Below are 72,089 nucleotides of genomic sequence, written 5' to 3' on the forward strand. Positions count from 1 at the left end.
CCGCTGCTCACGGGTGCAAGCTCGGGGAAGCACGAGGGGTCGGCCCTCCAGCCCCGGGGGGAAGTTCATCTGGGGTTGTTTGCCCAAAGCAATGGGGGTGAACGCGATGGGCGCTTGAGAAACCGGAGCGAGAGGGGGAGAGAGATTGCCTCTCCTGGAAACGTGCCCGCCTGGGCTCTCTCTGCCCAGGTCTTCCCGTGGAAGGCAGCTCTTCTCTGGGCTCTGCGCTATCCGACCGGGTGCGGCGGCACCGCAGAGCGATTGGAGGGAGAAATCCGGCTCCAGCGGCGAGAGTAGGGGCGGGAATTGGTTGGTTCTGGCTCCAGACCCCATCCGCCCGACGCTCTGTGCAGCTGCCCTCTCTGTCTGGACAGGTCCCCTGGATTGCCCACGGGAGCTCCCTGCCTGCCAGCGCCCTCTCCGCACCAGTGCACACACGCGTGTGTGATGTCCGGGCCTAGCTTGGCCGAGGTGCAGCCCGTGTCTACTTGGAGGAGATGGTCGCTGCGCCTGGTCTCGAGCTGTCACGCTGACCATCAGCGGCAGACCCGTGTCAGGGCTGTTTGCGCCGGCCAGGTGCCTTCGCCAGTGATTGCATTATCCGCACACCGGGGCGGGTACAAGATACCCAGCTAAGGGGCTGTGCGTTGCCCGATGAGTCTGAGCTAACTCCTGTGCGCGGCCCTCCGGGCCCTTGAGCACACCCCGAACCAGGGCTGAGGGTCTGAGCTTTGTGCAGACTGGTTTAGCTTCGAAACGGCACCGGTTTCCGTTTAGACCTTGCGCAGATTCGATGCCAACTCCTCTGCGCTCGGAGCGGGTCTAGATGTCAGCTCCCTTGGGATCTGAGACTGGCCCTGCCAACCCTGACTAGCCCGAGTAATCCTCACACCCAGCGTGTTCCTCAGGCGACAGCGGGGTCACCCCCAGTAGTACGGATTGCAAAGTGGTAACGAGAACTAGACGGTACAGAAGTGTTGCTGCCACCCACCCGCGCGCTCTGTTTCCAGCCCGCTGAGCTCCTTCTAGGCTCCCCGCACCCAGAGTCTCCTGGCTAGCAGGAAAGTGTGCGCTAACACCCGTTTATTTGGAGCAAGGACGCGGATCGGTGCACTTTTTTTGCGCAACACGCAAATCCTGGGCAGAGAGCGGGAGTCTGCAGCACACCTGAAGCGTGTTCTTTGGCTACTGTGGGCTGGGGGGGTTGCAGATGAATTGTGACAATGCTCCAGCGTCCTCCCACTACAGCAACATGTAGAGACTTTTTAAAAGTCTCCCCAGTAACAGCGCACAGACCCTGCCGCTTCCTGCCCGACCGGAGCGCTCCAATCTGTCCTGTGCCGGCGATCGCGGACCAGCGGGAGTAGAACCAGCTCTTCGCCGGGGCAGCTTGAGCTCCGCACGCCCCGTGGGTCGCTTTCTGTTTCGGTTTGCAGTCGGAGCGGTTGGGGAAGTTTGCCCTTTTCAGCAACCAGCTGGCCCGAAACATTTGCAAAGCCGCGTTTCTAAAGTGCGGTAAAATAACTCTTCAGACTTAAAAAGCACAGCTGGGTTTTAAAGTCACACCTGGACAACACACCGTCTCAAAACCAGACTCGCTCTACACGCACATAACACACACAGATGTGAGCGACGTGTGTCTATGTACTATTTAAAACACGTACATGCACCGACTTATTTAAAGAATACAAACACCAACAGAGGTAGAAACGTACATAATACGCACACATGTACACAAACTACGCTGTCTACACACTTCAACACAGATATATACACAGGCATGTAGACACACAAACATAATACGCGCAGGTACATAATTCTAACACTGTGTATGCACAGATTTATAAACACACAGTAGCGCACGTCTATACACACACTTACCTAATACTAACACTGTGTATACACATACACAGAGCTATACACACATAACACACTATACACACATAACACACAGTTACACACACACAACACACTGTGTATACACACACAGAGATATACACACATTTGACATACTGACACACACACACCTAACACTAACACTGTGTATACACACACAGAGATATACACACATAACACACAGTTATCACACTAACACACTGTGTATGTACACATTTGACATACTGACACACACACACCTAACACTAACACTGTGTATACACATACCCAGAGCTATACACACATACCTAATAAACACACCGAGACATTGAATACAAATGATACACACAGCTCTACAGAGCTGTCTCTGCACACATGTGGTCCGGCTAGCAGGTCTGGGTGTGGCATGCATGTGTAACGTGTGTGTTCTGTCTGCATCCATGTGCTTACGTGTGCCCACAAAACGCGGCGCTCACAAACGATAGATACGCTTTTGTCCTTCAAAGCACGGGGCTGAACGTCTTTTCCCTTAGGATCATATTAAACCACGGAAATCACCAGCGTTTAGGGGAGGCTGATGGAAACAATTTTGGGTTTGCCAAGCAATTATTTTCCGTGGTCATATTTTCTGCCTAGAAAGACATTGAGCGAGACCTTTTAAAATGTGCATTTCTCTCTGGTTCTGTATTATTGCTGGGGGCTCAAAGCGGCCGCAGTTTTAAGGGCACCGTGTCTTGCCCTTGGTACTAATTACGGAGACTCGCCGTAGATGGGAGAATCTGCCCGTTGTACTAGATCTCAGCGTGTCTAGAATATAACGAAGAAGGGTCCCAGAGCCGTTAAACACAGACACGGACGCGCCCAGATACACGCTCCTTAGACCACTCTTGTTTACGGAAATACACCATTCTTCTGAACTAGCTAGAATGGTGGAAGCAAGGCGATTTAAAGCCATCTGTAAATGTAATCTAATTAAACCTACTGCGAGACACGTTTAGGCATAAGATTGCTAGCTATAATTATGTATGTGCATCTACATACATAATATATATACAAATATCTGCACACTTGTGAATGGGTGGTTTTATACGTGTGTGTTAATTAAGAAAACATTATGCAAGATTTCCTTTAATGCAAAGGTGACATATATTATACATAACGTTTGTATTGCATATATCGACATCTCTCTCTCATATATACATGTATTATTTTACAGTCCTACTTACCCTAAAGGAAATCGTATACAAAGATTTTTTTTAAATTAAACATTATTAAATACAATTTTTAATTTTAATAATAAAATCAGAAAATTGAAATATTTTCAGTTCACTGCAAATTCCACAGTTTTCCCCCGTTTTGCCGTAAATTCTAATGGGAAGGGTTTTTTCAAAGGATTTTAGTGGCAGCTGTGCATAAGGGAAATACAGACTAAAGAGCTGAATCTGGATATGTTTTTCTTGAATTGCTTTTCTATGTAGGGAGAATTTACCATAAGTGTTAAATTGCAGAATCTTATCGGAATCAGCTAGAAAGTAGAAAGTTTAAGAAGAACAAAAGGAAGTATTTCTTCACACACGGCACAATCAACCTGTGGAACTCCTTGCCAGAGGATGTTGTGAAAGCCAAGACTATAAGGGGAGTTCAAAAAAGAATTAGATTAAATCCAAAGAGGATATAGGTCCACCAATCGCTATTAGCCAGGATGGGCAGGGATTGCTGTTTGCCAGAGGCTGGGAGTTGCTCACTTGAAGATTACCTGTTCTGTTCATTTCCTCTGAAGCACCTGGCATTGGCCACTGTGGGAAGACAGGACACTGGGAGAGATGAACCACTGGTCTGACCCAGTATGGCTGTTCTTATGTTTTAAATACATGCACATCTGTAGCCAGTTATATGGCATTGCTCTGTAAGTTCCCATTCTTACATAAATTCATTTTGGAGAGGAGATTTTCTATGCCTCCAACATTTTTTGTTACTGTAAAACGTTCAAGTTAAAAGTACACAACAAATCAAACTGGAGAGATAAAAGTAAAACTTCCGGGTCCTCTTGCTTTCCTGCTGTCTGTTCGAGTCTCTTTTTTAGTTATTAACGACAGCATTTTTTAAAAGCCTCCTAATATTTAATTTTTATTATAGGATATTAGCAATAAATTTCAATGCAAGAATTGAACAGATTAGAACAGGGGCCCCTGGGGGCCCCCATTGTAGTCAGTGTGAGTTTACCTGTGGAGGGACTGCAAGATAGCATCCCTAGTTTGTTGGGAGGCGGTAAACAACGGGGTGTAGTTTGGGGATAAGGAATTAAACCCTGATTTTTTTTTCCATTTGCACAAAAGCGGTCGGGAGGCAGATTCTAACAGCGCGGGTAGGACCCTCTGCCCAGCGTGAGCACCGTAACGTGCAAGCTTTCTGCAGCTCCATACTGCACGTTGCCAGAGCAGAATATGGGACTATGTGTATCCATTCTAGGCGGAATGGAGCAAGAGGATGCCTGAATGCCAGTGAGCACAGGAGATGAATATTTCAGATGAAAAACGTGATCAGCAGCTTGGCATTTGGGAGCTGTGTTACCGAATGTTTTCTAGAATTCTGCAAATAAAAAGTTTTTTACTTTAAAAAAAAGAGCGAGAGAGAGAGAGAGAGCGAGAGAGAGCGAGCTCTGGGCGGTAACGCCTCGGGATTGCTGTGTGGGGTTGATGGCCAGCCGAGGTGTAACTCCTTGTCCTGGGAAGGGAAAGCATTTCCCAAGTATTTCACGGCAGGAGACAATCAGTAGAGACGCCTTGACTGCAGAGATTGACTTTGCCAGGTGACGCAGGTGAAGCAGGCTGAGAACTAGCCTGGCGATGGAAACAGAAAAGAGACTTTTAATTGGTCCTATTCACCGATCTCTGGCAAACGGCTTAAAATGTGCAACGTAAAATCCCGTTTCATTGCCTGTCACCTTTTGCTCATGACAGAGATCAGAATCAACGCGGCGGTGTCTCTCTTTAGGACAAAATCCAAGTTCTAGCTAGAAGCTGGTTTAATATTCAGCTCAATAAAATAGTAAATAACTATAATAATTGTAAAATGGTCGTTACGCAGATCCGAGCTCGAATTTGGATTTATATTTATTTAAGAGCTTTGTTCCTTCAGAGAGAAACCCCCAAATGCATCATAACCGGGTGTACTCAGTAACCGGGTGGCAGCAAATCCAACTTGATCAGACCTCAAAATAAGACGTTTTCTCTTGGTTTGGGGGGTTTTGTGTGTGTGGGTTTTTTTGTTTTGGTTTGGTTTGGTTTTTCTTTCTTTCTTTCTTAAAATAATAGCTCCCTGCTCTTTTCACCTCTTTCAGGCAATGACACTTCGAACAAGAAGAGGGGTGTTTTCAAGTATGATCATGTTAAAATTATGGAAAATTTTGGAAATTCTTTCATCATCATCATCCTAATTAATAATACTTTTTTTAAAACCCCAGCTCTTGTTATTTAGAGCTCAAGTCTGTCTTGGGTTACTCCTGGTCTCCGGCAAGGAGTTTACTGAACAAACAGTTTGTTCTGAACTTTATTGAAATGTTCAAGTTTTAGCAATAAATGTGGGAATATCTCAGGGCCCTCTGGGAATCTGGCGTTCTCTTAGCTTCTCCCAGAGGAGCTGGGAATGCATGTCGCCACCTCTCCGGCTGGATCGTGGGATTTGCGAAGATTTAGTTCAATTTTTTGCCTGATTTTGTCAACTGACGATAGGATTTCTGCCCCTCTCCTCCCCGCCTTCTTTATTATGTTCATTTTTTTTAAAAACACCAGAGAAGTTGCTATTCAGGCAGAAATCACTTCACACCTTCCTATAATTTCCGTGACGAATTCTTAGTTCAGTAAGAAAGTTTTAGATGGTTTTCACACGTGGGACTTTCATACGAAGTGACTTTAAAAAGCGCTTTGATTGGGGGTGTGGGAGAGACAGTAATCTTCCCTCTGACCCTTTCAAATCAGGACACCAGGACTTGCGCATTTGATCGGATTTCTGCGGGAAACTCCAACTTCAAAAGAGACGCGCAGTTTAAAAATCAGACCCAGACAGCAGCGGCAGCTACTGCGACTTTTACGGACGGTAGAAAACAAAAAACAAAACCCACGCGCGTTTTAACTCGCGTGTCCGAGGCCGCTCCATCGGTTTCGGATCCGAAGTGGGGTGTGTTGTTGTGAGGAAGAGGGGGGCGGCTCGTGCTTATATTCAGCGTCAGATCAAACAAACCATCTGCCCTAGCCAGCAGGGCGAGCAGAGAGACCAGGGCGCTGCGGAGAACGATGCAAAGGCAGGATCTAGCCTTTACAAAACGCTCTGGTTCTTGCTAATAACTAAGCACCCGAATCGCTCCGAGACAGTCCAAGGACACAGCCGGGGGATCCATCCCCTCGCCGCTGCACTCACCCAGTTGCAAAACTTCTGCCAGCACACAGGGACTTCCACAAGCACCGAACACATCAGACCCATGACCCTGGTGCAGTCCTGCGAGTTTAAAGGGCCGATCCACTCCACGGGCGTCTCTCGGCTCCCCCCCCCCCCCTCCCCATGGCAAGGTTTGTCGCTGGAGGTTGGTTTTGGGAGACACCCAATCCTTAGAGAACACCACGACCTACCTAGCCCGGGGGTCACGTGATCCGGGCCATACAATTGCCCTGCTGTAAAGCGAAGGGAACCACTTTAACTCCGAGATTAGCAGAGAAAGGAGCCAGTTACAGCAGATAGGGGAGCTGGGTCAAACCCTATCAGAGAGATACCACTCCCTTCAAAGGGGAAGGCGGCGACGGGGGTGGGGGATTAAAGCCACCGATTCTTACTGGGGTGGGGGGGCTTCTTGAGGGAAATCAGCCCCTCTTTTTTGCTGGAATTTCCCCGAGGATTCGGATTCGGATTCGGCTGCTTCTTAATTCGCTGCCATGCACGGTTTTGCTCCTTCCCCGCTGCAATGTAAGTACTTCTCTGCACATTTATCGGCCAGCTGTCCTTATCTCGGAGATAATGCCTGGGGAGCTTTCCCGATGGGATCCTGTTAGCTTTGTCAGGAGCTGCAGTTGATAGTGCTCCGTGATTTACGTGTTCTCGGATTAAAAAAAAAAAAAATCCACTTTTCCGATGATCCTGTTACGGAGGGGCTAGATTCAGATTATTTTGCTTCTTATCAAGGAAGCAGCCCCGTGCTGATCCGGAGAGGGCCGGCCGGGAGAATTAGCAACACTTTGAATTCTCGGCTTCGCTCTCTCCTTCCCAAAGATCTGTGCTTTTCTTTTCATGTCCTGCTTTCTGTTGTCCTTGTGTGCAGCCGCTGATCTCGTTATCTTTTCACCAAGGCACATTATTTACAGCACAGCCAAGATTGTTAAGTAGTTTTAAAAAAAAAAACCCAAACCAAACCACTTAATTTCCTGACTTCTTAAAATTACAGAGGAAATTGTAGGGTTGTGTTGCAATTCATTACTCTGGCTCTTAAATAGATTCTGGTACCTGAAAGTGAACAGCCATTTCTCTTGTTGGCAGAGTTAAACACAAATGACGTTATTTATATGGCAGAAAAGTTTTTTGGAAAAGTGTTGATTTGATGTGTTGTGTTTGTGTTCATGTAGAGTGATTGTTCCTATTCTTGTATCTATTTTAAAATGTGTAGGCTTTTTGTCACAATAAACCAAGAATCAGTTACAGGAAAATATTTCAAACAGCTTCAGGGTTTTAATTCGTCCAAACCAATGTTGTAAAGCAAATGTACACGGGAAACAGAATATTTGTGAAGAAATCCTTTAAAAAAAAAATCTTACTAACAAAAGTTGACAGCATTTGTTTAAAACACAGAAGTACCCCGTTTAAAAACACAATTTTATTGTATCTAACCTAAATGGTGTTAACTTTCAGACTCTGAGTGAGGTTTGTATAGATAAATACTGTAAAGCAGAATCCAAAATATACATTAACAACTGTAAAGCAAAGATTTATAGAAGTAATACTATACTTTTCAATATGATGCTAAATATAAACAATGCATATACATTATCTGTGGTGTGTGTTATGAAGTATAGGTGCATGTTATAATTGTGGTTTGTATACTTATCCATGTATCGCTGCTGTGTTCTGTTATGCAATATAACATACAGTATATTTCTGTGCAATGAATTTTCTATATAGAGTGACTTGTTAGCGAGAATACCGGCAGAGTGAATAACTAAAAGGGGGAATTAATTCTGAAATAAACAACATCTGCATCTGTCACTAATCCAGACCTTTCATCCTCCCCCAGCGCTTTTAATCCTATTCTATTTAGTCCTATTCTTTTCGTCCTATTTCAGCCTCGATCTCCTTCGCTGAGGACGTGTAAAACATCCGTCCTCTTGCAACAGTGTCAGTGTCAGATGTGGAAGGGCAGGTGCCAGAGGCTGCAGCGAGCCAACACTGGGTTTTTTTAATGAGATATAATCGTTGTGCCATGAAAAATAAAAAGGTATCTGTCTGCTTTCATGTTTCAGGGGCCTGTAACTGACCTGATCCGGAGCATCTGGAGACAGCTGCAGGGGGTGCATCCCAGCTTCTCATGTCAAAGCCCCAGCCCTCTAAATAGGAATCTTTAAGCTTCACCCCACAGGACATTTCTGCGCCAACGGCTGCCCCCTTTCCCCGACCCACGGCTGCCCCGGGCCTGCGCCCGGCTTTGGAGGATATACCATGTATCAGAGTTTATCTCTCGCTCCCAACCACGGGCAACCGGCTTATTCCCACGACTCCAGCAATTTCCTGCACTCGTCCGCCAGCTCCCCGGTCTATGTGCCCACCACCCGAGTGCCCTCCATGCTGCAGAGCTTGCCTTACCTCCAGGGCTGCGAGCCGGCCCACCAGAGCCACCCCTTGGGCAACCACCCGGGCTGGGCGCAGACAGGCGGCGAGGCGTCGGCCTTCAACCCGGGCAGCCCCCACCCGTCTTCGGGCTTCCCCTACTCGCCCAGCCCGCCCGTCAGCAACCACGCCGGCCGGGAGGGAGCCTACCAGAGCCCCCTGCTCCTGGGCAGCGGGGGCAGGGAGCAGTACGGCAACGCCTTGGTGCGCTCGGTCGGTGGATCCTACTCCAGCCCCTACCCGGCCTACGTGGGCCCGGAGATGCCCCCTTCCTGGACCGCGGGACACTTTGAAAGCAGCGTGCTGCACAGTCTCCAGACGAGGCAGGCCGCCTTGCCCGGCAGGAGATCCACTTTCGGTAGGTGACCGCACCCGGGCCCGGCGGAGCCCCCCGACCCACCCCCCGACCCCCTTCTCCCAGCAGCTCTCATTTCTCGCGGCCCTGGGGGGTAAGCGGGGTGTGTGTGTGTGTGTTAAACGTAAATGACTTGTAAGGAGCCACTCCTCTGCCAGCGGGAACCGGGGGCTTGGACCCACACCTTTTCTTATGTGGTCAACCCATTGCATGTTTCCTGGAGGCAGATCCACTTTAGGGCGCCCCCCGAAATGGACTAGGGCCTACGCTGGGTCCGGCTCCCATGGATGGGTAGCAGCAGCAGCAGCAGCCTCTGCAGGACTGCTAGGATCCACATGGAAACGAAACAAAACTGACCCCCCTTTCACCCCCCATCCAGCCTGTTAATGCAGGGCCCGGTTCTTGTGACCAGCCGCGGCTTGACTCTGCTCCGCTGGCACTAATGGGACTTTCTGAGGAGTTAGGAAAGGGGCGTAAGGAGGCAGGAGAATCTGAGCCCTGAGTTTTAAAGGGCCTTGGAGGAAAAGATGCTTCTCTAGAAAGACCCCTGTATCTTCAACCCCTATGCAGGATCCAGTGGGGGCAACAGCTGGCCCCCTCCGCACCCCTTCGCTGTTGCCGCGTGGATGGCTGGATAGACACACATTTACACTGCAAGAAGGGGAACGAGCGCGTTTAGAAAGGAGAGTAACGTCCCTGGAGGGCAGAAAAATGGAGCCTGTGTAAACGCCTGGCCTCTGCTTTCTACAATATCGACTTTGTGCCTTTGCCTCAATACTTGCCCTTGTGTTTAAATTAGGAGGGCAGATTTATAGCTCCTTCCCTTTTAAGTAATTTATTGTGGTAAATTAGTTTATATTTGAACAGACTCTGGGTCTCCTAATTCGCCTTCACCCAAACAATTCCCCAATTGCATCAATCTGCTGCCTCTGGAGAGACAGTGAAATCTAGTCAGGCGTTGAACAATAAAACCCGTGAGCCGCACGGAGAGCCCTTCTAAATCAAGTCCCTAGCAAACTTTCCAGCGTCCCCCCCTCCTCCCCCGACCCTTCTCGGGCTGCTAAATAAATAGGACCAGCTCTGGTTTATAACTCCCGGCTCTTTTGCTATTCTTCTCCTAAGACTGTTTTGAAAAGTACTTTAAAATCCACTTCAGGATCTCATCCTCCTTATCATCTTTACTGCGGGGAATCGAAGGATCTTATCTCTATCGGAAGAACAAAGTAAACTAGCAAAATGCTCCCACTCCATATTTCGTACAAACTTTTCAAACCCGCGGATCCGACTTTCTTCTGCGGCACTTTAAGCAGCTGCTTCCTTGTGATTTCTGGCAATCGTTTTTATTTTGCCTTTGAAAATCGTGTGCAAGTTTTTTTCATTGTATTAGTGGGATCTCCTGATGAGGTGAAGTGTAGCTTTTCAATGCTCCTAAAGCAAACATTAATTCCATAGAAATCACCCCAGTTTATCCCCTCTTCTGTTGAGAGACTTGGGTTCCTTGCAAAATCATTCTCCGGGCCATGCATTTTGTATTTTAGCGACCATCCAAACTGCGGGGTTCAGAATCGCTTCTAGGTATTTATTTTTGTTCTTAGATAATCGAAGCGAGTGTGCAGTGCCTTAAAACAACACAACAAAAAATCCAAACTTTTCTTTGTAAGGATCGTTTCTTTAATAAGTTGAAAGAAGGAGAAACCAGGGTTTTTATTTGGAAAGAAAGCAGGCAATGCTTCAAATCACGAATAAAAGCTGCTTCCAGATTCGGGTGGGTGCCGGGAGTTGTTTCAGGAAAAAAATGAGGTTTTAAATCAACGTATACGAAGGATGAAATAATAGGAGTTGTGTTGCATCGCCTGCTTGTAAAAGAATTGAGGCAAAAAATACAGAGAGTTGGGAGATACACCAAACTAGTCAGAAAAACAAAACGTTTCACTTTCCCTTCTGATTTCTGGAAGATGGGAAGCTGAAAGATCTGAAGCTGAAATGTTTATTGAAGCGTATATATAATATTTATAATATAATATTTGGGACGTGGATGCGAAAAGTACACATGTTTATGTGCAAAGAGTGTGTGTGATTGTGTTTAAAATGCGTGTGGGCATATAAAATAGGTGTGCGTGGATGTGTGTGTGTCTGTGTGTACACCGAGTACATTTATTTGATAGTCGACATTTATTTTACATATGTGTTGCATAGCCACATGCACACACGTTGCATGTGCACACATTCTAAGATACGCACGAGAATTGCACAACACACACACAATCGTGTGTATAAATCCATCTCCAACCTCAAACCCCTCCAGCGTCAGCGCGCTGGTCATGGGAGCCGGGAGATTGACTGGAGAACGCTCCCCCACCCCCGTGAGTCTGTCCTGTGTCAGCTGGGAGCGCTCGGTGTGATTGATACCCAGAGGCCAGGATCCCCCCCAGTTGTACATCAGCCATAGACATTCCAGCAGGACTTCCCCAGCCTGCTTGTCGCCACCAGTCAGCAACCAACCCCGGGTGATTGAAATCAGGAAAGCCTCCCGCTTCTCTCCCCTCCTCCTTTTAGCATCTTGCAATAACAGCATAGCGATCATTTATTTTTACAGCCGAGCCGGGCTGCACCCGGCCCGCTGCGATCCGCTTCCAGCCACAGGAGAAGCGGTTTCTGGGGCGAATTTGCAGCCCGCCGGGAAAGGAAATCAAATCCGTCTTCATTAGCGCCCTTGCCCGGGGATAGTTGTTGGGTTTTTTTTTTTAATCATTAAATGATGCATCCAATAAAAGGTTAAGTAAAAAAGCAAACAGGGGAGGGGACGGGTGTTGGGGGCGGGGGCGGGGGGGCTTCTTTGTCTTTCTTACCCAGCGCAGGGGGACACTTTAGATGCTGCTCAAAGGTGGGCTGGGGAGTCCTGGCCATAGGCCGTGCTAGCAGCCCGGCTCTGGTGCTGGGCAGTGATGGGAAGCCGATGGGAAGCGTCCCAGGGATTTTTGGACCGGGCCTTTAGAGCAGGGGGAGGTCCAGTCACCCCCTCTCTTCAGAAGGGGGAGGGGTCCTGCTTTAAAAAATCCAGGCTCCGACAGTGGCCCCCGGCAGATACAAACCCCTGGATTTCTTTCTTGCTTTCCGCTGGAGTCAATGCGGTGACACCACTGCGGATCCGGGTGTAACCCTTCCCCGGGGCAGGGAACGTGTGGACGCAGTGAGGAGTATAGAGGGGCCGAGCAGACCGACCCCGCGATCCGCGCCCATCCCTGCGTAAGCAGAACCCCCCTGCTCCTAGCCCGGGGAGCCTTGGTTACAGAGAAGGTCCCTCGGTTCTTTCCGCCTCTGTTTTACATCGCGCCGGGCAAATCTAGCCCGGGGCAGGTGAGGAGAAATCCGGGCCTGGCTGGAGTCAAGAGCGAAGCTCCAGCGGCGCTGCCTTTTTCACCTGCGACCTGTCCGCGGGCAAAAGCGCGCAGCGACTCCAGCGCAAATCCTGCGCAACAAAGATCTGCCCCTGGCACCTGATTTCGGATGGTAACTTTCCCCAGTCCCCATCGCCCTGGGTCACTTGCCAGTTACTGCCCCCTTTCCCCCAAATAAAGCGGTGTTCCTTCTTCCAGCTGCGTTTCTCCCTGAATTCCGGTCTGCGGGGGGGGGCGGGAGGGGGGGTTATTTTCGGTAGTGAAGTTACAAATATTTGACCTGTAAGGAAAACGAGAGGGCCGGATCGCTGCAGGCGAGTCTCAGGGCTGCTAATCGGAACCCCCGGGACGCAGCGCGGTCCTTTGCTGGGGGGGGGGGGGGGGGATCGGGACCAACCCTTCCCGCTGGAGCCAGGTTTCCTGCGGGGTCTTCCCGGAGAGGCCAGGCACCGGGTGCTGTCGCACAGAGAGGACGCAGTGAGCAAAGTGGGGCGGCAGGTAAAGGCGGGTGTCCGGGGTCTGTCTTTAGAGAGGCCCCCAGAGGAATCGGTGCGCGAAGGGAAGGGCCTTCTGTGTCTCTTCAGAGAAACCTCCCTGGGTTCCTTCCGGGGAGGGCAGGATGCTCGGTCTGCCTAGCCGGGCTCCCTGGGCGAGTCACCTGGCTCCGTGCGGGGGGAAGGACGGTGAGATCCTAACCCGCTGTGTTCGGGTCTCTCCGTTTCAGAGTACTTGGAAGAATTCCCCGGGGACGGCCGCGAGTGTGTGAACTGCGGGGCCATGTCCACCCCGCTCTGGAGGAAGGACGGCACCGGGCACTATCTCTGTAACGCCTGCGGGCTCTACCACAAAATGAACGGCATCAACCGACCGCTCATCAAGCCCCAGAAGAGGCTGGTAAGGCTGGCGACCTCTCTTTCCCGCTCTGGTGCAGGAGAAGACAGGGGGGGGGAAGGCCCCCCGGGCTCTGGGTCTGCTCCAGGGGGGTGGTTGGCGTGCTCCGGCGGGGGCGGTGCCTTGGCGCTCCCTTGCGGGGCTGCAGAAGTGAAGGCTTCGCTCCGGTGGTTTGCGGGATTCCGCTTGCTGCGGGGCGGCGTTTGGGTGCGCGCTGCGCAATGATCTCAGCCCGCCGCTTGGCCCGGGTCGGTGGGATCAGCCGGGCCTTTTTAGGTTCGTTATCCGTGAGCTGTTGTTTATTGAGTAAGCAAGGCGAGCACATCCCACCCACCCCAGCTCTGCGGTGGGCCCACTCGGGTCCCTTCTCTATATACCGTGGAGCGATGAAATGCCACTGGCTTGTTACAAACGGAGACATGGTAGAACCTACTACTGCTGTGCAGTTTTGCGAGGAAAGAACCCAGCTATCGATACCTGTAATGCACCCCTGGTGCTATTCCTACAGGATTCATTGGAAAGGACCCAAAGCGATATGCTAAGAAACCGAACTGCTACATACTTGTATGTTTCCTCTAGCGTGTGATTTATCTAATCAGAACAGAGTGACATCATCTTCCCGCAATCGTTTGCACAAAGAGAAATCCAGTTGCTTGCTTTTAAAAATTAAAACAAAAAAATAGTATTTGTCGCTGGAATACAGAGGCATAACCGCTTAGCTGAAATCCAGCGAGTCTGAACTGAATCAGTTGGGTGCTTTCGTTTTGTAAGGCAGGATGAAATTCACATTGATAAGTGCGGGTTCTCTTGTCCCCTTTCCTCTCAGTCCATGTGCCTCGTACTTCAAACAAAGGACAAGGTTGCTTGCCAGCCCTGGGAAAATCTTTAATGTTTGGGGCTGTATAAAAGCAGAATCTGTAGAGAGAAGGACACTTTTTTTGTGTTTAATATGCATCACCTTTTCATTACCCTCGGACTGCCCTTTCTCTAAATATTTTATATCCCCTCTATCAACAAAAAGTCTGTGTTTAAGTTCAGGGGAAGTTATTCAATATTCATTTGACATATTTTGACATTGTTCTTTGAAAGAAAGAAAGAAAGAAAGAATTTGGGTTCTAGTGTACAGTGGCCAGTTACAATAATATTGTGTGTATAAGGGGCTTTTTTATAGTATAGGAGAAGTGAATCTGCTTTTCATGTCAATAATAAAGAAGTTTATCTTTCCAAAGTTTTGCATCTCGATGCCCCTGAAATTTCTTGCTATAATGCCTAGAAAAACAAATATTTTGGAAGCCTACAAAAAATAGATTAATATAATCTATACATGTGACTGACCCTCTGTTGGGTTTCTGAATGAGCATATTTTATGAGGATAAATACATGCGTGCACATGTCTGTATTGCACTCTTAGCAGTAAGGCGTAGACGACTAAGAATCTACCAGGTTCAAAGGAAAAGACATCCACTTTAGCTATAGAATAAAAAATATATATTAACGAGGATAAAGATCTTAAAAATGACGGTCAGTGCCATGGGCCTGTATTTTCATTTAAATGCTAACGTGAGTAGTTGTGGTTTTCTGCCTGCAGTGTATGGAGACCTCTTCAAGTGATAGACAGAGACATAACTAGGAGGACCCTCTAGTTACTTGGTTTGCTTATTTTTGTATGTAGGGGTTCACAGCGCCAGAGACATTGATGGGTACAGGCTGACCGATTAAAAAACATGTATGAATGCTGAGGATATTTTTAATATTGATCTCAAATAAGAAAGGCTTGGTTGTGTGCATAGAGTTCTAAGTAAGGAGGCCTACCACCTTTCCGAAGCTCATTGTGCATTTCTGGGTTTGCAGAAAAGTTTTTCCATGTAGGCTCACCAAGAGACAGATTTGAGTTCTGCCCTACACACGTCACCTTCTCCCACCCAACTGTGCTTACACAGTCCCAATTAGTGCTGAAGTCAACGGGTATGTTGCCTGAATGTGGCTCTTGGAGGAGGCAGATCAGACATCATGGCTCAGTGCTAATTGACAGGAACTGGGATCCATTTTTCAATCAACCACCATAAAAATGGGCGGAAGAAGGATGACCTGATGCTTGTGTCCCTATAAAAAGCCAGTAACCACCTTGATAGATTGTGAGCTGAGCTTTGTTTAAATTATCCCAGTGGAAAAATGCAAACCAGGAGTTACCGGGGGTGTAGTATGTGCTTGTCCTTGTGAAAACCTTGATCAAAATGAAGATATTGACTGTTGGGCACCAACTATCTGTGTGTTCAGTGGAGGGGCTGATCCTGCAATTCTCATTCAGGTGAATAACCCCTTTAGGCTACAGGATAAAATGTCTAAGGTCTCAATTTAGGGCCAGACACAACTCCCATTGAAATCCATCAGGCCTTTAATAGATTGAAATAACGAGTTAAGCATTATTCTTCATAGTGTAAATGCGCTCAGGGCAATAGTAAATTTAATGACATGTAACTAAGCAGTATTTTCAGATTAAATATGCCTCACCACTTTCAACCATTTAGATAATCACAAACATATAGAATAGGCATAGTATCCGGTTAATATATAGCTGTGCATGCATCTAATCTAGATAGAATCTACTAGAATACATATTATCACCGCTTTCTAATTTACTTTTTAGACTAGGCTGAATATGGGACAACAAATGAACACTGATCTAGCCTTAATTCCAATGAAGACAATGAGAGCTTTGCCACTGATTTAAATCGGAGCAGAATTGGTCCCTGGTTAAATAAATACTGTGGGCTGGAACCTCATACACTCACTGATGCATCTCTGGCTATCAGGGGTGGCTGAAGGATAGGTTAAGGTCATAATTAGTTGCTTGTATGTCTTCAGATTAAAATATTAATCTTACAGGTATTATACATTAGATGCCATCATAGCTGGGCCTCATTGCGAGGGGGAGAAGGTGGGACTTTTTCATGTAAATTCATCTTTGGCTATTTGAATTTAGTTGTAAAAAGTTTCATTTTTTCACGTTGCAGTGACTTGTAACAGAGCTCAAGGTCCGATACCACAAACTCTTAATCAGTCAAGCCCTTCCATCAAAATTAGTGAATATTCACACTAGTAAATGCTTAGGATGAGTCCTTAGTGAAATAAAGTTTTAGTTGGAAATAGATTTCTTTGGTAAACCTTAGGGTCTATATGAATGTTAATGTAAAATCCCTAATTTTCACAAGTATGTCTCCAACGTCATTTGCATATGTTAACCTTACATGTGTGAGTAATCTGTGTATGTGTGTAAAGCATATGTGCAAATGTGTGCAGAATTAGGGCCTGTAGATAAATAATTTGGTAAAGACCCTAGTACTTTGGTGTTAAAGACACAGTTTTAAATATAATGTAATTCTATGAATAGGATACCACAGTCCTTACTCAAGTAAAACTCTCTTTGCATGTCAAGAATTTACAGGATAAGATCCATATAGCTCAATGATCCCTAAGGAGCCCATTTGCCTTTGTATGATGATAAATCTTACCTAGGTCACTATGCATGGACTTTGGTTTTTAACAAAACGTTTCTATGAACAAATACAATCTCTGTGCCCCATTTGTGCTTAATGATCCCAGGTGTGAATTGTCTGTTTTCTGTCATATTGCCACTGAAGCTTTGTTTACCAGTTATCAAGGCAGATGCAATTTTATTAAATTGAAAGTAATATATATCAGTTAAAGTGTTTTTGAAATCTAATGCCAATTTTTAATAAGATTTTAATGGATTCCAACCCCTTCTTATAGCCAATTTCTTAAGCAAAACCAATGTTTTAAAATGTAATTTTACCATCAGCCTTTCTGTGTTTTGTTTTCTGGTATTTATTGATATCTTCAAAGTCAGTCACTGGAAATAGCCATGGTGCTTGTGTCTGAATTAGAGGTGGGCAGGAACTGGATTTTCTGTTTTGAGGAAAATTCTGTTATTTTAATTCTTCCCATTCCAAAATGGAACAAAAGCAAAAACAATTGAAATTTTCCGTTAAATGAATTTTGTTTTTGTTTTTTTAAAGTCATTTCAGGTTGGAATGAAATGATTTGTTTTGCTAAAAATGAAACGTTTCATTCTGATGTTACTTTTTTTACGTTCTACATAATACAATATTAAAACAAAATGTTGTTTCAAATCAGAAAATTAAAATGTTTCATTCTCAAAATTGAACATTTTGGCATTATCATAATGCTCCATTCCATTATTTCAAAACAAAATTTCATTGAAATCCACACATTTCTACAGAATGTTTTGCTTTCAATGAATCAGCATTTTTTGTGAAAAATATTCTGTCAGAAAACTTCCAACTAGCTGTCATCTGAACAGTGTCTGTATACTGGGGCAGATTCTGATCCCAGTTACACTGGTGTAAATCCAGAGCAACTCCACTGATTTCTAATACCTTACATTTGTCAAGAGAACCACGTAATGAAAAATACCTAGGACCGTATTCTGATCTCAATGTTGCTGGTGTTCTAATTGAGTTCAGAGTCTGACACTCGATGTTTCTCAGAGTTCTTTCAACATATATAGCAAATGAAATAGAGCCAAAAAGGTTGCACCATTTTTAAGATGCCTGATCTTGCAGGGGATTAGAGAAGGCTAACCCTCACATTCTGTACTATGTCCAGGATGCCTAAGGAAGCCATGGCGATTTCCTATACAGCACAGGGTTAGGCCTGATCATTGCTCTCCTATCTTTTATGTGACAGCCCCATCAGTAGAGCTGGTCAAAAAAAATTCTGTTGGAATGGTTTTCTGTTGGAAAATGTTGATTCAACAAAATCTAAAATGCTTCATGAGAATGCATCAATTTAACATAACATTTCCATGGGAAATTATCAAAATGCTTCGTTCTGACAATAATACACTATAATATGGTCAAAATGATGAAGTCGAAAAAAATGTTTTGATCTGATCAAAACAAAAGGTTTCGATAAGGTTGAAATTAAATATCTCAGAATGTTTTTGTGACGTGAAAATTCAGATATTTAGACATTTGTTTTGTCCTGATTAGAGAGACGACATCAAATTTAAAAATCCCAGAATTTCCCATGGGATGGAAATGCAAGTTTTCAACCAGCTCTACCCATAAGAGGAAAAGTGATCAAATTTAGGGATGATTTCAGAGCTCAGTCCCACTTCTTGCATATTCTGAGCTCAAAACACAGATGTATAACAGCCATTTGATATGTGTCCAGTATTAATGCTACCATACCCCTCATCCCCAAATCAGGAGTAACTGTTGTTAGGCTGTTATTTGATGGTGTTTCCAAGCTGCGGGATGTAAGGCATATGCATATGTATATATTCAAAGCTCCACGCTTTGCCACAGGGCCCGTTGGGATACCCTGCTAAGGTTTTTGTTGAAATATTAGGATTTATTTATTGATGGGACTCTCCTAGTACAGGCCATCTGTCTAGCACTGGGGAATCATTACTGAGTAAATACTTTTAATTCCCAGTCCCCTGAGATGTAACAGCTAGGACTGACGAATGAAACTTACCTACCATTTAGACAAACCCTTCTCCTGACCAGCCCCAAATCTCAAGCTGCAGAGGTCTAGGGTTATGTGCAAAGTGCATTGCATGCAGGCAAGGTGTGTGTGTCTTAGTCCGTCTGGCAAGCACAGAGCTCCTCTCCCTCACTCCCACCTCCCAAAGACTCTCTTTGTCAGACACACGCCTACAAAGCCTCTCATTTTTAGACTCCAGGTTGGGATATTAAGTCAGGGTTCAGGCCCACGTGAAGGATTTTCTCTGGCGGGCCCTGCTAGGACTGGGTTTTGTATACAGAGGGCCCGATTTGAAGTCAATGGGAAAGTTCTTATCGACTTGAGTGCTGCGGGATCAAGGTCCTAATGAAGCGAACCTCATGCATCTCAGCGGTTGCAGACACTTGAAAACACGAGCTGCTCACGGTAGCTGCTCTTTTTGCTGCAGCCACTCCTAGCGCATAACTCCCGTTGGCGTCAACAGGAATGTTGGTTGAGCCAGGAGGCTAGTAGGAACTAATATAATTTGGATTTGTCAGGAAAATAAATGGTCACGTCTGATGTATTTACATTTTAAACGAGCCGCTGAGCATGTAACACACACTCCCCAGAGGGCTATCCATGCACAGCAACTATTTTTCATCATTTATAAACAATTATTCACACACACGTCAATGCTGTGAACTGGAAAGCAAAAGCATTGGGCCCAGATCTGTAATCAGCGCCACGTAGGCACACACTTGTACCCACCTGTAAACAAAAGTGTCTGATTGCAAGATCAGGGCTTGGTCTACAGAAACCCACAACTCACATGTACAATTCCCATTGACTTCAATGGGAGTCTCCTGGACAGCACTTTGGCCCCAAGAGGGCAGATTTTCAAAAGAGCTCAGCTCCCATTTCGGCCGGATTTTCAGGAAAATTCAGTGCAGCTGATACTCAGCGCCTTTTTGAAAATCAAGCCATAAATGTCACAAGGAGAGTTGAGTGGTGCTGCACACTGGAAAATCTAGCCCTTAAAATCAAGGCTTTTCAGATTCACACTGGCATTTTTCTACTGGCATTTGAACCCTCTTGTCCTTTTTTTTAATTCCTCATATTAAAAAAAAAAACAATTGTTCTGGTGATTTAAAAACAGTGATTGGTACATCAGCAAATCTACAGCGGCTGCAGGTACAAAATGCAGGCTCCACATGGAGAAAGGGCTCAGCCAGCATGGAACAAGCCAGTCTCTATAAGCAGGATCATTTGAAAAAAAGAATACAGGGCCCAATTCTGCTCCCATTCAATCAGGAACAAAACTCTCATTGTCTTCATTGGAATCAGGATCAGAACCACCTGGGCAACAGTTTTAAACCCCAAGGAATAAGGCAGAAGTGGGAGGGCAAAAAGGGGTAAAATTCAGGATGAGCTGTGCACTGGTTCTAAGGGCATGTCTACACGACTGCGGCTACAATGGCCCAGTCACAGCACTACAGCCAGGCCACTGTAGCACCACAGTGTGGACGCTGCCTACCTCGTTGCAGGGCTTTTTCCCGTCCATGTAGTTAAGCCACCTCTCCGAGAGGAGATAGCGAGGTCGATTAAAGAATTCTTCCATCTCCCTAGCCGAGTTTACACAGGGAATTAGGTCAACCTAACTGTTACGGAGAACACAGAATTTTTCACAGCTCTAAGTACAAAGCTAGGCTGATTTAAATGTAAACCAGGCCTAAGGGGCCCAGTACTGCTAGCTGTATGTAACAAACTGTCCACTGACGTAAGCGCTGCAGAAATGGGTCCTAAGCAATTGAGTTTATGTTAGTTACCAATGGTTGAGTACAGACAGCTTGAGTGAGCTCCAGGAAAAGGTCCATGCCTCGTTGTCCAGTTTATCCCTACTCTTTTCCCTTTGTTCCTATTTAAAGTCTTACAACAGACATGGTGGTTGTTGTTGTTCTTTAATTAACTTTGAAATATCTGAGCTGAACAAATTCCACGGGGATTAATTTTTAAAAGACATGTTGTCATCCCCTTGAAACCATTGTTTAAATTCCCAAAGCTTAAAGAAAAAAAGAAAACCAAAAAAACCCTCAAGTTTCAGGGTTTCATACGCGTTCGGTTTGATTTTGCTAAGTCCTACACTTTTTAATAAAATGTTTGCTGCACAGAATTTTTCCGTGCAATATCCCTGAGTGCAATCTTCACTAAGCTGCCTGGTAGTAAAAGAGTGCTGTACTTTAGCCAGTGAATTCAATGAAACATTATCGTCTCAATAACTTGAAGAACCATTGAATTACACTGCCTCACCGTACATAGAAATACATACATTGTAGTAAAATCTGGCTCTGTTATCGTTTACGTAATGAACTTCATTCCATAAGCAGCCTAGGCAGATATTTCACTACGTATTATTTAGCCTGCTGGATATGTTGTTTTTACTATGCAAAGTTGCATTGAAATAAAAGGCATGTCTTGCACTAGAGGTTTCAATATGATTCTGTGCATCACAGCAGGAATGATACTTAGCAGTTCTATACACAGTAATGTAGTCATGTATAAGAAGATACAGTAAGTAAGAATAGTACGGCTGCTAGCCCGTTTTATGCGATACAGCAATGTTCTGTAAGCAGCATAAGCAGCAGTTTTGTGCCGTATCATTTTTTTTATCATTGACAAGAATAGGATGCAACACTATTGATTTCCATAGAAAGCAATCTTATCTAGTGATGGGCTGGGGTGGAATTTTGTTTTATAGAGCACCTGTCATAGTCATGGTCTCATGAAGCACTTTACAAGATAATAGGCTAGGCCCCAATCCTGAAAGCACATGTAACTCTGCGTACGTGAGTAGTCACGTTGATTTTAATGGAACTGCTCATGTGTATAAAGTTAAGCTGATGCATAAGTGATGCTGCCCCACAGCTAACGAGCAGCTCGGAGCCTTGGCTCAAACCAAAGCTCCGGCTGCCCTGAAGCCTAGGTGGAGGAATATCTGTCTCTCCAGTAGAGCCCAGTCCTGCAGCATGCTCAGAACACACCTAAACCTGATACCTATCAGACCCCACAGCAGAAGGTTGGACACAGACTACCAGTAGGTATGGGGGAGGGGAAGTGGGAGGCAGCCCAGCACCTGCACAAAAGACAGGAGACACATCCGGTGAGTACTGAGAGATATTGAGCATGACCAGGAGAGAAAGAGAGTGATGGTTTTGGTAGCTAGGGCATGGGCTGCCTAGGCAGCTGTCCCAGTTCTAGGGCCTAGACCCAGGGGAAGGTTCATGGCTGAGGATCATGAGCAGAGGGAGGCACCGATCTCTGGTTCAACAGCCAGTCACACCAGGTCAGCCACTGAGGCGCCTAAGCCCTGCCCCAGACTCTTCTTGTTGTTTAACTCCTGGCTGGCTTAGTCAGCTCCCCCTGTCCACCTTGCTGGCTTCCAAGGATCCCTAGGGCACGGTTAGGTGTTGCAACTTGGAGCAGAGCAACACCCAGTTACCTTGACGGATCTGAGCCCAAGTGCCTACATCACTTTGGAAAATAGAACTAGAGACTTTTATCCCCGGTGGGGTAATGCACGCTGGGGGTGTGTGATTTCTATAGCATACTCATTTGTTGTGCATTAATTGGTATGTGTAGACCTGCTGGCGAGCATTAAAAGTTCCCAAGTGTGTGCACTAGTAGGGTCTATTTCGACCAGTTAATCGACAAAAGTTTTTTTTGGAAGTTTGGAATTCTTTTCCGAAAAAGTCAAACTGTTTTGTTTTGACATTTAGGAAAGAAAACATGATGATTTGTTTAGAAATGTAGCTAGGTTTAATTTTTTAAAGGGTAAAAACCTCCAAAATGAAACTAAACAAAATGGAAAAAATGGGGGAGGTGGGGGAATTGGTTTGGGTCAAAAGAAACAAAATATTTTTCAGATCTTTTGGTTTGGCTGCCAAAGCAAAAAATCAATTATCCACTTGCTCTAGTCTTAACTTGGTTCTTATTCAGTGGAAACTTCTACTAATTGTAAGATTGGGCTCTTACTATCATCCAAGGTACTGAGATTATTTTTTTTTAAGGCAGACATAGAACTTTCCACTGCAAATCTGGCCCAGAAAAGGACTGCATAGTTACAGCAGCATCTCATGAAATAATTTCAGTAGAGCATGAATGTCTACATGCATGGGTATGTTCCATGCAAGTTGCTGCAGTATTAGCAAAAAAAACCAAAGAACAAAAAAGGAATTAAAACTATTTAAATGATCTTATAATAAGAACAATGTTCTCATGTAAATAAATAACATCAGTCACATTCTGAACTAAGGAAGCAGGTTCATAGGGATTTCAGAAAAGGAGATGCTCTTACTATAATCATTACTTAACTCTTCATGCATAGGTAATGCCACTTATCCTTTGGGGACCTTGACTTGGGGTTTGAGCATAAACACCATGTGAACTGATGGTACCTAGATCCGTGCAAGAATTAGGATGTGGTTTGATTAACTGTCCAATTGGTTTCAGTTCATGGGATTTCCCACCCCTTGAGTTTTAGATTCATTCAAAGCTAGGCTGCAAAAGTAAAACAAATTAATAATACATAACTCTTATATAGTGCTTTTCATCAGCAGATTTCAAACCAGACAGCGTGCTTTGCAACACTCTATATCTTGCCTCTGGGTTTGTATGGTTCTGAGACATTACAACGATCCAGCTTTCAGAGGTTTCACAAAGGTTCATTTGACCCAGAAGACCTACCATTTGCCCAGCTGTAGCACACTATCGAATGACCCCATTCCCCAACAGTCATGCCTGTCTAAAGTGGCAACAAGTTTTGCTGAGTTTTGATTAAATGTTTTGGGGGTTAAAAGGTATTTTGTATGAAACTCATCTGGTTTCATTTCCATGTTCAAAAATGAAACTGAGTCTCTGATGGCTTTGTGGCCTCGCTGTAAACACTCAGACAGCTCCACAGAGGGACCCTCCTCTGTTAATTCTGAGTTCCTCCGGCCAGTAGTTCCGTCAGGCCTTCATGTAGCTAACTTTAGCATGCATTTTATTAAATATGCTCTGATGAATGATTCCAAGAGCTTATCAGCAGCAGTTGGCTGTCAAGTGCAGCCCATGAAGGGCTTTTTGTTTAAGTGTACACTACATTTATATAAATAAACACTGGAGTACAATGTTGAAGTCAACAACTTCCTAGACAAGGTCAGAATGCTACAAAGGCGGACTTGGGTTGGGGGTGGGGAAGGGCAGGAATGCGCTTTCTTTTAAGTAAACTGCTGGGAAATTAGCAATAATATATTGTACCTTTGTCCTTCAGTGAGCAAAAGTAGCCTTGACTGTGTCTTTCTCACTGCAGTGGAAAGTTAAATCACAATGGTCAACTTCAGAGAGTGTTTAAAGTTTTTAGACCCAGTATTTTGGTAACCATGGGCCTGATCACGCTCTCAGTGACTTCCTTAGGAGAAGGCGATGGCTCTATGGTCTGTGAAGGTACTTTGAAACAGCAGTTTATTTAAAAGATCTGATTGTTGGTTCAGAAAGGGAAATGCCATCACTTATGTCTGACTCACTCTTCTGTCACAGAACTGCTAGGTGACTGACGATGCAAAGATTACAGAGTAGGAAGGATTTTCTACTGAGTTAGGCCCTGACCTGGAACTGAGGAGATATGGTTTGTATTCCCAGCTCAGCTGCTGACTTCAAACTTGTCTGCATGGTACTTTAGTCCACACAAGAGGGTGTAAATTTTAGTCTGCGCTAGGGTACCGCACACTAAATGGCCTGCTGGTGCACACTAAAAGTTGTCTAGTGCATGTTAATGTAGTCCCGTTTGAAATGGAACCACATTAATGTGCACCAGGGAAATTTTAGTGTGCACCAGTAGGGTCCACATGGGCTATTTAGTGCATCATACCCTAGCGCAGACTAAAATTTACACCGGTGTGTGTGGACTGGAGCGCCGTGTAGACAAACCCTTTGTGTCTGACCTTGGAGAAGTCACTTAATCTATCCTGTACTATTCGTTTAGTGGCAATACAATGGTGCTGAGGGCCATACAAGTACCTAGATAGGAAGGCCACTTTGGTGCCAGGCCTAGTATTGGAATTCAGTGGTCAGGAGTCCAATTTCACCAAGTTTGACCCCATGTCATGAGACCTACTTGATCATCCCGGGTGGTTCATCTAGCCCTCAGGTAGCACTGATGCTGCAAACACTTAAGGGTGGAAAGTTTGAAAGCTCTCAGCATTGGCCTTACTCTACACCCCGTCAGTGGTAGAAATCATATGGTCTTCAGTGGGACAATTAGGCCCCTTTTGGAAATCCTACCCTTAACACCAGGTGTGGTCCTTACTTACTATTGTGAGCAGTCCTCTTGGCTTGCTGTATATGCAGGTTTGGTGGGACTATTGATGACAGTAAAAACCATGGGACTGTTTGCAGGCTGGGCTGAGCCAATTCTGCAAGGTGCTGCTCTCCTTCCTCTCTGACCGAGTTCACTGAGTGTGCTCAGCATCGCACAAGATCCATGACAGCCCTGGTTGCAGATGTGAGTTATGCAGATGAGACCCACTAGGCATTAAGGAGGCATATCTGAAGGCAGGATTTTGCCCCGGCTAGCTGTAACAGGTATAACCATGACACCATCTCTCCTGCTCAGGACAGAAATTGCTAGGGAAAGATTTTGAACATAGTCAGATTCTCTTCTGTGCAAAAGTAATCAGATTGCGTCTCAGGGTTCTGTTCTGACAGGTTATTTTTTGGAAAATAAATAATTTCTAAAGCAATATAAGTATCTGCAACAGGTTGCTGAAGCTGCTTTACTTAGCAACCAATGAATCAAAGGGCTGTTCTGTCACTTTGCCCTGTCTACTGAAACTCAGATTAGATCTTTACTTAACAACTAACCCTGTAAAGCGTTTCATTTTTATTCCTACTCCCTTCACCCAATTTATCACGATGCTTAGGAATGATATAAGCAATAACGGAAAAACAAAACAAACCTGGAATTCTTTGTCACTTGCATCATCATCGCCATGATGAATTGACATTGAGGCTGAAGACTATCAATCAAACAACTGAATGCAGAGATAGTGCTTGATATTAAATATGTGGCACTGATATCTTTACACTTACTTAAGTCTCCTGTAAAAATAGTTTGAATGCCTAGCACTAAGAGACATTAAAATGAAAAGCCCATAAGTTGATAAGCTAAAACCCTGTGTTGAGAGCTCTGAATTTCCCACTGGCTGAGAACATGATTGACAGAGACGGGCTTGCTCCTTCTACACAGTGTTTCTGCTTCCAGCTAGAGAAACGTTAGCGTTGGGACCTGATCTTGCAGTCAAGACACCCACAAACAATTGGAATTAATTAGTGCTTTGGAAGTGCTTTGGGCTCCTTAGGCTATGTCTACACTGATGGCGGCAAAGTCGCCGCCGTCAGATCAACTTACCTGGATCGAGTGAAGACCCGCTCAGTTGATCCAGAAGTCGACGTACTAAAACCACCACCTCAAGTGGCGTAGTGCTGCGTTGACGGGAACACGGTTCCCGTTGGCACAGTGCAGTGAAGACGGCGCGCAGAAGAGAAGCACAGAAGTCGACGGGAGTTACGCAAGTTCTTCGTGTACTTTGCGTAACTCTGGTTGACTGCTGCCGAATCGCCAGGTCAGTGTAGACATAGCCTTAATTGCAAGGTGCAAGATGCAGGAAGTGCAAAGGATCATTCTTTTTATGAAGCCTCCAAAGCCCAAATACCACTGATGTAACTCCATTGACTTCAGTGGATTTACACCAGAGATGAGACTGGCCCTCATTAACTTTAACAGTTAATTTAAATTGACGTCTTTTCTACAGTGTTTGTAAAATTTCTGCTTTCAAATCTTGGATAATAATTCTTATAAAAGCATTCTCCATCTGAGCAGATCACTTGGAAATTAGGGCACCATGTTATGAAATATTATTTCTTGGAACATATTTGTTTAACATTAGTGGAAGGGATTAAAAGGATACTTGCCAGGTTTATCAAGCTCAGTAAAAATGTTTGCAAATCAGAGTGATCTCACTAGACTGCTATTTCTTTTATATGAATTTTGTTATCTTGTACATTTAGTCAACATTTTTCATCTTCCAGGAAATCTGTGTAATTTGAGATTATTCCTTTTCCTCCTTCTTGCAAACTCTTAATTTTATTTTTTCATGTTTGTGGGGTTTTTTTTAGTCTTCATCTAGACGTGCTGGTCTTTGTTGCACTAACTGTCACACAACAAATACTACCCTCTGGAGAAGGAATGCAGAAGGAGAGCCAGTCTGCAATGCCTGTGGATTATACATGAAACTCCATGGGGTAAGGAGCTTGTTTATCCTATATAAGAAACCATTTTGTCTTTAATAATTTCCCAGCAGGTTCAAAATATCCTGCCTTCACTTCCTATTGGAAAGGGCAGCTTTATTCAGTCCAGGAATTGGAAAAAATTCAGAAAAGAGCTAAAAGATCCAAGGCCTGGAAAACATGTCTTATAGTCAGAGACTTAAGAAACTCAATTTGTTTAGTTTAGCAAAGAGAAAGTTAAAAGGTGACTTTATCATGGTCTATGATGAGGAAGACATTTCTGACAGTAGATGGCTCTTCAGTCTAGCAGAAAAGGGCATAAAAATTCAGTGGTTAGATGCTGAAGCTAGATAAATTCAGACTGGAAATAATGTGCACATTTTTAATTATTGGTGATTAACTATTGGAACAACTTACCTAAGGGCATGATGAATTCTTCATCACTTTAATTCAAGGTTTGATGTCTTTCTATAAGGCCTGCCATAGATCAAAAAGAAGTTATGGGCCTGATACAGAAATTACTGGGTGAGGATCTCTAGCCTGTGTGATGCAGGAAGTCAGAGTAGGTCCCTTCTCGCCTTTAATACCGGGTGCAGATCTGGTTGCCCCATCTCAGAGAGATATATTAGAATTGGAAAACGTACAGAAAAGGGCAACTAAAATGATTAGGGGTATGGAAAAGCTTCCATATGAGGAGAGATTAATAAGACTAAGACTTTTCAGCTTGGAAGAGATGTCTAATGGGGGATATGATAGAAGTCTATAAAATCATGACTGATGTGGAGAAAGTAAATAAGGAAGTGTTATTTTCTCCTCATACAAAATCTAGGGGTCACTAAATGAAATTAATAGGCAGCAGGCTTAAAACAAACAAAAGGAAGTATTTTTTCTCACAACGCACAGTCAACCTGTGGAACTCCTTGTCAAAGGATGTTGTGAAGGCCACAACTATAACGGGCTCAAAAAAGAACTAGATAAGTTCATGGAAGACAGGTCCATTAATGGCTATTAGCCAGGATAGGCAGGGATTGCTGTTTGCCAGAAGCTGGGAATGGGCGATGGGATGGATCACTTGATGATTATTTCTTCTATTCATTGCCTCTGAAGCATCTGGCATTAGCCACTGTCAGAAGACAGGACACTGGGCGAGATGGACCATTGGTCTGACCCCGTCTGGCCATTCCTATGTTCTTAAAATCTATGAATTTTAAAGATGGTACTTCTTTCCTTTCCATTAACTTAGGGACGCCAGTGTGATTCCGTTTCTGCTAATATTTTAATATGACTTTAGTTGATGAGGAAGATATCTATGATTGCTAGCCTGGAGTCCCCTGTTTCTACAGAACAGGTACCTTCAAAATAGCAGCAGGGCAAACTTTCCCATACCAGGAATACGCATCTGCCCAGACCTGGAAGGGGCATTTCTAGAGGTGACAGGATGGTTGAGTCTCCATGCCCATTCGATTCTTGGTTTCTAACGTGAAGGGCAGTTAGCGCCAAGTTGTGGAGGTGGTTTTTGTCATGATGATGTTTATCCATGAAGGGCAAGAACCAGCAGTGAATTGTCCATAGCCACAAGGCAGACTTTGTGCTTCATCCTGGGCTAGTTTAAGCCAGTGTCCTAGAGGTTCAAGTTTTCTTATCCCATGATCATTTCTTCTGAGCCCCAAACATTGGTGTAATTTAATAAGACACAGTTGTAAAGGTCACTAATAAATCAGGAAAAGGAAAATAGGAAATAACGGAAAAAAACAAAATTTGTGTGAAAGCCTCAAATTGTTCAGCCTTATACATCTTCCAGCCAAGGCCTATTTTGGAGAAAAATAGCACTCAGTGAAGGACAAGGACTTTAAGTGCCATTGCACAAGCTACAGTATGTAAATATAAAAGCAACACACTTGGTAAAAAGCTAAGTAAAATACAATACTAACGATTCCAAATTTATGGGTGTCAAGGTGCCACGACCTCTGGCAATGAAAAAGGAAAGCATTCAGACGAGGAAAAGGAAGCCTAAAAACATTACCAAAGGCAAAACCTCAACAGGTATGATTCTTTTATTATCCCTCCTTATGGCTTAGATCATAATCAGAGCCTGGTGTTTTCAGTGATCCTACAGCTATGGAACTGGCTGAAAAATTAATCCCTGCTACAGAATATGCTTGCAGAATCTAATCTTTCCTACAAGACCAAAGAATATTTTTAGTCTCTATGACTGGAAAGAAAATCCTCCATGGGTGAGCTGATGCAGTGTTGTTTTCCTGAGCCTCAAACAACAGTACCATTTTTCTTATTAGGGTGTCCACTCTGGCCTAGTCTGCACTTATCTGGAAATTTGGCGGCAGTGGACGGGAGTTACGCAAGCTACACAGAGTAGTACACAGAGTAGCTTGCGTCACTCCCGTCGACTGCTGTACTTCCGTTCTGTGCTGTGTCTTCACTGCACTGCACCCCTTGAGGAGGTGGTTTTACGAGGTCCACTTCCTAATCGATTAATCATCTTCACTGACTGCTCAGTCGATTCAGAAAGATCGATCTGACGGGTGCGACTTTGCCACCGTCAGTGTAGACATACCCTTTAAGAACTCATGTTGGTGATTTAAATGGCATTGTTGTTAGCTATTTCACTGCTGGCCATTTTAGAAGAAACATGCAGGCACTGTATCTGTTGCAGTTGGATGGATGGAGTATATTGGGGCGGGGAGGCAGTGGGGCAGCTGGATATTGTCAAGAGTTACTGGGGCATGGGGAGCTAGGGAAGGTCAAGAAATGATTTAAAAATCCCCTCAAAGACACGGAAAAGGGATCTTGTCAATTTCGCTTTGCTGCTATACTCCTACACGCTGCGCAGCAGGGTGGACGAAGGGTTCTTGAACACAGGTTCAGGCCAAGATGAGCAGCAAGGTTGTAACTGGTGTAAAGGGAAAGGCAAGGGCCGGGAATGCCCCCAAGTGGTCTGCTGAGCCAGTGAGGGGAGTGTCTCATTTGTACACAGCAACAGCCTCCTTGCTGGTTTAAGAGCAGCACTGAGGGACTCTGAACGAATTCCAGCCCTCTTCAGTCAAGTGAGTGAGAGTCGTGATATGGGGCCGTTAGTTAGATGGGTATTAAGGAGTGGAGCAAATGAGCGGATCCTTCTCAGGGCTCTGAGAGGAAGGATCACCCAGGAAGAATAACGTGCGTGTCTGTCACATGCTTTCCTCCCTGCCTAGGACTCCTAGCATGTCACGTACCAACTAGTTTTGCTTTTGTTGTGTTTTACCTGAGAAACAACCAACCACACAAAAAATACTCTCACCCTACAATAATGCCATGGGGTAAGAGATTCTCCCCCAAGAAGTCCAAGGAGTCATTAAAATATAAGCCACCGTTTCTTTGAGAACTGAATTATGTGTATGTTACTTTATCAGCTTGTAATGATTATCTTTCAGGGTCTACAACTTCAGCCACTAACTCCCCTTCTTCTATTACAAACTCAGACAGCACCGTCACTTTAAAAACGGAACCCAATGTGACATCACAGTACCCCGGACAAACTATAGTATCAGTCTCGCAGGTAAAGCTTGAGAAATGATAGCTATTTGCATTTGTTCACATTGATTTTTTTGACTAGTTAGTACAGGACTAAGTAGTTTAATTGTCTATTGATATAACAAGCCAGTTTCATAATTAGACTCTGTCATCCACCCCTCAACCTGTTTTTTACCCCCAAACACACCTTTTGCTCTGGAAACTATTAGACACAGATATAAATGGTTGCCACAAGTTTTATAATTTGCATAGGAGTCCCATTCTACTCTTCTGTAGAGTACACTGCTTCAACTCTCATTGATGGCAATGCGAGTTACACCTATGTAACTGGCCTTGATTTTGATCTTGCTCTGTAGTAAATCAGGAATAATACAATGGAGTCAATGGAATTACGGTGCTGTAAAACCAGAGTAAGTGATATTAGGAACTTCCAGAGTTCTTGACAGCTTGCTAGTCAGACAGATCTATACTTACCTATATGGAGTTTTCTTTATTGTTCTGCTGGCAATTAGAGGTGTATTTAACACTCGTGAAAGTGCAGAGCAAACAGTGTTATCTAGAGATCACTGGGTGTCTGACCCATTTACTGTCTCATGAGTTTGTCTGGATGGATTGCCTTGGGTGCCCGGATTGGTGCTTTGTTTATCTGGTTGAATAGATGGCTCTAAATCAAAATGTTGTGACTGTGCAGATTGGGCCTAACCAAGCCCCTGAATCTGAACATGTCTGAATTTAAGAGAAATTCAGATTGAGACCCAACTGCGAGGCTTGGTGCCCTCTATAGTTTATAGTAGAGGCTCTTGGTTGACATTGATACATTGGATTCGTGTTGCGGTTATAAAGAACATACATGTGCCCAGAGGTTCCTGAACTGGACACATCAATCAATCAATCAATCAATCAGTAGAGACAGGTATAACATGGGTATAACATGGGCTTCTTCCAGACAGCTCTTAGTCTTAGAATGAAGCAATGCTCCTGTCTAATCTTGGGGTTTTCTTGAGCATACAATTTTTGTTCGGTCTAATCTATCGTATTCATAGCGTCATATTCATACTATTAAATCATGACATCTGATTATTCTTTTGCTAATGACATGGTGTGAGTAATGGGTTTATATTGCACCCCCATAGTTCCAAATTGGAACACTGTCAGCTGAATTGCTGGGGTTTTCAACAGAGCCTAAGGAAGATAGGCATCAAATTCCCATTATGTTTCAATGGAAGTCAGACACCTAATTCCCTTAGGTTTCTTTGCAAATCCCACCCTAAGTAATTAGCTAGAAGATTTAGAGCTAGATTATTGCATCACTGACCAAAGACAAAAATAAATACATACAAGTAATTGTAATTGTATTTTTTAACCTCTGCTCCAAATATATATTAAAATATATCTATGACTTTATAATAATTTTCTCCTTATCATAATCTTCATAGGCTCAAAGCCAATCCGATGACACACTGGCCAGCGGCCATTCCGAGTTCAAATTTGAACCTGAGGATTATGCCTTCACTTCTGCTGCCATGACTCAGCAGTCAGGACTAAGTGCTCCCCTCCGTCAGGACTCCTGGTGCGCACTGGCATTGGCCTAGAAACTGGGCTTCCAGTAAAACACTTTCTATCTTCCCCGTTACTGGATAGCAGGCAAAAAGAATGGCTGCCTTTGAGCTTTGGGACTGAAAGGTTTAAAGTAGTCAATATGATTCTGTGCTCAAAGACAGATTTCTCTCGGAGAGGGCGTGTGAAAGCTTAGAAAATGTTGGCTACACTTGGCCAAGTTCATTCTTCCCAACTGACTGGTTCTGTGGTCCTCGCTCCTCTAAAAGCTTTTACTCTGCGGACGTGAACTGGAGATGCCTCCCCAAAGCAAAAGAAATGGGGATGTCTCTGTTTTCCTGAGGAATCTTTTATCTTCCCAAGACTAAACAAATAAATACATCCCAGAATCTATGTTTATTCACGATTATTTCTCCCTTCTCTGACTCTTCTGTGCGCAATTTCTTCCACTTTCCAATAAAGACTGTAATAATACGGCACCAAGTAACTTAATTCTATTAACATGCAAACCGTGTTGCCTTCCTTATACGTACTGGCCACAGCCGGAAAGGAAAAAAGATCCTGTTGTTTTAAACATTTACTGTTTTATATCAAAAACAATCATCTCTATAGAGTGTTAGCTTCTGAAGCATTTAGTGTATCAACACTGATCCCGGGAGTCATCCGTGAGATAAACGCACCGCTCTTCCAGTTCTATTTCCAAAGAAAGAATTTTTTTCTTTTTAGACAAACCACGTGACAAAAATGGTCAAAAAGGAATTGCAATAATAATAAAAAAAAAAATCTTGAAATGTCTTTTTTCTTTTGGATTATTTTGTTGTCGTTTCCAGGATTGCTAATCCAAGATGTCAAAAATCACAATCCAATCCCCCCAAAATTATGAGATGTTTAAAATCATGAGGTTTTGTTGTTTTTTTAAATTTTTGTAAATATGTGGTTCTTTCTATTTGCCTTCTGATGTTGGAATATTTAAGCTTAATGTTTGCAAGCTTTTTTCTGAGGTATGGGCATGTTTTACAGGCTCCTACAACTGGGAACTCAGAGCTGGGATTATGGTCTGGGAATTGGCTCTGTAAAATGGCAGCTTGGTCTACAACAGATCTGTTTTCTGTATGCATTCTGAGCCAAAACTTCTTACTTTAGGGAGAAAATAAATTGTTCCTACTTTTTACTCCTGCCAGGAAAGCAGCGCCCATGCAGCTACAGGAGAGAGAGCTGGATTCTGAGCTGGTTCCGCCATCAACATGAATTGTTAGCTAAGGGCCCCATCCAAAGCCCATTGAAGTCAAAGAAAAGACTGCTGTTGACTTCAATGGGATTCCTTTTGTTGGCTTGCATGTGCTTTCGGATCAGCTCCTTAGATCACACGGTCTTACCACAGAAGGTCCTGTATTTCCCTTAATTGTGCAACAGCGAGAAAAGTCAAATTGCCGTAAACCCCTGGAAATGATGTTGGTGGGGCCTCATGAATGCAATAGGCAGCTATATAGTGCCATTCAGCTCATTGCACAGCCTCTTATTGCCCTCTACATCTGCCTTTCAGGAGCAACCTCCACAAGGCCCACGGGAGAGGTGTGAAGGGAACATCCACTCAATGCAGCATGTCCCATGTGAGCTCTCTGGTCACTTGTAACGCACTTAGCATCTTGGAGCTGCCAGAACTTCCCCTTCACAGCTTTCATGAACACAGAGAGGAGTTGTGCTTGTCTGGGGCTGAGCACAGGTGGAGGAGAGTCAGTGCTGGGGGGTGGGTGCGTGATCACAGACACCCCGTTTTTGTAAAGCAAACAAAAGGGGGGAGGGCAAAGTCGAGTAACATCATAAAATTACTTTTCCAGACTCTTATTTCTCACATCTAAATTAAAACTACGCCTAGCTGGATAGCTATTTATGGTCAGGAAGCTGTCAAGTAATAGTCCCTTAATATAGACACAGACTGGCACAGGGCTTCCTGAAGCCGCTCTTCCTCCTGCCAGAAGAAATGGATCACTCGATTTTTATTATAAACAACAGGATAAATACAATCGGGGGAGAGTGAGATCTGGCACCAAATCATGTATCCTCCGAAATAGAGAATGGAACTTTTCCTCCATTTAATCCTTGCTAGAGAGAAAGCAGATGCTCCAAGCAACTTGGGGAACATGAGCCCCCTTTCAACTTTGCTTAACTTCAAAAGTGACATTAAAATCCATTCCCGCTAGGAAGCTAAATAGCTGCAGGCTTACACTGGCTTTGCCCTTTCACTGTCATTTAAAGAGACCCTGGGTTTCAATCCAGTCTTTTATCTAAAATCCTAAATGAAGAATATTTTGCAGTTTTGGGGGTTTTTTAAGTTTAACTCAAAAGTCTTATTAGTTTCTCAGTTCAGGAGAAACTTCAGAGCTGTATAGTGACTGGAAAAGAGACTTTCCACACACTGCACCTATGTTATCTGCATCGTCACACTGATTTAAGAATATGTTCGAAACGGTGAATCCGGACGACATCCTCCGCTGATGTAAATCTGTGCCGCTCCCTTAACTGCAATGAATCCGCTCTGATTTACACCACCTGATGACTTGGCCCTCAATCTCTTGGCGCTTGGCTTGGCATTAAACACTGTGGGCTCTCTACTGAGATGCATGCCTCACAGATCTCCCCAAAATTTCCCTGCCCATTGGTCCCTGCTAGGCAATCCTGCTTTCACCTGTCTGGTGAGCTGGTCTGAACCCTGTGAGGGATCTGATTCTCCGCAGTCTCATTTTACTCTAGTATCTGCAGAGAAGCAAGTGGCCCTGAGCAGTCCCCAGACCTCTGCTTCCAAGTGCAATAAGCCCAAAGCATCATTCATTTTGTGCTGATGTTTCTAATCGCTGAGCTTTGCGCTAATTTCAGAATCAAGAGATTGTTTCTGTTGCCTCTGAGATGGTTCCTGACTGAGCTCAGAGGTTCAGTAAAAGCAGGGCGTGGATCATAAGAGGCTTTTGTCTTTTTTGATTGGTTTCACGTAGCTCAGGGACTGGGACAAAGAATTCCCCTTTCAGGGGGCTTGATTCATTTCTCACTTGCAGTAGTGAGCTAGCAGTAACTTAATTCAGATCCACGGCATCACACTGATGTAAACCCGATGTGCGGGAGAGGAAGGCTAGGCCCACTGAGCTATGTGGTAACATGTTCTATAAGGGCTTCTTATCCACCTTCTTGTGACGGGCTCAGACCTCACCATCTTACATGTGCATACATGCACGCACACCCCCAGTCGCTCTCTCGCGGGCAAGCCCTGGCTCCCTCACACGCGTTGATTCTGCCTCCTCTCGTGCTCTGAGATGGAGTCATGAAAATCAGAAGCTCCTTCACTTTTCCAGTTCTCTTGTTTGCAGCTTCTCCCCCTCCTCCTTTCATGGGGATCTGTCTGTATTCATTTAAAAGCACTTACGACACTGCTTTCTGCTCCTTTCCTTGCTGCTTCTCTTCCCCTTGGTCTTAAAGAGGCTTTTTGATGGCAGTGCAGTTTCAGCACCAGCTTAAACCCTGCTGTGAGCAGATGCTTGGAATTTGAAGTCACTGGTATTGCACCAGGACAGAATTTGATCCTTAGCATTATCCATGCTTAGACCACGGTTCCTCTCTCTCATTCCCTGGCTAACCCCCTTTGCTAGGCTGCGCCCACAGTTTCTCTCCACCATCCTCTTCCCAGAAATGTTTGACCAGCTTTTGCTCTGATTAACACCAACACAACTCCCTTGACCTCAGCAGTGGCCAGTCATGTTCAGAAAAATATCCTCTGACCCACAACCCTTTTTTTTGGACTTCACCATCCATTCCAGCTCTCACTGGCAGGAGCTTCCACTGTTTCTGTCTTCAGCCTTGCAATGGAGGAAGAGTTCACCTGATGATCTCTACCAATCCTGCAAGTTCACCTTCTCTTTCGCTTGCCAGTAGGTGAGACGATATTCACTGCAGCTTGGATGAACTGCAAACAAAGGGGCGGACAGCGTTTGGTGGATATGGTTCTACCATGAGATCGATGACCCACGGACAACTCTGATTCCCACCATGCAACGCTCTCTCTTGACCCCAGTGACCTCTATTCCTATGAAGATGGAGCACTGATGTTCTGAACTGTGACCTGCTAGAGTCCTACCCGCTGCTAAAGACGGGGCCAGAATGCAGCATTCTGGTCTAGTGCACACACCACGCTGCTGTAAATCAGTATAATTGAAGTCGATGGAGTTATGCCAATTGACACCTGCTCAGGATCCAGTTCTAAGAGTTTCCCTTAATCGCCTGGCACTGCCTCGGGCAAAATGCAGGCACTCCTGGTCCCAAACTAATGTACTGATTGAATATAGCAAGTGGAAAAACCACCATATGTAGATTTAGTAACATGATCAACCTACCAATTAAATCCTGAGCTGTATAAAAAAGAGGGGTGGCTTAAGAGACTTTGTGAGAGGGTGACTTCTGCAGACACTAGCAAGGGGTTCTTGCTTTTGCGTGTGTGTGTGCGTGTGAGACCCCGACGGGGTGTCACTTGAAAGGCAAGCAAGACCTAAGCGACGCCAAGATGTTGACACCAACGGCTCCAGCAATGTTATTTATTGCCTGCTTGTCAGTAGATGTTGCCGCTAACCCTGGCTAGTCTGTGGCCTGATGGCTGACAAAATGAGACAGAATGGCAAGGAACGAAGCAGCGGGGCTGTGTGTAACCTGCCTTTCCTGCTGGTTCCCTGCACTTAATGATGTACCTAGTTCTTCACATTTACGGCTGATCTTAACGCTTTTCCCCCCATTGACAGCAGCCCTTCCTTGTGGTGAGCGAATTGCTCCTGCGACGGCTGTGTGTGTAGAATTGGTCCTGCAGGCCTTCCGCATGCAAAACTTGGGCTGGAAAGGCCTGAAATGCGGCACAGCCAGCTCTGTGCCACTGCATTGAGAGCATTAGGTCATGGAGACGATCCAAAGAGCGCCATGCTGTGTGAAGACCATGGGGCAGTGTGTCATGGTAGCTCTCTGCATCACAGCATGGAAGAACGCAGAGGATTGTGGGCAGGACAGGGCCAGGTGCAGGAGATTTATGGGGCCCAGGTCCTCAAACATTTAGGCAAATAACGCCCATTGATTTCTTTGAGGCTCTGGGCCTGGGTGTTGCCAGTGGGTGATGTCAGGAGCAGCCACCTCCACCAGCTGAAAAACAGGAATCTTACTATGCAGAAGGCTAGGAGCTCACACCCTTCAAAAAGTTGCTGCTTCATTGTCTGTGGAGGGAGGAGTTTGCACAGGCCCCGAGGGAGCAGGAGCACCACATTGAAACTAGATGCAGCCAAAGATCCACGGGGCATGTTGCTCCAATCCCGTGGATTTTGGGCTGTCCTCTGCAGGGCAACCTGGGTTCCAGTCCCAGCTCTGATGCTATGTGCCCTTGGAAAGCCTCATCATAATTCTCTGTTGCTGTCTCCCCTCCCACGCCCCCGTCTGTCTTTTCTAGTTGGATGGTAATTTCTTCATGACAGGGACATTTTCTTACTATGTATGTACAGCACCAAGCTGTACGGAGGATCCGATCCTAGCTGAGGGCACTCAGCAGCTCTGTAATATTTGCACATCTGTTCATTATCCCATGGCAGTCACGTCCCATGGTCTAATTTTATCCTGCCTGCAATGATTCCCAATAGCAGTGAGTCACCTGAGAGGCAGGATTTTTCTTTCCTAAAATAGCAATGCTGGGTCCCCTGGAGGGCTTGCCCGGCTGTAGCAAAGAGCCAGGTAGTTAGTGTGTATCTACCCTACTGTGTGCCTGCCATCCTGTGTGTAACCATCTGCGTGACAGTTGTTGCACAGCTGCTTCGGAGCTATCATTTGCCATTGTTCAAAGGTCACCTGGCCAGAAGAGTTTACAAACGACTGCAACGATCCATTTCATTTTGCACTTTATACAGGTGCCCCGGTGTTTTCACCAAGTCAGCAAGTCAATAATGAAGCACTCGAGCCTCTAAACACATGTTGTTCTTGTTTATGGTCATATTTATAGCCCAATAAAACCATTGCTCACCCCAGGCGCAGTTGCCTTCTTTTAATTGTTTCCTTTATTCAGCTTCATGGCAAGTGGGCGCTAAATTTCTGCTTGGAACCTTACCCTTTCTAATTGGGTGTAATTTTTACAATGGGCCATAGAGGATCATGATCTCATCACTCTGCATTAGGAAACCCTTTAGTGCAAAGGGTATGGCAGTTCAAATGTAAATGAGACCCTGTCTGAGGGGGATGGCACTTACAATATGATTCATCCAATAAACAAGCATGTTTTAGCTTGCTCGTCCAATAGAAAGCCTTTATTTAAAAAAGAGGGCCAGATCTTCAGCTGGTGTCAATCGGTGTAGCTCCAGGGAAGCCAATAGCAGTATTGCCAACCTCAAATGGTCAAAAACCAAGAGTCAGGCTCCCCAGCAATCCTGAGACTATGTAAAAATACTAGATTTGGTGTTATTCTTGTTTGCCTTCTGCTTTTTGAGCCTTTAGGGTGCAGTAGGGGTCACATTTTGAAGCTTTCGCCACAGCCACCAGGGCTAGAAACTTCCTTCTGCTTGAAGAATGAAGGCTGAAATAATCGCATATCCCTTGACTCCAGGAGCTGGGGCTTTAAGGCAAACAATAATTGTCATGAGACTCATGACAAAATCATGAGAGTTGGCAACACTGATTTATACCAGCTGAGAAGCTGCCCCATCATGTTTCAAAGTGGGTTGGCTTAGTGGCCTGTGTGGCTACGGAGGCTGCCCTCGTAGTGGGACCACAAGGGCTATTTGGGGCAGGCTTTGGAAGAGTTAAAGAGCCCGTGTGCACCCCCACGTCTGACCCGGACTCAGCTCCATAGGCCTTCCTTGGGAGTGAATGTGGGAGGGGAAAAGGTAGGGCCATTGGCTCCATTGCTTCCCCCTCCCTGCAGCACGGATGGGCATGCCAGTGCCACAGAGGCTGGACTTGTCTCATGGTTACAGTAACAGCTGCTGAGTAGCTCCAGAGATGCCCATTGGTTCCGAGGGGTGAATTCCTTCTCTCGCGGCTCCTTCGCCTCTCCCCAGCTATTCTGGCTGGGCGCTGGGTGCCAGATCTGGGGCTAATTCACTCGTGGTGAATCCTAAACAACCCTCCCTCCCCGTTTTGTTTCTGGACAGGTGAGTAAAATATCCTCGGCCTGGTGTGTTTTTACTATTATTATTTATTCCCATCCTCTGAACTGCACAGAGCAGGCGAAGGGGCCGGACTTTTCTAGCCGAGCTGCTAAAGTTTCATGCCAGTTTTGAAAGGCAGAACTCAGGCCCCGAACAGATCAGCCAGGCCCAGGAAAGTCTGCCGCAGCCAGCTCTCCCAGTGCATCGCCATCCTCCCCAGCAGCACCGAGGCAGGGCTTCCCTCCACGTCATTCTGCTGTGGGGCTGCAATGGAGCAAACGTGCAGAGAAACTAGGAGAGGACCAGTCATCAGAGTATGAGGGCATTGAGGCCAGGCATTGAGGAGGGGGCCGGAAATGTGAAGTTACAGAGCCAGATTCAGCCCTGAGGTTTAAAACTGTCTTCACAAGGCAGCAGTTCTCTGAGGGGGCCTTCTACCAGCACCTGCCCAATTCCCTTTCCTTCCCACTCCACACACACACTTTAAATCCCTTCTTCACACAAAGCCCTCATTACATGTGATGAACCTGCCTTTTAGATCCTTCTGCCCCTCCTTAGCTACTTGCTGATCATCTCCTACAGCGCTGAGTACATCATCACCTCAGCCCCTGTCAGCTCAGGGAAAGAGACAGAGGCCAAGGCTGACAATCAGTCAAACCCAGTGTGATGTGTAGATCTCTTCTGGCCGGTCTGAGCCCCCTGCCCTTTTAGAAGTTGTGTCGCTTGCTAATAAATGAGCTGGGGCTTTAACACAGGCTTTCTCTGGCTTCGCTAAAAGCATGGTTGGTAAATCCAAACACTGCCGTCACGTTTGCACTTACGCCACGGTTCACTCCCAAGAAGACCAAAACAAAGGACGGTTCCAGAACTTCTGTGTTCCTGTCTCATGTGTCCTGATTTACCAAAGCCCCCAGTGGATTTGTTCTTCCCCGATCCTTTTACCGTTAACCTGCATATTGCGCCAAGCGAAAACCAAAACAAGACAGAGGAAGAAAGGAAAACAAGGCGCGTTCCATTCCATTAAGAGTCAGCCCTAGTTACTTCTGCAGCTGATAAACCTGAAGTGAATATTTAATCCTGCCATTGTATGCGCTGTTGAAGAAGATAAACAGCATTGTCCTTTTTACCACATGGGGGATTCTTCTTGCAGAACCTTTTTTTTTTTTTCTGGGGGGGGGGGGGGGTTGTTTCTCCAAGAATTTCTTGTTTGCCCTGAATTTACATTGAATTGCCCGCAAAGCACTTAGTGAAGGTGTGCCCAAGCACAGCACCTTTAGAAAAAGGCTTTTATTTCAAGGCTGAGCCGGCTGAAGTGGGAATTTGCTAGCGGCCGTACAAACAGGAATGGCCCTGCTCCGTCTTCCTACTCTAGTCAGGAGCCTGGCTTTTAGTTTTATTTCAACAAAAAGAGTGGTGTAGCAGCTAATAACTATTCAACTAACATAACATATGTCCAAAGCAGACAAGGAACAGGGAGAAAGTGCCAAATTACCTACATGCTCATATCTTGGACATAGGAAAATGCAGCTTTCACCAGATCATTCTGACCTCACTGAACCTGACGGTGTTACAGGGCCATATTTTTGCATGGGTAAGCTGTTCTTGTAGGGTTTCTTCAGTGTAATAAGGACAAATTAGCACCAGAATCTCAGCCAAGGTTATGGAGACCCGGGCGTTAGACTGATTTCCATACGCACAGTGGGATTTTCAAAGACGCTCTGTATTTCCCTTTCAGGTGAATGGGAGCAGAGTTAGACCAACACTGCGCACTCTGGAAAATCTCGCCGTCAGATAAGAATCCTAAAGGGCCACATCTCTAGCCACTGTACACTGATGTCGCACTGAAGCAAATATCTAATCTTGGTCATGTGTGTGTGTTGTTCAAGATTGTTGGAGATAAGGGAGGGTGAAAGAGAATAGGGGAAGGACTAAAGAATTACACAGTTAAAAAGCAGCGCCCCAATTGTGTCAGTGGAAGTAGAGAGAAAGATTAAACAACAGACCTTTTCTGGGTTTTGAAAGCTTTCAAGCATTCAAATATTACTGGGATGAGTGCAATATAAAAGCTCATATATGTAGGCAGGACCAAAGAAAAAGAAGTGGATAGATCTTCTGGAATGATTTTTTTCCTCCCATCAGTATATTAAACGCAGACAAAGCAAGGAAATCTTTCTATCTCCACCTCCATGTTCTTGTAATAGGAAGTTCAGGGTTATTCCACGTTCCTCCTCTTTGGGTAAGTCAGGGATGGCACAGTACTGGGTAGCAACCTGCCACCAGATCAGGAACAGACACTGCTGACAAATAGACACAGGGGATCAGATTCCAAACTAAGGGCCTGAACTTGCAAAGATTTGTGCACATTTAACTGTCTGCATTATGAGCAGGCCCATTGACGTAATGGGATTGCTCATGTGAGTAACATTACACACATGCTTAAGCAGGTGCAGCACCAGGACACGGTGTGTAGCACTATGCCGGGTGGTTCTTATCTACCTCTGACAGATATCTGAGAGGCTGTCTCTTTTACATTGTGACAATAACTGAATAGCTTGACATGGTGATAAAATCTCATTGAATTGAAATGTCTGGGTCTAGACTTAGCCTCACTGGTGAAGGGAAGCACCAGGAGGAGAAATTTGTTACTTGAAATGATCGCATGAATGGTTTATGCAAATGAATTTCAGCCTATGGAGTGTGCATGGACTAGTCACCCTGACTGTGGCTTCAAATATATTGACCTCAGAAGTTATCAGTGCCTCTTTATTGTTGTTTCAGTGGTCACCTAAATCACAGGCTATTATTTCTGGGTAAATCCCCCAAAACCTTGGCAGGATGGATGTACACTTACGTAAAACCCTATTCATCCAAGCATTTACGAGCCAATCCATATTTGCATGAGTTTCCAGAGCACTTTTCCTTTCTCGTTGATCACCTTGCAGGGAAAAATTTACTCAGCCAACTGTCCCAGATGAGCAAACAAAATGGGCCCAAACAATCACTGGAAGAAATTCAGACGTTATTCTTATTTGTTGTAATATCTTCCCTGATTTTGACTTGTGCTTAGAAGTGGGTCCCAATCATATTCCACCACCAACCAAAAGAAGCATCCCTAGATTTTGGGGAGTTCAGCATCCAGCTGTGAATTTTATAACCTAAAACCAAGACCATAGAGGAAATTTCCAGCATGTGTCCCTACCACATGCCTAAGCTAGTTTTCCACCCTGCTGCCGGGCAAGATACCATGCAGAGCACACCTCTGCAGAGCCGCCTGAAAGATCAACTAAGGAAGAAAGGGGGTGGGGCAGAGATCCCTGATGCTAGTGTTATTTCAAGTGTAAATATCACTCTCCATCTGTTGGCGCTTCGTGTGCAATAAAACTACATGGCTCCTGTTTGTGACATTAATGTAAATGGCAAGCGTTTAACCACAGGAATTAAGTGTAACGCCTGACTTGAGATCTGCATTTAAACTCATTTAATGATATTTCCTTACAGAGAATTGGTATTAAAATAACTAATGGGGAAAAGCCCAGCTCAGCTTGAACAGAAAGACACAGACAGGTTGAATCTGTGACGTAGCAGGGATGGCGGGATGTTAATCATTTATCCTGTCTGGGACAGTGGCTGCAATAGAAGCAATATAGACATAAGAAGCTATAAGCTATAAGGAAAACCAGTGCTTATATGGCACCATAAATTGGCCTTTTGGGGAAGCAGCATGGCTCGGATCCACCTTTGTTTGTTTTTTAGGAGAGTACGGGCTTGTGAGTGCTAATGACAGAGCCAGGAAGAATGCTTTTGGCATAGGACCCCCCCTCCATAAAAAAACTTGCCCTAGAATGCAGGATGTGGCTCAGTATTGTCAGTGACCTGTAGCACAAGTGTCTCCGGAGCCTATCCTGCCCACATGGGCTGCAATGGGGAGTGCTGCTTAAAAACCAATATTCAACACGGCCCTTACTTATTATCGTTTGACGTGCCCTGGGTTGTTTTGAAAACACAAAGGTGACATTTAGGCCACGTTCTACTCGGTTCTTATTAAAACACCCCCAACACATTGTCTGTAAAGAAATCCCTGTTGAAAATTAAGCTGTTCCCTCTGAGATTTCCTGATGCTCAGCCAGGCACTCTTTCTTGCTAAAAATACCATTTCGAGTTAGAAGGCAACAAAGATCCTCCATCGTTTTGTAGGGGAAAAAGGGGATTTTTTTAAAAAAAGAGAGACTAAATTTGGAAAACGCTTAAGAACAAAAGTTGCATTAATTTAACAACAGCTTTTATTAGATTGCACTTGTCCAGTGTGATTAATGGACATTTTCCTTTGAAACTATGGGACTCTTTCCTAGATTCTGAGACTGAGTAGGTTCCTTCAGCTTCCTACAGGATTTATTGGTGACGATGTAATACAATTCAGCACAAACATTTTAACCTTTCCGTCTAAAATGCTGAATTCAACTGTTTCCTGAATGTGCATAATTGAAAAACCAATGCTTTCCTGGGTTAAGCTCTCTGAATCATTTTATGTCTCTTTGCTCCTATTGACTCTTTAAGAAAACAGTGCATGAGTGTATAGCCACTTTCAGATAAATCAGAGATGTTTACTTTATGAACGAGGGAGAAAGTTAAATACTCAAATAAAGTTATGCATCTACATGCCAGAAGATAACTGCGCTCTTAAATTTTCTTGTCCTCTTGAAAGAGCCTTTAAATACAATTTATTACCTAAAAGAACCTTTACAGAGTGCTGACGAAGATCCCCATGGTTCCTCCGCCTTAACTTGGTGGTCTCTGCAACATCTTAACAGAGGCTTCTTCTAGAGTCCTGTCAAGAGTGATGATGTTGCTTTTTGGGGTTGGGGGCATGGCCTGGTATACCTTTAAGATGTAGCCACTAGAGGGGGACAAGGAGCCACAACACAGTAGAATGAGTTACGTATTTTCTTCCAGTCAGTCCTACATGAGATTCACGCCCCTTGATCTCATTTTGAGGTTGGGGTGCAAGTGAATTCAAATCTAAATAGAGTCAAGACTATTGTGTTTCACCTGGTTTTATACTGCAGTCATAGGAGACCATGAATTTAACATGATTTTGATGTTAAGCCAAAAGTTGTCTTTGTTATTACAGATTTATCATTTCTATAGGGGCAAATATATATATACATTTACAGACAAATATAAACAGAGACAGGGTCCCTTTTCCAATGAGCTTACCATCTACTCACCCAATCCTGAAAACCCTTAATACCAGGTGTAGCTGTTACCTGGGTGAGAAGTCCCACTGACTTTAATTGGTAGCAAGCCCACTAGCCAGTAGTAAGTACACCTGCTAGTAAGCATGACAGCTGGTACATAGCACTGGGCTCTAGCTGAATCTTAGCAGTAGGTTTTTCAAGGAACTAGTCTGATTTTCAAGTTTATACTGGAACATGACAGTAGGTGAGTTCATCAGCTGGTTCATTGCAAATGTTTTGCACATCTCTAGTGCTTGCTCAAAGATGTTGCTGTACTGCATTGGAGTATTTCTCTGTTTCACAGGCAGACACAAGCTAAACCTCAGAAGACCCAAAAATTCATTTAGGGTGACATTTACTCTGGTGTAGCATGAGGCCTATGCATTTTTTACCTCCCATTAAGTCTTCACAATAGGGCCCAAGTGGTGCATGGTTTCACTCAGAAACTAAAGGGAGACCAGCCAGTTCCTAAACACTTCAGTTCTCCTCACCCAACCTTTGGAAAAAATTCAGATCCAGTTTGGTTATCATTACTGCAGCTCCGGTCCATCTCTAGACCCCCTCCAACCACCCCTGCAGTCTATTAGCACCTGATATATTTCACTTTCCTGTTAGAAATGCTTGGCAAATTTGATTAAATATTACTTGAATTAAAAGTTTGAAAAAAACCCAGCAGAGTCCAGTCCACACTGCTTTCCCCGCCCGGTCAGGAGTTTTTTCAGCATTCGTTCCACTGTAATAATGAATAGCTACAGTAATGTGACTGACACGTTCAATATCCTGACTTGAGCCAGGGAGATTATGGGATGATAAATATGAAAAGGCACATGTAAAGGGTTTGGATTTCCTTCCCCGCCCCTGCTGCTCAGCTAACGATGCACAGAAGGTCAGCAATGCTGCCACTCTCTGCTCCGCTTGCCAGTTCCAAAGCACAGCTCTGTGGGTAAACGAGGCTGGTGCTGGAATGCCGGAATGATTTGCCTGCAGCATACTTCACTGAAGCATATGGCTTTAATGTTTATAAGCTCATCGTGCGGCGCGAGATATTTCAGGTTCATGTCCAGATGCAACACTTTGACATGTGGCTTTATGTATTCAGAAAAGAAAAAATCTCAACATCCTTCCACATCTCTTTGGCAGGGAGGTGGGGTGCTGGAATAGGGGCTGCTGTTCTTCTTTCTGGCACATGACTCGTGATTTTTTAACACTGTAGGTCAACAACCCCTACTCATTGGATGCCAGCGTGAAAGCAGAACCCGGCCCAAAGTTTCCCACTCAGCCTGATCACCAGACTCATCTGATCTTGGGGGAACGTCATGATGCCCCAGGAGGCTTCTATATAAATGGCAGGAATGCTTGATGCATTCAGATCTTCCTCCCTGACAACAAACCTCTTGTCACTGAAAGAGATGAAGCCAGTGGGCTAACGGGTTGGAGACTTCGCCCGTCCCTAATTAGTGAGGATCGCACTGAATGGGGAAAGGGTCCTTCAATGCCAATGTTTATTTTCTTTTTTCTCTTGCTTTTAATTTAAAGGGGCAGGGGTGCTATGGGGAGAGAGAGAGATCATTGTAGGCCAGGCCCTCTTGATGCTATGTGGGGGTACTATGTTGGTAATGGGAAGGACAGTCCAGTGGTTAAGTCACTAGGCTAAGACTTGGGGGGGGGGATCTGGGTTCAAGCCTCAGTTTCCCCCACAGATTCCCTGTGTGATGGTGGGTAAGTCACTTAGCCTCAATGAGCCTTAGTTCCCCAACTATTAAAAAAAAAATCCAAAACCCAGAGATAAAACCACTTCCCCTCTCACATGAGGGATGTGAGGATAAATCCAACACAGATTTTGATGGTGCTCAGGTGCTGTGGTGGTGGGAGCCATATAAGTACCAAAGACAGATAGTAGGAACTCCAGTGAGACTCAGCAAGGGAAAAGGAAGAGAACTGGAAGAGGGAGTGGTGAGGTAGGGGAGACTTCACTTATACACATCTCTCCCCTCTATCGGCTCCACAATTCCCTTCCCACTCTCTTTGACCTTCTTGGTCACTCTTCTATGAAGCCAGCATCCTACAAGCTCTGAGGGGTTTTGAGGTCCTTAGGGATCTGGCTACTTCTTGCTGGGCTGCTCCTTTATCTAATTAGGGAAAACATATGCGCCATTTATACATGCGCAAGACTCAGACAGGATCAGGGGCATGCACAGAAATTCTGCCCCACCCTGGCCCCAACAGGAGCTCGCTGTCCCCCCACCTTTGAAGGAGTTCTGTGCCTCTGACAATTATTGGGGTGGCCCATGCCCCTGCTTGTCCCCCCTTGTGCACAGCCCTGACTGGGGTACAAAATCCTCCCCCGCGCCCCAAAAATAGCCCAGTCAGAAAGTGTAATTACAAATGTGTAATTCCTACTGGCATTAATGAGAGTTAAGCATGTCTCTGGGCAGGATATTATACCTCTCAATTTGTCCGTCAAGTGCTGTAACTGGTTTCCAGCAATGGCCTATACGAGATGCTTTAGAGAAAGGATTCTGGCAGAGATGATAGTGGTGGAAATAGCAAATTTGAATGAGAGATCCACAGATGCAAATATCTGCGCCAGACACTTGACTTTGAACATTATGATCATCCAGTCAGGGAGCAGAGAGGTAGCTGTCTGCATGTGACCCCGTGCAGCTAGCCACGGTTAACAGACATACTGCTGCTTCCAGTTTTAATAATTTTGACTGGTCACAATGAACAACTCACAAACAATCCATAAACCAAGACTGATTTGCAGAAATTATATGGGGAAATCATTCTGAATAGCAAAAGACATTTCAGAATATTGGCAAAAGAGGCAAAATCCACTAGATAAATTATTCCTTATGTATTCTTTGCCCAGCTCTACTTACAATAATTTTTTTGTGCATAGTTAGTGAAACTGATACATCAATTCTGCTTTGTAATGCCATTAAAACCAAAGGAACTTTAAGGCATGAGATAAAGTGATGCTTGCTAGAAGGTAATAGCTCGTTTTGAATTGAGTTCTAATTAACTCATGAAATAAAATGCAAAAATATATCCTGGTTAACATTCCACATTCATTTCCTACTGACAATCATTCATTCTAAAGGCTTTGCTAGGCCTGTTCATGTCCTAGTCAATACTATCCACCCAAATGTCAGAGGAGACAATAGCAACTAAAAATATCCCAAAGACAGGAATTTGCCAGTAATATTTTTAAGCTTGGTAGACGGCTAAATGATATATAGTAAATACAGGCAAATGGGGTTAGTTATATGAATGAAACTTGTATTTTTAGCAACGTTTAGCCGGATAATTAGTTTAACCTATTTAAAATTTTAAAACAAATATTTATTGCTGGGCACTACACCATTGTGCTTTTGGGAAAAAAATCTCCTGTGGGATTTGTAAAGTTTCCTTTGGAAGCTCCATGGTGCCGTATGTGTTATGTGCATTGTGCAGTATATCTTTAGGATTTCTCCATAGACATCCAAGAGGATACATAGAGGAAAACACTGTAATATAATTCCAGGGGAACTGACCTTTTTAGTGGAGGTACTTTCCCTCCCTCGGTAGCTACCCCCACGGTAGTTCCCATTTAATTGTGTAGGAGAAGAGTGTGCCCAGGACTTTGATTTCTGAAAGCAAGTCAGGAAACTTCAAAGAGGATGTGTCACTGAGATTCACTTGTCTTCCCAGTTCAGATTTCTTAGCTGTTCCACTTCCTTTCTTTTTTTGCCCCACAGCACATACTGCAAGGCTGGGGACTGGATTTACCTTTCAGCCTGCAGCTAGTCTTGGATGCTTAGCGGGAAACACAGGAGAATCCCCCGGGACAAAAAATGAACCAACCAAATAGGGTCTGCGGCTCCCTCTGCTGACTCAGTCTGAGAGAGTGAAAAACACTGCAAGGGGCAAATCCCCCATGAATGAGGCCTAAAACTCCTAGATGTGCTCACACACACACAGTGAGCAGCCTGTACTTATGTGCAGCCTGCATATGAGACCCCATTCTTTCACAATTTCACCCTGCAAGTCTTACACACTCTGGGCTCTTCTGCAGGTAACCTCCTGGTGCCCAGTGAAGTAAGTGTGGGGCTCCTTTGTAAAGATTGCTGCAGTACCAGCGTGCAGTATACAGAAGTGGGTCAAAGCGCTCCGGCTCTTACTGTTGTGTTGGAGGCTATTACTGTTGAACACTGTGTTAGGCTCTCATAAGGGGCGTTTTTGCTTGGATTAGGAGTAGATGATTAAACGGCCTAAAGAGGTTTTTTTTAAAAGTCTCTCAGTGACAAAGTGATGTACCATTGCAACCAATGGGAGTTTTGCCCCTGAGTTTAATAGGAGTAAGTTCAAGCTCATACTATCTAGCGCGGCTCTTTGTATTTTTTCTATAGATCCCTTTAATCCTTTAGCAACAATCTATGCTTTCTAAAAAGCTTTTGTATGAAGCCACGCCATGTAAGAATACAAAGGAAAAGAAATACTCCTTATAAACTGTAGCCATCTGCAATCTCATTCCCACTCAATCAGCAACACCCTGTGGATATTTGGTTCTCAAAGATTAGAGGAACAAAGCAAGAAGAGAGCAGGTTTCCATTCTGGTGGAGCATACAATATTGTTATTATTACTCATGCTCCTCCATATAATTAATCATGCTATGCATTATTCGAAGGCAAACAGAGTTTTGATTCATTATCGCTTATACATACACAAAGCTGGAGACACATCAGCTCCATCAGACATGGTTAATCTTTGCTTTGGTTATGTACATGTCTGGGTATCTGAATCATGCAGATGGCAAATGTTCTTCTAAAATGTTTGCACCACCAATTTGTTCATATAGGTCAGATTTACAAAGGGATTTAGGCACCTAAAGAGGCAACTAAGCACCCCCTGGGATTCACAAAAGCACCACGCCAAGTTAGGCACCTAGCTCCCTTCCATGCATAAGCGCTTTTGTTAACCGCACTAGACACGTATCTGCATCTTTAGGTGCCTAAATCCCTTTGTAAATCTGGTCCCTGAACCCACACGAAAAAACATGCAAGCTGATTTGCTTTCTCTTCTCTTGCTTTTACATTTAAAGTCAATGAAATGCCCGTGAAACATGTTCCATACTCAGCACTGATAACTGGAGAGTTCTGTATATCTACAGCCCAGATTTGAATTAATAGCAGTGCATTGCATCTCAACTGCTTTCTAAGAGGATAAGAAAATAGTGAACCTTAATGGCTCATTCACTCCTTGGACTCTTTAAATAGATCTGGTTACGGCATGCTCCCCCCCGCCCCCAAAAGAAACTGATGAAAACAAATTGTTTTTGCCCTCATTGAAAATTTTCTTGGAAAAGTGTTTGGGATGTCACTGAAAGCTCAAAAAAGGTATAGATTACATTTTCTTTTTTCAACAAAATTTTCATTTTTGGTGAAAACAGAATTTTTTTGGGCAAAAATTTCCATTTAATCTAAAAGCCATTCTCTATAAAGGTGAAAAAAAAACCTTAACATTGAAATCTATTAATCAACTCTGCTAAAAAAGGTATAGTTTAATACCAGTTGTGGATATGGCTTTTGTGATACACTAGAAACTGAACTAATAATTGCAATTTGGTCAACTACCAGAATTACTGTGATTATGCAACTGCAACAAAAACATGTATGAATGCCCAGTTAGATATCTAGCTACTAAACTGCAGATGAAATCACTGTGACTGCATGGCTAGTCATGGTGACTATGCTTACACTTTAGACTCATTAATATATAGGTGAAGATCTGGGCCATGATTTTTAAATTAACATCTCCTAATCCCTTTTCTGCTGTGCCTGTCAAAACAGGAGTGCCCAATTTCAGACGCAGCACTTGGAAGACTTTGTGTTCAGAGTGAAACATTTTGATTATGAGTGATATAAAATGCAACTTGCTTTATTTCCTAATTAATGACAGTACATATGGCAATACTACACCCAGTTTCTTCAACCAGACATTTATATTGGCTTGGAGGCATTTTCAGAAATATGTTTGGTGTAGCCAGCAGAATCTTTCCTTGACCAGATGTATAAGGATTTTTATTGACTCCCAATATCATATCACTAAGAAAGAAAGAAAGAATCCAAAACTCACTGAGCTGAAAGATATAGAAACCAATATAAAGTAGCTAATAAGGCCTCTTACTGATAGTGGTGTCCTGTATAAATAATGGAGACACACTGAGCCAATCCCTCTGCCGCAGAACTCATTAGAATCATGTACATCAGCCCAGAGCAATTACTTTGATTGTTCCCCTGCTGGTTTTTCGCAATAAACATCCACAGAGCCACTAGATTTGCAGCCATTCCACTCACTGCAGATAGCTCGGGGTGCTGAAAATAGCTATGCGCAATGTATTTACCACGTAGGATCCCACTCTTGCCATTTTACACCCCGCCTTTCGGGCAAAGCAATCGCTCAAGTCAGTGGAGTAAATAAACCCATTCAAACAGATCAAGATTTAAACATCCACCTTCACATGGAATGAGAAAGTTAGTGGGCTATACTGACCCCTGATCAGTGGGTACATATTGTATTTCATCTAGGGTTTGGAAAAGTGCTGAGAGCCTGCTGAATAATAATAGTAATTAATAATACAATAATACCTAGTCCCTTTCATCCGTAGATCTTCAAGCACTTGACAAAGCAGGTGAATTTAATGAAGTTGATGTTCATGGGAGATAAAGGCACTCAACTTCTCTCAGGAGCAGAACCCTAAAAGATTAAATTGGTGATTAAATTGGTGAGCTGTGGGAGTTCAAACCTCAAAGAGATGAAAAATCTTCACATCAACTAAAGCAAAACGTACATATTTTCTTATAGCATGGAATACAGACATTACAAGTGAGATTAATGCATGCAGCAATTTCCAAGCACCTCATAGAGGCTCAACACCAAATACATTAATACTTATTTTGAGCAAAACTAGCATCCAGGTGAACTGAGTTGGTCTCCAGTTATGAGTTTGTCAGTTCTTAGCTAATGCCTGCAGCCTTGTCAAGAGCTGGCACCTGGTCTGCCAGTGTCACAGCCTCTAGATATGTATGCCCCTTTGGTAACTTATGTTGTTGGCTTCACAACTGGATTCTGCCAACAGTGCAGCACACTGCAGCCGTGCTACTTCTGGGCATCTGGCCACCAGCTCCAAAAAGTGGAACAATGATGCATTTTTTATTGACTTAAACAGGCAACTTGCAAGAGGAAGAGGAACTTGCTCATGTTTGTAAGGATCGCAGAATTGTGTGTTTTGTTTTTATCGATTGTCGTCCTTTTTCTGCTACTGCTCGGTCTAGAATTGGCATTGCAGGAAACAATTGGATAATATTTATGCAGAGTGTGCTGCTTAGCAAACGCGTTTGGAAGAGGGATGCGGCTTGGAAAGCTTATGTCACACTGTTAAATCTGCAGTAATCCAGATAAGGATAGGCAAAGTCTGGGCACGTGTTACCGTGTGGAGTCGCAAAGCTGGGCTGATCTCAGTTTTTGCGTTTTCTCTGGTACTTATTTATCTGAAATAAAAAAAGGAAAACAAAACAACTCCTTTTGTCTTGGCAAAGGGAATGCCAGGCAGACCACATCCTGCTATCATTCTAGTGGCACTACTGCGAGATCCACATAGCCTCCAATTCAGTAAGATACTTCAGTTCATGCCTAACTTTAAGCACACGAGTAACTCCACGGATGCAAGTAAGGGCGTGAGGTCAAGGGGGCTACTCATGTGCGTAATATTAGCATGTGCCTAGGTACCTTGCTGAACTAGGGCCTCAGAGAGCAGCACATTTCTGCTGGTTTGGGATATATGCCCGAGAGGAAAAAGCAGGCGAGGGAAGAATGGTGAAATAATAACAATACAAATAAATACACGATTTGCACTTTTATAGCTCCTTCCACCTGCGGATCTCAGAGTGCTTTATAAACAAGAATCAATTGAACCTGACAATCCTTCTGGTAGAAGCAGCATAAACTTTGGCTTGGATGGCCACCTGGATACCTGTAGACTAGAAGCGCTGCTCCCCTGGTCCTAGCCTCCCCCCTGCCCCTCCACGCCCCCCCACACCCCCAGAGACTTGGCCATGCGGTGTCCATACGAAGGGGCTTCTGGAGGCTCCTATGGGAGTGGAGCAGCATTCAGTGTTGACTCTGTTCTCCTCTGCTGAAGCTCCAGGGGCCATTTTGCTTCTGTTTATTCATTTTTCTCCCTCCCCTCACAGAGAGAAGAGTGAGGACTCCAGGCAAATATTAGCCCAGTCTTGTACAGAAGGGAGTGCTGAATAAAGCATGCAGGCGTGGCCCCTACACATAGAAATGGGACCCCAGAATCAAAAAGGGATCTGATCTGAAAACCCCAAAATAATATTAGGCTCTAGAGATGGGCCTGAGAGGTGAAGATCAGACTCACACACAGACTGCCCCATAGACCAAGGTGCTTAGATATCGAGGTTTGGCTCATCTCTTGTCCCTTACCACTCAGTACCCAATCGTAATTTGGGAGATAAGTTACCAATATCCAAGCAAGTGTCACACTTTGAGGGTAGAGTGGTGAAAGCTGTTGCAGCTCCTTTAAGAGCCTCTTCAAGTGGAATAATGCCTGAATTTAAGGACTGCCGAACAACAAATCAGGAAACGACAATGATGCCCCACTGTTAGTGATTTTACTTGTGCATAAGAGATACACACTTTATGGTAAATGGCTATTAAAGAGTTCTATAATATTTATATGGTCATGAAATTTATTAGGAATGGCTTATGATAGTTATAACTGGCTAACAGCTTCTAAAATTGTCTTTGTTTTATTTTAAGGGCCACTTGCTTCATTATAAATGGTTTGCTGGTCTCACCTCAAGCCATATAGAGCGAAATGTGGAGCACTTAAAGCAAAAACATTGGCAGCAATTGTTGAATTATCCCAGTTCTTTGCGGTAAATGTGATAGGCCAGATCATACAGTCTCCACCCAAGCAAAATTCCCATTGACTTCACTGAGACTTTTGACCGAGGCCCTGATCCTGCAAATGCTTAAACATATGCTTCATTTGACACACTCTGAGTAGAGTTGTCAATGGGTCAACTTACAGCATATAAAGCTAACGTGCATAACCCTTTGCAGGCTCGGCACCTGAGTGTGGGCTGCAGATTTGGCCTGCTGTTGATAATCCAAGGTGTTTATACATTGCAGTATGTTCCCTAGAGCAACTTATCACATGCCCATCACGTACAGTAATATTTAACCTGGACTCTGAAAGTCAGAGCCAGACCTGACACTGAGGTGTTTGCAAGATTTAAAGGAGAAATATATGCTGTGTGAAGCTTGGACCACTTCATTATTGCTCTTGCTGTGTGTGAAACGGCAGCACGTTGCTGGCTAAATTAACCCCGTTTAAATCAAACGCTATACAGTATTCTGGATCACTGTCCCATGTGTGCAAAAATATTTGTACCCACACCTGCGTGGCACAGCACATTTCTCTTTTGAATCCTGTATGGAATCTGTGAGCCTGGAGAAGACATTGGTGCTCTTGGCTAAAAAGGCAGAAAAAGTCAAATTGCCTCTCTCCCATATTGCTTTTTTAACTTGAAAAAAAAAGGCAAATTTAAGAAAAAGACAGAGACTGAATAACAGATAGAGAAGGGCAATAACCCTTCTTCTTGACAGCATAAGTAAAAGATAGATGTAATAATAAAAGAAAGGTGGAATTTACCTAGGGCTTACTTGATTATACCATCTGTCCTATATTTCAGTCTTTTGGGCCAATAGTTTTCAAGCTATTGTAGGTAAACAGGTGAGCCAATGCCCCAGACAAACAAGAGGAAGACTAAAGCTAACACAAGGGCATAAGAGTTCACGACAGTAATGGAGAGGCACGAGCAGTGGGAGTCAGCATTGGAAAAGGTAGGTAAATAGACTCAAATCCACCTATTCTGAAGTTATGATGGACTTTCTTTCCTTCTGTTGGCCTCTTGATCTTCCTCCTTTCAATGGTTTTTTATAGCGGTACTAGATTCAGGTACCCCAAATACTTGGTCTACCAGAGACAGGGCAGCTGCTAAGTGACTTACTTCTGAAACTGATTACAATTTAAAGGGTTATTTTGTACCGGGGGCAGGGGGTTGTTCCAGGTGCCAATGTAAGAATATAGCACTATATATAGCACTTTACAGGTCACTCTAGATTCTGTTGACTTCTAAAAATGTTTGTTTAACTACAGAGCTGACATAGTTCACATTAGTTAAGGTAATGGCAGGGAGATATTGTCTCTTTGGGAAAGCCTGGAAAACGGGGACAAAGAAGGGCTAAAGGCAAAAACTCATCTTGAAAAATGTGAAGTAAGAGCAAGGAACCAAGCACAAAATCCATTTCACTCCCAGCAGCACCTCATCCACTAAAGATTCAAGACACAATCAGGGAAGCTTTGCTCAAAAGGGTTAATCTTTATTAACAGCCCCGAGAATGTCCTTCAACTGGTATATAACCTAGTTCAAAGGTTTTCCAGAAAAACAACATACCATAAACCAAAGGGCAGCACTAATTGGAAGCAATGTAAATTACTGTTAAAACAGCGATAGGCTCGTGGGGGGTAATAACAGGAAATTAAATTTCATTTATGCTAACATATCATAAAGCCCATCGTGGCACATAGTGAAGCAATAGACACAGACAACAGGGACAAGAGACGGAAGCAAGAATAAGTCACTGTCTTTTACTAACCCATATTCACTGGTCATGGTCAGTATCTCCAAGGGACTTGTCTTTATTCCTGATCATTATAAAGACACTTGAAAAGAAACCCAGATGATGTAACAACACGATGCTAATGACCACAGAGCCACATTTTGGGTTACAATGGAAACATGCCTGATGGATCGATCATGGTTTACTGCTTGCTTAACAGGGCTTGCAATTTATTCCTCTGATGGGCGTGGAGACTTTTATTCCTTGGCTGTCCGAACAGGAGAGGTTATATTTTTTTGGATATAGTCCTTGTGTTAAAGAGTCACCAAAATAAAACTGGATGGAAGTGCACATTTGGGCCTGATCTTACAGGCACTGCATTAAATGGAGGCTTTGCCTACATATGGACAGCAGGGTGGGGCCCTTGTAATGAGAATACTTACCTAGGAATAGGGGATAGAATTAGAAATAGAGGGCCAGATCCTTCCCCTTCTGGGAGTTTTGGGCTGCTCAGACTGAGCAGAACAATTGGAATGCTGCCTTAATTGGTCAGCTGGAGAAGCTCCTAGTTTAGGTTATCCTGTCCAGACCCCCTAGTGGAGGGGGACATGTGGGGGATGGACCTTGCACTCCACTGACCCCAGCAGGTAAAATGACCAAGGGGATGATTACTGCTCTAAAGATATTCTTGCAGCTCAAAATGGCTTCCATCCCTATGTCCTGCACTGAGTTCAACCAAAGGCGCTGAATCAGAATATCTAGCATGTCTGTCTCTGCCCACTTACCTGCAGAGCTCACTCTTAGAACTGTAATGATTCTGCCTCAGATAAAAAGAAATGGCAACCTTGGTATTTGCAGCATTCTGTATTCTTAGAGAATGTTGCACATACTGAGATGAAGTAGCTGGCAGCTGGGAAGCTTTTAATAGTGACAACACTATCAATCAGCATCTCTCTCTAACCAACAGTCGGTCTGTCCTATTCTCTCTTTCTAGCATCCTCCCATCCCTGTGGTACCTGAGCTACACCAAAATGGCATTCAGTCAGTCTGGAAGGCCATGGCTTCCTCCTTATTTTATGAAATGTTGAGAGAAAGTTTGTGGTTATTTATTGGCTTATTTTCAGCTATGGAATGATTAAGCTTTACGGCACTTTTTAAATCCACATCAGGGCAGTGGAAGCACCAAAAACTAGTGCATGAGAGAGGTACCGCATCATCCAATATAAGCCATGAAGAACAACATGAAGGCCAGTCAGATCCTGTGGAGAAAGAGTTATTTGTCACTATGTTCCATTATTACTGCAAACTCCCAGCTGGCCGCCAAGCACCAAGTGGCTCTTTTTCAATTCTGCTTTTAGTGGCTTTTCTGAGACACTTAAAGATCCGGCTTCTTTTTATTTCTGCTGTCGCTGTGTTTGTGAGACTGCTAGTCTGTAGGTCTCCCTCCCACGGCAACCATCTGTCACGGCCGCTGACAGAGGTTCCTGTTGCTTGAAGTGATCAGGAAGGCTCTGTGGAGCCAAAACCCCAGAGGTCAAGTCCAGGCTGCTATTTCTGAGAGGACGTTCCTCAGAATATGATCTTGTGATATTTCAGGCCTGCCCAGGATGCAAGAGACAGAAGGGGGGAGAGACAGAGAGAGCTAATTAGAATGTGACTATGTCCTTTATTCTATGTACATTGTTTATGCTCATTTGCATTTCTTTTCTCTTGATTTTCTCACCAGATATTGTTACCTATGGAGACCCCCAGACCCAAAACTGAGTTTTTGTCTACAGTGGGAGGAGGGTTTTCTGCATCCCAGTCAGAGCTCTGCAGATACCAACTTCTTGCCCTCCTGACTTGGTATCATTTTCTGCAATAGCATTGGAAGTTGTGTGAGGTCTTTGCAAAGCTGCAGACCACAGGCCATTTGGCTGGGAATTAGGCGAACCATTGGCCTCCCATAAATAAGCAGGAAAAGAACAAAGGCAAAGAATGTAGAGTCTGATCCAACAGCCTTTACTTAGGCAAATAGTCACACAGAACTCAATGACACTTCTTGTGTGAGTAAGGACGATTTAGTCAATTAAGGATTGCAGGCCCAAATTTCTCCCAAAGCTGGGCCAAGGGGCTTTGAGCAGAAGCAGCATACAAATCATGTAGAAGGTCACGTAGAAGGCTGCAAACAGGTCAGCCAAAGGAACTGAACTCTGCCTGGGGTATTAGCAGGCCAGGCTATGATTGCCCACGTGCGAGGTCTAAGACCCACTTTCATTCCTCTGTATGGAAACACTCCAAAGGTCTGGACTCAGAAGTGGTGTGTGTTGGGGTTACCTCTTTCGTTAGCAACTTTTAACCATCCTGCTGAGGGAAGCTGCACTGTTTATGTCAGGCAGCCCCAGTAAAGCAAGCCTTTGATAGTCACCAAACTCTGTGAGTGTTTGTGGGAACCTGAGGGCTATAACTGAAGGATCCCATGGTTGGAATCCCAACAACACATGCCTCTGAGTGCATGGTACACCCAACATGGTACTAAACATATGGGGGGACTGGTGTCCCACACAGTTGCAGCATCTCCCTGCAGTGGGGTTGATCACTGTATTTTTAGCAAATTTTCAGCATCTCCTCTTTCACCATTAGCAATACACCGTCCCTGGAAACAGGAGAATGGGAAATAATTTAGCAGCCAAAAGCCTTCCTGCTGCTACATGAACAGCTATTAGAGTGACTAGCTATTAGCCTGTCTATGGAGAGTGAGTGAAGACCCAATCAAACTTGTATTGTTTCAACACATTTACTTAATTAGTTTCTCAAGAAGAAGTTCTGCTTTGTCTGACAGTCAGGAAATTGTGTCTGCCATTTTCATGCAATCTGTGGGGCCCTGGGGGAGGTGAGAGACCCTGGATCCCTCTCTGCCTGTTGTCAGTTTCACTTGCTGGATTTCCCCCATGATATTTTTTTAACCTAATGCTTCTCAAGATCCAGCTGTTTTAGAATTAGAACCATAAATAGCAATGTTTTATCTTCATTTAAAAAAGGGGGGGGCAACTTAAGAGTAAAGATTAAGGAGGAGATTTAGGGTAACGTTAGACACACTAGAAAATATAAGAATTTAAGAATACTTTTTACTTACATTGGGCCAAATTCTCTATTGATTGGTGTTACTTCATTGAAGTTAATAGAGTGACACTAGAAAAGAATTTGCTCCTCTATGTTTTCTTACCTACAAAACCAACAAACGAATAAAAGATTCACTTTGCCCTTACTTAACTCTCAGTAAGAGCCCTCTGTGTTCATTGGAGGGCACCATTGTCAATTACACACACTGGCAGTGATGGAACCCAGAATTTTGTTTTCTCCTGTTACAAGCAAGTCTGTCACTTTAAGGGCAGGCCCAGGTCCAGCCACCTCTGCTCCAAGGTTTTGCCTCTTTAAGGAAGCCATGCTGGAACTGGTAGGCCCCAGAAGGATCATGTGATCAAGTTGGATGCAAGCCCTGCTGGGAAATGGGGGTAGGGCTATATAAGGCCAGTTCTGTTGTCAGGCTGGGAGTGGGAGAGAGCAGGCCTGAAGCAAGACTTGGGATAAGGCCTGTAGGGGAGTGTGGACTACTGCAGGGAAGAAGGCCTTGAGACAGGCAGCATAGGAAACAGGCCAGGCCTTGGAGGAGTGAAACAGTGCAGGGAGCCTGTGATATAAGGTCCCAGGACTTGAGGCTGAAGCAGAAGGAAGACTGACCTGGGCTTCCCTGTAATGCAGTGTTTCTCAATTAAATTTCCCTGTGGAACCCTTTAGGTTCCGCAGGGAAATTACACTCATACTAGATATCCTCTGCTGAAAAATCCAGGACATCTTCCCCTTTTCGGCGGCGTGGAGAACAGCTGCTCTCAGTGGCACGATGTCACTTTCCTGCGGAACCCTAACAGTGTTCCCGCAGAACCCCAATTGAGAAACACTGCTCTAGTGCTACCTGGGGGTGGTAACACCCTCAGACAAGGGAAGGATTTGGAGAGGAAGATGTAGGTGAAGGATGGTCATTTGGTGTTATACTGTGTAGAGAGGAGAAGACAAACAGGTTTTTGGGGGAGGCCTGTGGTCCAGTGTAGAGACTGGAAGGAACATGTCCAGACAGAAGTACAAACTTCCTTCTCCTAGAAGATGGCTCTAAACTAGCTGAAGCGCTAAAAGCTCCAATTTCCTGAAGCCACTAAATACATGAGAAGGGAAACTGAGGAGCGTATGACCTGATGTTGGACCAGGTAAGCTGCAGTTATTTACCCAAGTAGGTAATGGGACATTTCTCTCTCACATACATGCTCCCTGCACTGCTCACAGCAAGTGGCTTAATAAGGGCTATGAAAGCTAGGGAGTTCGGGCTGTAGTTTTAAGTTGGTTGTAGTTGCTGCTTTGCTCTTGTTAAGGAGCGACTGTTTTGTTTATGAAAGTGAAACCCTGATGGTCCTAGGTAAAACCAGGCCTAGGGCAGGGAGGTGCTGCATCACCTCTTCCCACCCAACATGGTAAACTCATCTCAGTCCTTCTCAGCAGAGTCTGATCACTCCAACCATGGGCCTCTCCAACCAAAAACCTCATCTGTGTCGAACTGCATGATGCCTCTATGATGCTGCTGCTGCAATAGCTGACACTTGGTCTAAGCAGGAGGTGCTTAATTAATCCGTTTTGGGCTGGGGGGGGGGGGGGGGGGGGAACAATCCCAAACTAGGGCTGAGTTGGCGCTTAGGTCTCATTTTATCCAAACTAAGGGCTAAATCATTCATGTTTGGACCTATCTTATTTATGCATTGATAGGGTAAAAATGATGGGTGCCTAGCACAGTAGGGGCCTCATCCAGGAGTGCGGCTTGTAAGCCCTACAACTCAATTTTAAATTAAAATATATGGAATTAAAAAAAAATAGAGATGGGAAAAAATGGTGGTTATAAACTGTAGACACTTGTATGAAATCCTCTTTTGCAAAACCCACGGTTGGCTTTAGAGGCAGGTTCTGTCCTTCCCCCCCCCCCCCCCCCAGTCCAAAAACTTGGAGATGGGTGGAGTCAGATAAATGGTTTTAATATTGGTTCTTGTTAGTCTTAAGGGTGGGGTAAATAGTGCTGATCAAATCCCTCTAGCATAGTGTTCTTAAGGGGCACCGAACAATGCATGTTACTTGGTGTTTCAGCTCTGAATAAAAACTTTCAGCACAGTGCTGTGTCATAGACTGAGTTTGCAATACTGCACTAATGTAATCCAGTGACAGCATCTTCCTGTAAATGCTGCCCTCTTTCCTCCAAACTCCTGGTGGAAGAGGGCTGAGTTAAGAAGAGATCTCAGGTTGCCAGCCGTTGCTGCACCATTTTCAGATTGGAGTCCTTGTATTATTGTGTTAGCATCACAGTGCATCATTGCAGAAAGCAGAGCTTGACTAGGGTAAATAACAAAAGTGGTAAGAACTTCAAGGGCTAAAGTCCCCCAGAGGACTCAAGGTGGCCTTGGTTTGTGCTAAGCAGTTTCTGCATGTGGTGTGTTTACACTGCACTTACATGCACAGGTAGCTTACCCCTGAGGCATGGCTGTAGCCTTCTCCCTTTGCTCCGAAGTGGTATGAGTCCTGGATTCACCTACAAGGGTGTCTGGTGCCTCCATCCAAGGAAGGCCCTCCTAGAGCAGAGGGCATGGAAAGCCTGGCCCTTTGGAAAATGTTCCACACCTAATCTTGTACAGAAGCGTGTCTGTCATAGTACACACAAATAAAACAGCTCTCCCAATTCCCAGGATAATAAAACAGTAACCAGGGCTTTATTGGGTGTGAGGGATAATCTAAAAAGGGTCAGGTTAACAAAAGACAAACAGCAATATGTAAATTCTACCCCACCCAACATTTACAGCCAGTACAAGGTGCCTTATACTCCTGCCTAGGCAAACAGTAAATTTAGGCTCTGTCTCTGTTCATGGTGCCATGCTGAAAATCAGTGGGTAACTTAAAGCACAATATCAAAATAAACAAACAGGTGTGTTCTGACAAAGTAGCCACACCCAGTATGGTCAGATTGTCCCTGCGGCTCGCTAGTCGGGATTGAAATGTGCAGTTAGGCTGGCTCTTGGTAGCCTGACCATCACTCTCTTCTCAGCCTCCTGAGTTTCTGGTCTCAGGATTGAAGGGTCCTCCCATGCTGCCATGCTTCAGTCTCTCTCTGCTCCACAACAGCCAAAACCGAAAGTAAAACCAAACCCTTTACCCTTTGTCTCTGAGTTCTGGTTTATGATTGGTTCTGGAAGTGTTGCTGCCAAGGGTCCAGGGTGGAGATAGAACTAGGAAATCTGGGAAACTGAGTCCTGCACCTCTGTAGCCATTGTTGTTGTAGTCCAGGGGTGAGTGTTCTGAAGGAGTAACGCACACAATCCATGTGCATTCCATTTGAAATGGAGTTTCACTGACCTACACAAGAGGATTTGACACGTGCAAATTTTATCAGTTGCATTCCTAAGTTTTTTCAGCTGTGTCCCTGTTCGTGAAAAGGCAGGTATGTGCAAAGGGTTAAATATTCAAAATTCAGCCTCAGTTTGTACATGTGGCCATTGGTATTTAATCAGTGTCGTGTATCTTTCCCTGCAAACCTATGGATTGTTCTACAAAAGATTAGATAGCAATCTCCACAAAACATCACAGCAGGCTCGTGAGGGTGAGTTAGCTAACATTTGTGAGGAGTAGGGAAAATGAACTGCTATGATACAAGTGCTAAACACATTTAGAGATGGTGAGTCAAGCCAGTGGTTCAAATGGGATGTAATTGGTTCATAGCTGGCCCTGGGCAGTAGGGTGAATTTCACCCATTCTCTAGATGTCCTATGACTTTTTTTTTTTTTCCACGGAACCTGTTTCTGTAGCCATGAGGGATGCAACACTGGACTTCATCCAAGTACTCAGTGAAGTCCCAATTTCCCCTCTCTTGACAGCTCCAGTTACACAATTACTTCACACATCACGTGGCCCAAGTCACTGTCTCTGCTCAGGAAAGCACTCTGCTCAAAGGCAATCTGGGGCCTGTCTTACAAAGGTGAGAGGTGATGTTTCCACAATGGAGTTGAGGGTGTAAGTCAGCTTCAGTGCAGACTTCCTTGTTAGTTATTTTATACAGAAATCCTTAGGGAATCAATGGGACATTTAATGACTATTTTTTTAGTTAATAAACTTTTTTGGTTGCAGTAACAATTGATTTTTAGTGGATCATTTCTATTACAAACTATTGGCAATCTTGTATATTTAATTTTGTTTCCTGTTATTTCATGATCAAATATCTACCAATCAAGAATCCTAATTCTTAGCACATAAAGCATACCAAGGCATTTCTTGTCTGTAGTGCAAGTTTCTCAAGCACATGTTCCTTCTTCCACTGTTACTAAAGTAACAGAGACATAGGCCCGGAGGGAGAGGCAGTCACTTGTATGTATCCTAAGCAGTTGTTTAATGTTTATTCTTTAATAGACAGCTAATTACCAACTGGAGAAATCTCATGATGTTTGATGTGTTATAAAGGTCTGGTCTACGCTGGCAAATTATGTCAATTTAACTGTCAGGCAAGGGTGTGAAAAATCCATTCCTTGAGTTAAACCAAGTCCCATGTAGACAGCGCCACTGCCTCTGCCTACGCCGATGGGAGAACCCCTACTGCCACCGTAGGTAGTGTCTACAATGAAGTACTACAGCTGTAGCGTTTTGAGAGTAGACAAGCCCACAAGTTTAATGTCAGTTAGTAAGTTTCCTCAACTCTGGTCATGCAACTGTCTCCTCTGAACCAGATTACGCTGAGTCCTGGATGAGCAAGAGGAAGATGGCCTATGGAAACTTCCTCTGCCATGCATCACAGCCCAGGAACCAGGCACAGTTTTGGTCCTTGAATTCTTGATGTATAAGGACTTAGGGATTTTAGTGCCACTACAGGGCTAAAACCCCTAGGCAATTTCCCCAGCCCTCTCTACACTGGCCAATCAAACAGCACGTCTAATTGCACCAAGCTGGTGTGCTTCAGCACTTCCCTTACCCTAAAGCGGTAATAAAATAATGGTTAGCAAATTTAGACCTGATCATTATAACTTTCCTGACACAACAGGCCACATCCTTCAGTCCTTGCTGGCATAGATATTCCTAGTTAAGTCACGGGTTCTGCTCACTTGAATAAGGGCTACATCTACTATGAGACGAAGGGCTTAATTTATGAATGCTATAAAATAGCTGTTCCTTCTTGGTGATTCTCAGTCACTATTGTTTAATTTAGATGAAAATTTAGATGAAATTGACGTGTTAAATTCAGCGTGGTCTGACCAGCAATTGAGTGTTGTGTTGTTGTGTTGTAATATACATAATTCTGTTCCTACTCAGTCCTTCCTAACGGAGAACAAAGGATTAAAAAGTCTGCCTGTCTATAGGTGCCCTTCACCATAGTACCTGAGCATCTCCTAGGTATTGAAATAAGCAATCATATCCCTCTCATTCTTCCCAGGATTTTTTAAAGCTTTGACTTTAAGTGGGGACTTGTGCTCCTACATCACGTAAGGTTTTTTGAAAATCCACCCCCGAAGAGCCTCAAAAGGTGGCTTGTTTCACTTTAAAACAATATTGCTTAATGTTTGTTTAACCATCCCACATTATACAAGATGTACATGCACAAGAGTGTTCTAACCTTGTTTCTGGCTTATACTGACTCCTAGGACCACCCCCTTTTAAAATTAGGAGTGACACATTTGATCATACCCGTCTGGAATGTAGAATCTTTTTTTCTTCTCTCTCGAGTCATTTATATTACTTGGTTTTGCCTTGCCAGGATTACAACGAGAATGCTTGCTAGCTCGCGTTATCATAGAGGCACTAAAAGGTAAAACAGAGATGGAAGGAGGACAGGCAGTGTTGAGTGAGCTTTGCCAGGTACCCTGATGGCATTGCCAAAGCATGCAGGACTTTCTTGTGGTGTTTGTCTTTGGGACTGTTCATAGTGCCGTCATGTCTTCCGCAACCCAGGGTGTGGGAATGTCACTTCAAAACACAGTGAGAACGCCCAGTTCTGTTCTGACAGTCATTTCACCAGTCAGTTCAGTAACACCATTTTTAAAAATAAAAGATTACATATTGTGCATGGAAAGGACCATTTACCAGTGATCAGTTTAACACCTCAGATGTGTCTGGTTATTTGAACAGGTAGATCAACCTTTTCTCAATAACAAAGGCTTGTAATTCATGACTCCCTATTTCCCCATTGATTAGTTCAAGGCATATTGACTAAACATGTTTATAGCTTTTTAGGATGAGCACTGTAAAAGCTAGATCTGCAGTTTGTATCCCTCCCCAGAACAATGTCGCTTCTAGGGTCACAAAGTTGCTATATACGGGGCCATTTCAAAGAGACACTGGAGTGGGATTCTCTTTTTAAGAGAATACATTAATGAAGATGTGTCCTTATTTCTCACTCATCTTCAGCATGTAACCTGTTTTCTGTTTATCCTTCATCACAACAGCATCTAAGCACCTCACAAACACTAATGAATTAATCCTCCCAACGCCTCTCTGAAATAAGGACACTGCAGCCCCATTTTACAGATGGGGAATGGAGACCTTCACCCGGTGAAGGTCTGTGGCAAACCCAGCAAAAGTGTTGCATGCATAACTCTGATGTCCCATCAGATGACCCGGAACTATTTTTAGCATGCTAGCCTGAGTCCTATTAATATGTGCTTGTGGACCTGGGCTGGGAGGCTCCTTCCCAGATGCAGTGTAAACACACCTTGGAAAAGCCATGACCGAAAAGCACTGTGTAAGAGCCAAGTAGTGTCACTGGAGCTGGTCAGAGGGGTTTTTTTAATTGCAGTGAAAAAACAGTATATGTGGGTTGTGGGGGGTGAATGAAACGTACATGTAACTTTCCCCTATGTTCTTTTTAGTGGTTCTAAATGTTAGTTCCATATATGGCTAATTGTACAATTGTTTTCTGTAAATACAGAAATTCAGTTTTCACTGAAAATATCCAATATAGTTGGAAGGGGTTAAGCAAATAGGGGTCTAATCCAGCTCCTACTGGAGCATGTGTGTTGACTTCATTGGGAGGTAGGACCGGTCCTAAAAATATAATTTATTCATTAAAATTCAAAACTTATAAAATATCTATTGGGTATTCTTCTGATTTGAATCCCAGCCAGGATTTCAATCTCTTGGGCTCCGCAAATGTCATAAAATCAGTGCTTGTCTACCCAGTGTGTTAGCCCACACTAGAAGGGTATCAGTTGCAGTGTGCATTAACATGCGATGCACTAATTAGCCTATGTTCCCTTGGGCATGTTAATGTAGTCCTATTTCAAACAATACTGCATCAATGTGCACTACAGAACTTTTGGTGCACACCAGCAGGGTCCATGCAGGCTCGTGAGACCACACCATGCTAGTGTGCACTATCGCTTATACCCCCCTAGTATGGGCTAATGAACCATGCAGACAAGCTCTCAGTGCTGACAAATGAGCCTGCTATTGGATCACATCTAGAAATGCTTTCTCTAGACTTCAGCACACTTCAAAGACCCTGTACTTCTCTCCACTGCAATCCAGGCTTAATTCACTGATTTAACTGGCACTACTCACTTGCTTAAGTTTAGACACATGCTTATGTACCTGGCTGAATCACTGGGGCCTAGTTTTGTGGTGATTTGGCCTTCAGGTCTGTGTGGCTTCTAAGAGACCATTCTGCTCTTTGCCAATGAGCAATGCTAAGTCTCATTTCTTGTCTACTGGTTCACAGATGCATCCTCAACTATACTTGAAGAAGCTCCTCCTTCCTCTTATGAAGGTCCATTACTGTCTTACTAAGAATAGTGTGGTATCCAGAAGATCACGTAGGCCTACCTGACATCACACAAATGCAACATCAATCACTCAATGGCTGTAACACGTAAACAGTGGTAAGAACTCTCAGCGGCAGATTAAATAAGATAGCTCATTCTGTAATAGTTCTTGGAATGTCACGTTAAAAGTTTTAAAATCTTCATTTGAAAATTACAAAGGTTCATCTTGCATAAGTTTAGTGCCACCAAAAAAGTAAAATGAATGTAGTATGTAGGGAAAATCCAGTCTTGTTCCTCTTTTTGGTCCTCCGTTTGGGTCTGTGAGCTGTATGTTCATAGATACCTGGAATGCTAAACAAGGAAGAGCGTTGGGCATTAGAATTCCTCCATCCCCATGCCTCTAAGGTCATGTCCACAGTGCCCTGAAGTTTGGACAAGGGTGATGTGAAAATAGCAGTGGGCACCAAAGTGCTATGCTGTAATTCTCCTGTGTGGATGCTGCAGGTGCAAACTTAAAGGTCCCAAGTTCACACTAATGTAATCCTCGACGATAAAGCTTCAACTGTTGTCAACATCATACATCAACATATCCCAAGTAAATAACTTAGTTTGTTTTAAGGATATCAAGCAGCATTTTTCTTTTTGTCTGCAAATGTTTATCAATGGAATTTGTTTTAGTCGTTGTGCATACGGTGAAACTGATTTTTTACCAAAAAAATCTAAGTCTTGGTTCTGCCGCCTGAGTCAAATCCAACAAGATCAGTAGGGGAAGGCTTGAATGGGGAGAATTCTCAGGGCAGTATAGTTCCCCTTATTAAAATAGTGCCCAGTGGGCTAAATTTTGCAAAATGAATAATGACTTTTGGCTGCATCAGTGCTTTGGTACCCAACCCAATCTACCTAAAAGGGGTCAGATTCTTGAAGTGCTGAGCGCTAACCCTGTGAAAATTGGGCACCTTAAAATGCCAGAGTGGGCATTCAAAAATTGAGGCACCAAAGTCACTTTAGAAAATTTAGCCCATTTTACCGTTAATTAGAAAGGACAGGAAAAACAGACTATCCCTCCTTATTCAAGATGCAGCTTATTCAATTTTCCCTACTTAGTGCACATAGAAGATGACTCAATGACAGCTTTTGTTGAAAATTAAAATATATCTAGGGGATGGTTTGGATCCAAATTTACTGTAGGAATGAGGTGGTTTGATACAAGAACTGAAGAGTGCGATCATCCAACACTCCAGCCAAACAACGGGAACTCTTCCAGAAATTCCAAAGTATTCCGGCAACTAGCTGCAGGCCGGATTCTGCCCAGTCTGCTTGAATGCACAATGTAGGGAAGGTTAAGGAGTCTCTTTGTTACAGAGGTCATACAATAAGAGCTAAGTATGAAACTGGGAAGCATAATGGTAGCACTCTCTTCTCTCTAATCTCCTATTTCCCCTGGCACCGGATGGTTCCCCCTAAAGAGTGTGGGAAGGACTTCTGAGGAGGAGGAGTACCACTTGTTTACCTAAAATATTTCATAGCCTATGGAAGACATAGCTGAGGAATTGGAAAGCATGAAAGTGTATATTGATCATCAAGGATAGCATGGCAGGTTAATTAAACCACTTCAAAGACATTAGCAATATGGGTTGGAATTAAACAGAGGAAAGAGTCAGTTCTCTGATTTATGTCTCTATAATGGAAGAGGCTCTTGGTTAATTATTGACTCTGTTCCAAGTTCCCTGAGACGGCCATACTCTGAAAAACACGAAGTGCCATATTCAGACACATGAATACACATTCACTAGATAAAAATGTAAAACCCCAGCCACTGTAGTCCTGGATATGGGTTTGCAGTATTACAATGGTGAATCCAAAGCATTTGTCTCAATTTATGACTTCAAACCTGTTGCCACTCAGCCACTGTATTTTCAATCTAATAGCAAAACAGAAGACAGGATGTAGATTATTAACAAGTTACTGTGAAAATGTATCTAACAGTAACTTAGTCATACGTAGCTGTTCTTTGACTTTTCCTGCTGCATCCTTAGCTTGAGGTCTGTCACACACAGAACTCTTAGTTAAATTGGACACATCATATACAAGACTTGCCTACACTGATAAAGAACCGCTCAGCCATAGGCACCCAGGACTCTGTTCTATTCTGGCTCTTATGCTGCTGCCTTCACTATAGTATCTAAGAACTTTCCAGAAGTGTATTAAGTGACATGACTAACATCTGCTATGTGTGGCTCATTGTCTCCCCAGGGCAAACTGCATGCACAGTGCAGTGTTCTTGTGTTTATATGTACATATGCTGTGTATGTATTCGTGAAGGCAGCTCACATGGAGCAGAAGCTGGTGAGGTTTGGGGTAGGTCTTAGTTGCTGTAGGAGTCTTTCATACTCTTGGACTGGCCCCTGAGAAAGCGGAGTCTCCTGCACAGATGAGCTCTACCTTTCATTCGATCTGGTTCCGCTGTGCCACACACTGACTGCAGTGGGAGTTCTGTATGTCCGGTGACTACAGGTCAGGATGTAGAACAGACACCTCTCTAGAAAGAGAGAATAACAGCCACTCCCTTAAAGTGAGTTTCAGCAGAGCTGAGTCCAGGTATGTTGGATTCAGCTGGGTAGGTCCTACCAGAGCTGGGCTCTGAGCCAGGCGGTAGAGTTGGTATGGAGCTCTCATCAATCAGTGAGCTGCATCAGAAATAGAGCTGGTTAAACAGTGCCAGAAGTTGTTTGCCAGACACATTGTTTGCTGAATTTTGTTGCTACTCGCTGAACAGTTCTTTCAAGAAGTAGTAGTCAAGCAGTGGCATAGTTGCCAAGTGTTGTTTACATTATTCAGCCAAACAACTTCTTAGATGTGTAATGTAAAATTTGGTGGCTCTTGTTTGTCAAATGCTTACCTGCTCTAATAACAAGACTAGTATTGTAGCAAATGTGGTCAGCAGAGACCTCTCTTGCATCCAGGTCTGACAGTACAATAATCTGCTTGGACCCCCTGAAATATCTTTTGCCTTGATTGAAATCGATAGACATGTATTTACTTCACTGGGCTTTGAGCCATGGCCTGGTTTTGTAAATAAGTGAGCACCTGCTTCTTCAAGGGGCTCAGCACATCCTATGTGAGTTGAGGATGGCAATACATATATTGTGGCATAAACAGCATAGGTCAGATCCTCAGTGTAAATAGGCATAGCTTCAGTGGAGCTACCGCAGCTGAGGCTGTGGCCCCATATTCTTATATCAGAGAGCTATTCAGTTGTAGTATTTTCTGTTGCACTTTGATCACCTGAAAAAGGAATACATGCAACTAAACTCTCTCCCTTGCCCCCACCGCCACCCTCGCCCTGCAATTTGGATCTAGTGGAGCAAAATATTTTAACGGGATTGTTCTTTTAACAGGTCTTTAGTCAGCTACACTGGAGCACAGATGACCTTTCCCATGAATTTTGAGACTAATAGAGTGTGAGTTAACATTAGACAACGTAACATATTAGAGTGTGGGGGAACAACAGACACTTTGGCCCACTGACAAATTGCCTATTTAATGTCCAAATCCACACAGCAACTTGCCCACACAGCTATTCTTACTATAGGAGTCTTGAAGTCAGAAGCCTGCTTCTGAGTGTCTGTTTGCAGTTTGTATGTTTTCCTTTCTCCTGTTTGTAGTGCACCCTTCTATGCCATTCTCTTTCCTCACAAGGGAATAGTGGTCATTGCAGAGAAAGACAATGAAAAGGTCCAAAATGGGTAATCCCTAGGAACAATCAGATGCTAGCAATAACACACAGTACATGTCATGTGTGATTAGCAAGCGGCACCCATTCAGTGAGGTACTGTTATTCCACAGCCTCCACTTCCATTGTTCCACGGGCTATAAGACAAAGGGTTAAGTAAATGTTTTGAGAAGATAAGGTGCCCTGTTGACAACCCGCAGGCTCCAGTGGTCTCAGCAGAATCTCTCTCAGCAGTGATAAATCGGGAGGGTTTCAAAGTGGACTCAGGAGACGCCATGAGAGAGGGAGGTTGCTGAAGCTGTGATTGGCAGCAAGGAAGGAATCTGGAGGTGTTTAATGATCCCACACTCTTGGAGAGTGGTTTTTTTTTTTTTTTTTTTTTTTTTAAAGACTCCATGTCTAGCCAGAGGAAAGTCTCTCAGCCTTTGTGACTCATACGCCCATTTTCCGTGGTAACATCCATTGAAATGCATCCCGGATAAGGGCTGTCTGGGGCCTTTCATCCTTTCACAGCAATCTGTTTTAAAGGGAAAAGGAAAACCTATATGAGTCTTACCACTTTAGCTGAGTAACTTCAAGCTGTTCCTCTTTGGGGAAACTATTTGAGCAGTGGCTATTTTCCTACACACTACTGCACTTACCCCACTCATTGGCTTGTCTATTCCCCAGCTAACTTCAATACAAATGAACAGTGGCATACCATGGGTCTCCGGCAGCTGGGGCCAAGCCTGCATTTGTGCCCCCCAGGTCTCATATCCCCACCTCCCCCCGCTGCCCCCGTGCAGGGCAGGAGGGTTCCCCGGCTCCCACTAGATGGCACCACCCCCCAGCGTTTACCTGCAGGGGGGGACACGCCCCTTACCACCTCCTGTGCAGGGGACTTCCTAGTGCTCATTGCGGTGGTGGAGCCCAGCTCTACTGCCTCCTCCCTCCCCCCGCACTGACCCGCCACACGGCACCTACCTCTCCCACTGCAGCCTGGTGCCAGCTCAGGCAGGGTGGCCTCGCCCTTCCCCCTCGGTACACCACTGCAAATGAGAAATGACACGGAGAACTGTTAAAAGCCCTTCTGTGACTTAAGCGCCTAAGTCACTTATGAAAATGGAACTTGGGGTCCTCTGCAAACTTCACCCTGAATCACAAAGTCTGGATATGAACTTTCTCAGGCTGGGCGTGGGGCGGTTGTGAAGGAAACAGATTCAGATCTGGAGTCCTGTCACTTACCATGTGTGTGTACAGTGCCTAGCACCATGGGGCACTGACCTGCCTGAGGCCTCTAGTACTCCTGAAATGTAAACCTCAATAATAAAAATACACGTATAGCACAAGCAGCTTGCTGAGTCCTGCCTCCTAGGGCAAGATTGAAGGCTCGTCTTCAGTCCTTGGGGGAACAGTGTTGCTGATATCAGGTGACAGCCTCAACAAATCCTCACCATTTAGATAGTCACACAATGCAGCATTACTAACCAGCTTCAGGAAGTCAAATGAGTTGGGCCCAAAAAAGTCACGAGGCTAACCTAAAAATTATGAGATTTAAAAACAACAATTTTGTCTTTCATTTGCCTTCTGGGTTGTGAGCCCTGAAGGCTTGAGTTTTCAAGGTTTCTCTGCAACCAGGGGAGTTAGAATCTTCTATTTAAAAAAATAAAATAAAATAAGGGTCCCTCATAATAACAGGACTCCAGGAACTGGGCAGTTATGGTAAACACCAAATACTGAGAGACTGGTGTTAAAAATTACAGGTCTTGGCAACACTGCTTTAGTCTCTAGTTTATACACAGATGCCATGAAAGGGATTTTCTACATAATCTAAGTAGATTGTAGGGTTGTTCTCCAGAGTATACTCAGGCAGACAGTTCCTCCTTGGAGAATCCTGCTCAGCTCTGATATTGGGATACGTTACAATTACTTCATTGTCCTGGGAGTAAATGAAAAGAAGGATGTTGTCCATGTGAGGAACAAGGATAGAGCACAAAGACTTGTATACATTTAGTCAGTAGTCTCTTGTAACTCTCCATGTTCATGGAGAACCTGTTAAATTAGAATCTAAAGAAATATGCAGGGCTTGATTCTCCATTGCCCTGCACTTTGTGCTGTCACTCACACCAGTGCAGAGTAAGTGTAAGATGCTACTGTTCTGCTTTGGTAACACATCAGACCCACTCTGCACTGTAAGTGATGGCACAAAGT

At 44.2% G+C, this 72,089-nt stretch overlaps 1 protein-coding gene across 1 annotated transcript; it reads left to right on the plus strand.

The window, feature by feature from the left end:
• Positions 1–6,723: 6,723 nt before the first annotated feature.
• Positions 6,724–33,166, plus strand: GATA5 (GATA binding protein 5). The gene is made up of 7 exons (XM_067554616.1): positions 6,724–6,831; positions 8,376–9,097; positions 13,217–13,386; positions 27,088–27,213; positions 29,154–29,241; positions 30,627–30,751; positions 32,163–33,166. The coding sequence occupies exons 2-7, from the start codon at positions 8,572–8,574 to the stop codon at positions 32,316–32,318; spliced, it is 1,191 nt and encodes a 396-aa protein (XP_067410717.1). The 5' UTR covers positions 6,724–6,831; positions 8,376–8,571; the 3' UTR covers positions 32,319–33,166.
• Positions 33,167–72,089: the final 38,923 nt, after the last annotated feature.

The sequence above is a fragment of the Emydura macquarii genome, unplaced genomic scaffold, assembly GCF_026122565.2.
Source record: "Emydura macquarii macquarii isolate MOO-44397 ecotype Brisbane River unplaced genomic scaffold, CSIRO-AGI_Emac_v2 contig_1483, whole genome shotgun sequence".
In the NCBI taxonomy this organism is placed as follows: domain Eukaryota; kingdom Metazoa; phylum Chordata; order Testudines; family Chelidae; genus Emydura; species Emydura macquarii.

Coding starts and splice junctions, on each gene's coding strand:
- GATA5 (XM_067554616.1), top strand. CDS start 8,572: ATGTATCAGAGTTTATCTCTCGCTCCCAACCACGGGCAACCGGCTTAT. Junction 13,387..27,087: donor TCAAGCCCCAGAAGAGGCTG/GTAAGGCTGGCG, acceptor GGTTTTTTTTAG/TCTTCATCTAGACGTGCTGG. Junction 27,214..29,153: donor TATACATGAAACTCCATGGG/GTAAGGAGCTTG, acceptor ATGGGTGTCAAG/GTGCCACGACCTCTGGCAAT.